General features: G+C 41.8%; 2 protein-coding genes across 2 annotated transcripts in view; both read left to right on the top strand.

Moving 5' to 3' along the window:
- Positions 1-13,307, top strand: part of LOC128689140 (probable cytochrome P450 49a1) — a 22,368-nt gene extending 9,061 nt beyond the window's left edge. Inside the window, exons 7-11 of the mRNA XM_053777272.2 lie at positions 7,936-8,101; positions 9,791-9,960; positions 10,194-10,272; positions 10,561-10,764; positions 13,163-13,307. Of these exons, the coding sequence (XP_053633247.2) occupies positions 7,936-8,101; positions 9,791-9,960; positions 10,194-10,272; positions 10,561-10,764; positions 13,163-13,273 (730 nt within the window). The 3' untranslated portion in view covers positions 13,274-13,307. The remainder of the gene's footprint in view (positions 1-7,935; positions 8,102-9,790; positions 9,961-10,193; positions 10,273-10,560; positions 10,765-13,162) is intronic.
- Positions 13,308-30,443: 17,136 nt separating this feature from the next.
- Positions 30,444-66,212, top strand: LOC128705944 (probable cytochrome P450 49a1). The gene is made up of 11 exons (XM_070087276.1): positions 30,444-30,568; positions 42,373-42,601; positions 44,188-44,428; positions 45,193-45,309; positions 46,030-46,106; positions 46,411-46,612; positions 61,450-61,615; positions 63,221-63,390; positions 63,605-63,683; positions 63,909-64,112; positions 64,523-66,212. The coding sequence occupies exons 2-11, from the start codon at positions 42,376-42,378 to the stop codon at positions 64,631-64,633; spliced, it is 1,593 nt and encodes a 530-aa protein (XP_069943377.1). The 5' UTR covers positions 30,444-30,568; positions 42,373-42,375; the 3' UTR covers positions 64,634-66,212.
- Positions 66,213-72,089: the final 5,877 nt, after the last annotated feature.

The following is a 72,089-nucleotide window of genomic DNA, read 5'->3' as shown; positions in this document are numbered from 1 at the left end:
CGCTATCCCACTGTAGAAGGTCTGCTCACAAACTTATCCAATCTCCTTTCCAAGCTACCCAAGATTTTAGACTCTATAACCCCACTCGGTACATCATCAGATGCAGCATTCTCCACTTGACCTCAGCATTCTGAACCTGACTATAAATACTCGCGTTCCTTCCACCCCAGGTAGTTCTGTTTGTGACTTGAAAAAGCCCACTGTGTGGGCGAAACGTAGTCAATAAAGGATCACATTATACTGCATATGTGTTTATATTTCCATTGTGTCGGTATTTTATACCATTTATTTCCATCTCTCCTTTCTATTGGTAAGCCATGCCTCTATCCATGCTAGAACTTTACCTCCTGTACCATGAGCTGCCACTTTTCTTAATAGTCTCTTGTGAGGTACTCTATCGAAGGCTTTACTAAAATCAAAATAAACAATATCATATTCTTTATCAGTGTCAACTGTCTCAAATGTTCTATTGAAAAACGTCAGTAAATTTGTCAGGCAGGAACGACCTCTCGTGAATCCATGCTGAGATTCATTTATCAAGTTATGCTCTTCAAGGTGACCTCTAATAATGTCACCTATAATTGATTCTAATAACTTGCCCACTATAGATGTCAGGCTTATTGGACGGTAATTTGAAGGAGTGGACTTACCCCCTGATTTGAATATAGGAACCACATTAGCCATGTTCCACAACTCTGGTACAAAACCGGTAAGGATGGACGCGTTAAACACACTCGTTAATGGCTGACTAAGCTCCATCTTGCATTCCTTAAGTACCCTGGAAAACAACTTATCGGGTCTCGGGGACTTATTTTGCTTCAGTTTGTCTATCTGTTTAATAACCATGTCCCTCGTGACCGTAATATTAGTTAATTTAAATTCATCAGGAGCCAAATAATTGTTAATTACTGGAATCTCATTTACATCTTCCTGTGTAAAAACTGACAAAAAATAGTCATTAAATAAGGAACACATTTCCAGTTCGTTATCTGTCAGCTGTCCATTCCCAATTTTCAGAGGTCCTACTTTTTCCTTCACCTTCGTCCTATACACTTGAAAGAACCCCTTTGGATTAGTCTTTGATTCATTAGCAACTCTAATTTCATAGTCACGCTTAGCCTTTCTAATCCCCGTTTTTACTTCTCTTTTAAGCTGGACATATTGGTCAGTAAGGTTAACCTCTCCTCTTCTGATGCGCCTATAAATTCCCCTTTTCTCCCCTAATAGATGCTTTAGCCTCCTGTTAATCCATTTCGGATCGTTATTATTAGACCTAATTTCTCTCTGGGGAATGTATATACTCTGAGCATGTTGCACATTATTAAGAAAAAAATCATAAATGCAGATCCCTTCATAATCATGAGTATGATCATCGCCAATAAAATCATTAGCTAGATAACTTCAATCGAGATTTGACAGGTGTTCCCTAAGTCCATTGTAATCGGCAGAACGAAAATCTGGGATTTTTACCGTATTATCATTATTCTTGTATTCCCAGTTAATGCTGAAGGTGATGGATTTGTGATCACTTGCGCCAAGGTCTTCAGTGATATCCAGATTATTTATGAGTGTTTCCTTATTTGACAAGACTAGGTCAAGCAAATTATTACCCCTGGTAGGCTCTGTTACATACTGCTTCAGAAAACAGTCTTGAACTGTTTCCATAATGTCACTGGACTCCAGATTACCGGTCAAAGAATTCCAGTCTATTTGACTAAAGTTAACATCCCCTACTATCACTATGTTATTGTGTCTAGAAGCCCTAACAATTTCGTCCCAAAGAAGTCTCCCTCTATCGTGATCCAAGCCTGGAGGTCGGTATATTACACCTAGAATTAGTTTTTCTTGACCCTCTACAAACTCTACCCAAACAGATTCTGTTACTGTTCCATCTATTTTTATACCTGTTTTTATGCAACAATTAATATTTTCTCGAACATATAATGCAACTCCTCCCCCCTTCCCACAACATCTATCCACGTGGAACAACTTAAACCCTTGAATATTACACTCAGCAATCATATCCCGACTCTTTAAATCATACCACATTTCAGTTAATGCAATGACATCGAAGTTCCCAGCACATGCTATCAAACGTAGTTCATTAATCTTATTTCTTGCACTTCGACTGTTAGCATAAAATACCATTATATGTTTTTTTCTTCTGCACATTTTTCCTATTCATCTTTGTTTTTATGCAATTTCTGAAATTATCATTACCTAGGGTTACTCCATGACAGTTACTATTAAGATTCTTAATATCAGAGCATAAGTCAATATATCCATATTCATTTTTTATCATTTCTAAACCCATACCTCTAACAAATCCTAGTTTAAAGTCCTAACAACCCCCTCAACTGAGCTAGCAAGAAAATCCACACCTGCCCTGGATAAGTGAACCCCATCCCTGGCATACATGTCATTTCGGCCATAGAAGTTGTCCCAGTTGTCAATGAATGGTATTGCATTATCCTTACAGTGTTTATCCAGCCAGCAATTAATACCAATTGCTCTGGACAACCATTCATTTCCAACAACCCTTCTTGGCAAAATGCCACATATAACAGGGCGTTCCCCCTTCTTCCTAATTATGTCTATTGCTGTCTTGAACCTTGAAAGTCCTCACTTCTGCGCTTGCCTACATCACTGCCTCCAGCACTGAGGCAGATGATGGGATTGATCCCATTACCGTTCATGATGTTGTCAAACCGTCTAACAATGTCCTCCATCCCAGCCCCAGGAAAGCAAACTCTCTGTCTCCTACTCCTGTCCTTCAAGCAGAAAGCCCTATCCATATATCTAACCTGGCTATCCCCAACAACAACAATATTCTTGCCTTCCTTGTTGTCGTTCGTCGTGACGATCCCAGTAGTCGACTCACATTCGTCGGGTAGCACCGAGAATGCGTTGGAGGTTTCCACAAGAGTTTCCACAGCAGTCTCTTTCTTCTTCAACGTTTCTGGCTTTCCATTCGTCTTCTTGATCGTCAACTTTGTCCCCTGCTGTCCAGCCACTGACCACGATCCCTTCTTGACCTGAGGACTCGAAACAGGAGGACTACTACGAATCCTCTTGTTTTCCTCGGTCAATCGCCGTATCCCCATCTTTGCTACCCTCAATTCTTCCTTAAGCTGCTGGTAAAGTTGCTCCATGGAGGGCATCTTGGTTCAGTCCACAGGAGCACACAAGACACTTCTTCACAGAGTTAAGTACAGGTCACCACTGATTGTAAAAAGTATTTTTAGCAACTTTAAAAGATTTATCAATTACATTTCTTGGGTATTTCAAATCATTACCTATATCATAAATTTCAGATATTTCCTCATCTATGAACTCTGGACTACAGATTCGTAAAGCTCTCAAAAACATTGATGAGAAAACAGACAGTTTAACTCTATCTTGATGGGAAGAATAATAGTGGACATAGGAACAGTTATTTGTAGATTTTCTGTAAATTTTAAATTTGAATTCATTATTACACTTAATAATTAAAACATCTAGAAAAGGCAATGAGTTATTTTCTTCAAATTCAACAGTAAAATTTATAGAATAAGCTAAGCTATTTAATTTGAGAAAGTAGTATCAAGCAAGTCCATGGTCGACAGGAATATAATTGAATCTTGTTTCATAAAAAGCAGTTTTGACAATAATATGAATATTTCCTTTGGTTTATATAAATTAGATCCATTTATAATTAATAGAATTTGGGAAGAATTTAATAATACACTGGACAAATAATAATTTTTTAAATTTCTTATTTCTTGGGTAGAATAGTTTGATGGTGGGTTGTGTGAAGGACCTGTCTAGTTCGGCCGGCGGGCCTGCTGTCTCGCGTCAGGTGTTGTGGGATCTGATAGTGAGGTGTGGGCTACCCCTTTATATATTCTCCTTTGATGCTTTACTTTCATTGTTCCTTGATAATGTGAGTAGTCACGAAAGGGCTTGGAATTCTCTATTCTTTCACAGTGGTTGTTTTGCATATTCTAAAATGACCTATTTACTGTGATCTTATTGCATATATATATATATATATATATATATATATATATATATATATATATATATATATATATATATATATATATATATATATATATATATATATATATATGAAGGGAGATACCTCCTCTAGAACTTTACTGGGGACCCCTCATCCTCAGAGAAGACAATGAACGGACAAGGTTCTCCCCGGTGCTGTTTGTATATTTTCTTCTACCATCCCTATGTTTTTATGCTACATGCTAACTTTATTAATAGACAGAATACATTGATAGAAAACAAACATGAATGCATTGGTACAATATATCAAAGGTTATGAATCTCCTCCAGCTCCTCCGAAGCCGGACGCAAGCCCAATATGCAGCATGCATTTTCCCTCTGGATGGCCACGCTGAGGAGCTGGAATGTGAAAGTGGCTGCCCTTGGGTCCCTGGTGGTGTCGAGGAGTCTGGAACCCAGTTCTTTAAGGAAACGTGTGGTATTTTTTCCCCATGGCCCAAGGTCTCTGATCCCACTGGGACAAACTGATACTCTTGGTTTATGTCCCTGTACTTGCTGATCTTGTACTCCTCCCTGTGGTCAGCAGCTCCTCCCTGTCGCCCGACACTGTGATGGATGTAGGTGTCAGCCAGTGTGGACACACAGGTATAGTCCCATGCTAAGAGCTTGCCATTCTTCCAAGGATAGATGGTGATCCCATCGGGGTGGTTTGCTGGGTTGTGGGTATTGTTGGCTGCTAGTGATCGGCTGTGTGTGTGTGTGTGTGTGTGTGTGTGTGTACTCACCTAATTGTACTCACCTAATTGTGGTTGCAGGGGTCGAGACTCAGCTCCTGGCCCCGCCTCTTCACTGATCGCTACTGGATCCTCTCTCTCTCTGCTTCCTGAGCTTTGTCATACCTCTTCTTAAAACTATGTATGGTTCCTGCCTCCACTACTTCACTTGCTAGGCTATTCCACTTGCTGACAACTCTATGACTGAAGAAATACTTCCTAACGTCCCTGTGACTCGTCTGAGTCTTCAGCTTCCAGTTGTGACCCCTTGTCCCTGTGTCCCCTCTCTGGAACATCCTATCTCTGTCCACCTTGTCTATTCCCCGCAGTATCTTGTATGTCGCTATCATGTCTCCCCTGACCCTTCTGTCCTCCAGTGTCGTCAGTCCGATTTCCCTTAACCTTTCCTCGTACGACATTCCCTTGAGCTCTGGGACTAGCCTTGTTGCAAACCTTTGTACTTTCTCTAACTTCTTGGCGTGCTTGACCAGGTGTGGGTTCCAGACTGGTGCTGCATACTCCAGTATGGGCCTAACATACACAGTGTACAGTGTCTTGAACGATTCCTTATTAAGGTATCGGAACGCTATTCTCAGGTTTGCCAGGCGCCCGTATGCTGCAGCGGTTATTTGGTTGATGTGTGCCTCCGGTGATGTGCTCGGTGTTATGGTCACCCCAAGGTCTTTCTCCCTGAGTGAGGTCTGTAGTCTTTGTCCACCTAGCCTATACTCTGTCTGCGGTCTTCTTTGCCCCTCCCCAATCTTCATGACTTTGCATTTGGCTGGATTGAATTCGAGAAGCCAGTTACTGGACCACATGTCCAGCCTCTCCAGGTCTCTTTGCAGTCCTGCCTCATCCTCGTCCGATTTAATTCTTCTCATCAACTTCACGTCATCTGCGAACAGGGACACTTCAGAGTCTATTCCTTCCATCATGTCGTTCACATATATCAAAAATAGCACTGGTCCTAGAACTGACCCCTGTGGGACCCCGCTCGTAACAGGCGCCCACTGTGATACCTCTTCACGTACCATGACTCGTTGCTGCCTCCCTGTCAGGTATTCCCTTATCCATTGCAGTGCCCTTCCTTTTACGTGTGCCTGATCCTCCAGCTTCTGCACTAATCTCTTGTGGGGAACTGTGTCAAAGGCCTTCCTGCAGTCTAGGAAAACGCAATCTACCCAACCCTCTCTCTCGTGTCTTACTTCTGTTACCTTGTCATAAAACTCCAGGAGGTTTGTGATACAAGATTTGCCTTCCATGAACCCATGCTGGTTTTCATTTATAATCTTGTTCCTTTCCAGGTGTTCGACCACTCTCCTCCTGACAATCTTCTCATGACTTTGCACACGATACATGTCAGAGACACAGGTCTGTAGTTTAGTGCCTCGTTTCTGTTTCCTTTCTTAAATATGGGGACTACATTAGCTGTCTTCCATTTCTCAGGTAGTTGCCCAGTTTCAAGGGATGTGTTGAAGATTGTGGTTAGAGGCACACACAGCATCTCTGCTCCTTCTCTAAGGACCCATGGGGAGATGTTGTCCGGTCCCATCGCCTTTGAGGTGTCAAGGTCACTTAAGAGCTTCTTCACCTCCTCCTCAGTTGTTCGTATGTCATCCAACACTTGTTGGTATATTCCCTCTTGATGTTCCCTTCTGTTCTGTCTTCCCACAGCCCTTCCTGTCTCTACTGTAAAAACCTCCTTAAATCTCCTGTTCAGCTCCTCACATACCTCCTGATCATTTCTTGTGAGTTCTCCACCTTCTGTCCTTAATCTGATCACCTGGTCTTTGACTGTTGTCTTCCTCCTGATGTGGCTATACAACAGTTTTGGGTCAGTCTTGATTCTCGATGCTATGTCATTTTCATACTGTCGCTGGGCCTCCCTCCTTACCTGTGCGTACTCATTCCTGGCTCTGCGACTGATCTCCCTATTTTCGTGTGTTCTCTGCCTTCTGTACTTTTTCCATTCTCTACTGCGCTTTGTTTTTGCCTCCTTACACCGTCGGGTGAACCAGGGGCTTGTTCTGGTCTTCCCGTTGTTACTGTTGCCCTTGGGAATGAGCCTTTCCACTGCCTCCTTGCATTTTGTTGCTACATATTCCATCATTTCATTTACTGGCTTTCCTGCCAGTTCTCTGTCCCACTGGACCTCCCGCAGGAAGTTCTTCAACCCTATGTAGTCCCCTCTTTTATAGTCAGGTTTTTCCCATTCTACTCCTGTTATTCTCTCCACTTGCAGCTCTACTATGTATTCAAAGCACGTCATCACCAGTTGTACTTCATTTGTGTGTGTGTGTGTGTGTGTGTGTGTGTGTGTGTATTTTATTAAGAGTAATTTCTTTTTAGCTAATTTATGAATTTTATGATGGAGGAATGAACAGTATAAAAATTATACTATACGTCTCTATTTTTAGTATCTGGTTCTAGGTTCTCCAGAAATTATATTAATTATCATGCAAATGAAGTACAACTGGTGATGACGTGGAATCAATCAGTAATGATCCAAAAGTCCGATGTTCCGATGTTTTTTTCTTTTTGAAACGTCTACTTCAGCATAGGTTATCCTATTCGTTTCTGCGTACAAGACCATACACGCCGCCTTGCCAGTGGGCTTTAGATCCATCAGTGAATATAATTTTTGACAGTTGTTTATCAAAGTTTAGGGAGAGATTTGTTGACGAGTCTTTTGTAATATGGTATGTATGAATCATAATTGAAGTTGTACATATCAACAAGTCTGCGCGCATGTAACATAAGAAAGAAGGAACACTGCAGCAGGCCTACTGGCCCATGCAAGGCGGGTGCATGTCACCCCCCCTCCCCGGCTTCGATCAATGACCCACCCAGTCAGGTCACATCGACTTAAGGAAGGAACACGGCATCAGACCTAGTAGCACAAGCTAGTGAGGTCCAGCTCACACCCACTCACACAAACTCATGTATTTATCGAGCCTATTTTTAAAACTACACAACGTTTAGCTTCTATGATGAATTTACTGAAAGGTATTTTCAGATATAAATATGTGTGAGGGATGGGGTAGATAATAATCTTGCCATGCACACCGACGAATGGTACTTGATGTTTGTCTGTTAATATCTTAGACATACATATAATAAAAAAAATCCTGAATTCGTTAGTGAATGTGTTGATAACGTGCAGAATTGCGGACAAAAACATCCGAGAGACGGAGGCGGCGTTGCTGGCAAAGGAGCCTAGTGATGACCAGGAACTGACACTGATGGAGGGACTGCTCCTCAAGCCAGGACTCTCCCGCAAGGACGTGGTCACCCTCATCCTCGACATGCTCTTCGCTGGCATTGATACAGTGAGAATAACTTAAACGACTTGCCTGACTGATTCTTCCTTTTTTCTTCTTCCGGTTATGGGTAGTTGCTTAGAGGTTTCTTTTCTTTTTTCCTCCGTAATAGAGTAAAAGTTTTTTGCGGTTATTTTGGTATATAATACTGAAACTGCAAATTACCCACGATAGAGCTAATGTAAGTCTCTCATCTCTTATTATCTTAGATATAAAAAACACAGAGTTCTCTTGTTCACATTTATTGGCATAGTTTTTAGTAGGTATTAATAGTCAGAACGAAAGATGGTCCTGTTTCACTAGTAAGATATCCAAATATGTGATCATCTGTAACAACCTTGCTGTCAGTGACGCACGAGAGAGAAGTTTCACTCCGGAAAAAATAAACACATAAGCAGTATAATGTGAACCTTTATTGACAAACGTTTCGCCCACTGTGTGAGCGAAACGCTGTTAATAAAGATTCACATTATACTACTTACGTGTTTATTTTTCCACTGTGTCGGTATTTTATACTATTTATTTTCGAAGTTCCACTTCAGACAAACCTCATTACTTGTAATGAAGCACTTAGAAAGTTTTAATGGTAACAAAGAGTTCAGTTGAGACGTTCAGGTCAGAGTAATATAGCAACGACAAGTAATTGCATACAAGAGAATGCTATGTTAAACCCCCAAGTGTTGTTTTATATGGCGCAGCGGCATCTAATGATTTTTAGACTATTTATTTTCTATTCGATTCTTTATCTGAAAAGTTCCAGTGCCCAAAATGGACAAATGAAAGTGTTGAAATCGCCTCTAATCAATTGGAGTACTCACTGTCGTGCTCAGGTAACCAGTCAGATCGTCCTAAATCCTTCCCAAAGGGAGTGAGGAGATGAAAAGTGAGATTTTGTAGTTCCAAACTAGGGAGCCGGTGGCTCACAATCACTCGTAAGTTTGAATAATGGCTGTTTACAGTCACTTTCACCAGTTCATAAAAAAAGTAAATACTCTGAAAGCGAGAATAAAATGATCTTAGAATAAGCAAATCTATAGCATACTGGAAACATTATTAAATCCCTCCAGTATTTCTAAGATGGTATGTTAAAGGATTAACTTTTTTTTTGTCGAATTATACAGCGATTTTATTCCCTACAAAGGCCCGCAGTGAAATCCCGATTGCTGTGAGTACCTCTTGATTCGGTGAAGGGATTTTGATCCATGGAACTAGGCTTATACTCCCCTTCTATGAACCTGAATGCCTCCCATTCCCCGGGCCCTAAATGATCCATACGGATTCAGCGCTTCACCCCGAATAAAATAAATTAAAATCATTGCTGAGTACGTGCCCAAGTGATGCTTCAGGCTGTTTCAGTTGTCTGGCAGATGGCCATAATAAGGATGATGGTAGTAGTCATTTAGTAAAAGGATGACTCATCTGCCCACTTTATTCACAGATATCGCTTAGAATTGTTCCCACTTTTTTTTATAGCTCTTAATGAAGTCATTGACAAGTTTTCCAAAGACATCCTAGCTATGGAATCTTTGCGTCCTGGGTAAGAAACCTTAAAGGGGACTACACTTTTTTTGTTGGGGGGAGGGGGAATGGGTGAGTATCTCTTTCCTTTTAGATATTATTTGCTGATGAAATAATATTTACAATATACTCTGTATTCCTCCGCCTATATCTGTGACTCTTTCTAAAATATGTACGAAGACATCGCACACTCTGGGTTTCGCAATGTATCTACTGGCTAGAAACCCGGAGATGCAGACTCGACTGCAAGAGGAGGTGGATACTGTGCTCGGGGACCACAAAGGTCCACTCACTCACCATCACCTGGCCAAGCTCCACTACCTCAAGGCTGTCATTAAAGAATCTATGAGGTATATATAACCTGAACTCAATGAGTCATTTATTTTTTTGCTTACTTTTAGTCTGCTATGGTATTTGGTAAATACATTTACAACAATATTGTAATAGCAAATATTACAAATATTACTTGCTATTTATACAATTATTTTTTATTTTAGTCATTATCTATTATGCATCATTCAGATATGAATATAAAGTATAATCGCTTTTTGAGAAGATACTCATGCAGTATATTACATTTTAGGCTGCTACCTACAGCGATGGGCTTTGAAAGAACTTTGGATAAGGAACTTATTATCAGTGGATACTTAATTCCTAAAGGGGTTCGTAATATTCACTCCATGTATAGTTAAAAATGTAATTCTTTCCTCAACAAAAGTTGTCATTTAATCAACAAAGTGCAGATAATTGTCAATAATTGTATTTTGAAAATTAGGAACAGACCAAATCATAATCAAGCTTTTTTTCCAATTTAAAGGTTACTTTGTGAATTTAATCGTTTATACTGTATAATTTGTATCACTATATCTTGTGCCTACACTTGCCAAATATTAAACTTTGTTAACCTGACGAATATCTGAGCACTTTAATGTGTTTTATTACTTACACAGTGGTCAGTTATGATATTGAGCATGCTGATGGGTTGGGATGAATCGCTCTTTCCTAGAGCGAAGGAGTTCCTGCCTGAGCGGTGGTTGAGGAACAAGTCTCTCGGCACCATTCATCCTTACTCCACATTTCCCTTCGGCGCTGGCACTAGGATGTGCGTCGGTCGACGCATCGCTGAGCAAGAGATGTACACCTTCCTCACTAGAGTAAGTAATCCTCTAGTTTACCTCTTGGTGGTTCTGAGGTTTATAGAGGCTAGTTTTAATACGGAATTAATAGATATTTAAAGGGAATATGTTGGTTTAGAAAGACACGTAAGCAAACACCGACATATTTATTAGAAAACGTTTCGGTCCTGGGACCTTGATCACTTCCAACATACAGAAGCAGAAAGATATTATATATAGGCGGAGCTAAGCACCACCAACCGAACAACACAGGAGGGAGTCACATGATCTCAGCGTCTACCCGTCCTCATCCCAATATGGCACTCTTCTGCACGAGGCTGTCATCTGCTGAGGACCCGGTTAACCTCCAAGAAGACATAAACAAAGTTTTCCAGTGGGCAACGGAAAACAATCTGATGTTCAATGAGGACAAATTCCAACTACTCCGTTATGGAAAACTGGAGGAGATAATTACTAGAACAGAGTATACTACAAACTCTGGCCATACAATAGAGCGGAAAAATAATGTAAGGGACCTGGGAGTTGTAATGTCTGAGGATCTCACTTTCAAGGATCACAACAGTGCCACGATCACAAGTGCAAAGAAAATGATAGGATGGATAATGAGAACGTTCAAAACGAGAGATGCCAAGCCAATGATTTTCCTTTTCAAATCACTTGTTCTCTCTAGGCTGGAATACTGCTGTACATTAACATCTCCATTCAAAGCAGGTGAAATTGCAGATCTAGAGAGTGTACAGAGATCCTTTACTGCACGTATAAGTTCTGTCAAGCACCTTAACTACTGGGAGCGCTTGGAAGCACTTGTACTCCTTGGAACGCAGGAGGGAGAGATATATCATAATCTACACTTGGAAAATCCTGGAAGGAATGGTCCCGAATCTGCACACACAAATCACTCCCTTCGAAAGTAAAAGACTGGGCAGGCGATGCAAAATACCCCCAATTAAAAGTAGGGGCGCCATTGGTACACTAAGAGAAAACACCATAAGTGTCCGGGGCCCAAGACTGTTCAACAGCCTCCCATCAAGCATTAGGGGAATTACCAATAAACCCCTGGCTGCCTTCAAGAGAGAGCTGGACAGATACCTAAAGTCAATACCGGATCAGCCGGGCTGTGGCTCATACGTTGGACTGCGTGCGGCCAGCAGTAATAGCCTGGTTGATCAGGCCCTGATCCACCGGGAGGCCTGGTCATGGGCCTGGCCGCGGGGGCATTGATCCCCGGAATAACCTCCAGGTAAACTCCAGGTAAGGTCCCAGGACCGGAACGTTTTCTAATAAATGTCATAGTTTTTGCTTACGTGTCTTTCTAAACCAACTTGTCGGTATTTATTGCCAAGCCAAGATCGCAAGTTCTGCCTATTCGGCACGACATATATATATATATATATATATATATATATATATATATATATATATATATATATATATATATATATATATATATATATATATATATATATATATATATATATATATATATATATATATATATATATATATATATATATATATATATATATATATATATATATACATATATATATATATATATATATATATATATATATATATATATATATATATATATATATATATATATATATATATATATATATATGTCGTGCCGAATAGGCAGAACTTGCGATCTTGGCTTAAATAGCAACGCTCATCTTGCCATATAGGACAAGTGAAAATTTGTGTATGCAATATTTTCGCCAAAACCATTCTGAACCTAACGAAAAAAATATATTTCACTGTTTTTGTTTAGTATTAAATTACTGTAAGCAAATCTAAAATATATTTAGTTGGGTTAGGCTAAAATAAATTGTTCTTGTTATAATAAAGTTAGGTTAGTTTTCTAAGTTCCTTTTGGTGCAAAATTAAAATTTTTTACATAAAAGCCTACATAGTAGGCTTTTTCAGTCGAGTACAGAAAGTAGGCAGGAGCAGTAGAGATGTGAAGACGATGTAATCAGTCCATCATCACTCTTGAAGTCGTAGATCTGAGGTTGTCAATCCCTCAGCCTGGAGACTTCTCCAGACAAAGTCATTTATATCGTGTCGAAGTCTGACCTGTCAACTCATTCACTTTTTGACCTGTACTCCCACGCGCTGACCAAACATTCCCCGCCCCTCCCTTTCCTGCACTGTGAGAGGTTCAACGTTCCCTATAAATTTAAGTTCATCTTTCACCTGTGTATCTGCTGAAAAGGATGCCGAAAGGGGGTCAAAATATACAGATCAATTAATCTTCTGAATTTCTTTGTCTATGTGGGTTATGATAGAGCACTGACAAGTGCTCATTACAATTTAGTTCTTCATATAACAATAATAACAACAACAATAATAATAATAATAATAATAATAATAATAATAATAATAATAATAATAATAATTTATTCGTGTACAGGCAATGCAGCGCTTCACAATTGATTACAAGTATGAAGACATTGAAGTTATTTGTCGCCTGGTGTTTGCCTCTGCTACACCACTCAAGCTCAACTTCACGGAGAGGCGCTGATACTGCTGTGAGAGACGCTGACTGACTGGTGTGAGAAGCGCCAACTGACTGTTGTGAGAAGCACTAACTGACTGATGTGAGAAGCGCCAACTGACTGATGTGAGAAGCGCTAACTGACTGATGTGAGAAGCACTAACTGACTGATGTGAGAAGCGCTAACTGACTGATGTGAGAAGCGCTAACTGACTGATGTGAAGCTAACTGACGCACTAACTGACTGTTGTGAGAAGCGCTAACTGACTGATGTGAGAAGCACTAACTGACTGTTGTAACTGACTGATGTGAGAAGCGCTAACTGACTGTTGTGAGAAGCGCTAACTGACTGTTGTGAGAAGCGCTAACTGACTGTTGTGAGAAGCGCTAACTGACTGTTGTGAGAAGCGCTAACTGACTGTTGTGAGAAGCGCCAACTGACTGTTGTGAGAAGCACTAACTGACTGTTGTGAGAAGCACTAACTGACTGATGTGAGAAGCGCTAACTGACTGATGTGAGAAGCGCTAACTGACTGTTGTGAGAAGCGCCAACTGACTGATGTGAGAAGCACTAACTGACTGATGTGAGAAGCGCCAACTGACTGATGTGAGAAGCGCTAACTGACTGTTGTGAGAAGCACTAACTGACTGTTGTGAGAAGCACTAACTGACTGATGTGAGAAGCACTAAATGACTGATGTGAGAAGCACTAACTGACTGATGTGAGAAGCGCCAACTGACTGTTGTGAGAAGCGCTAACTGACTGTTGTGAGAAGCACTAACTGACTGATGTGAGAAGCGCCAACTGACTGATGTGAGAAGCACTAACTGACTGATGTGAGAAGCGCCAACTGACAGTTGTGAGAAGCGCTAACTGACTGAACTAACTGACTGTTGTGAGAAGCGCTAACTGACTAATGTGAGAAGCGCCAACTGACTGTTGTGAGAAGCGCCAACTGACTGATGTGAGAAGCACTAACTGACTGATGTGAGAAGCGCCAACTGACTGTTGTGAGAAGCGCCAACTGACTGATGTGAGAATCGCCAACTGACTGATGTGAGAAGCACTAACTGACTGATGTGAGAAGCGCCAACTGACTGATGTGAGAAGCGCCAACTGACTGATGTGAGAAGCGCCAACTGACTGATGTGAGAAGCACTAACTGACTGATGTGAGAAGCGCCAACTGACTGATGTGAGAAGCGCTAACTGACTGTTGTGAGAAGCGCTAACTGACTGTTGTGAGAAGCGCTAACTGACTGTTGTGAGAAGCGCTAACTGACTGATGTGAGAAGCGCCAACTGACTGAAGTGAGAAGCACTAACTGACTGAAGTGAGAAGCACTAACTGACCGATGTGAGAAGCGCCAACTGACTGTTGTGAGAAGCGCTAACTGACTGTTGTGAGAAGCACTAACTGACTGATGTGAGAAGCGCCAACTGACTGTTGTGAGAAGCGCTAACTGACTGATGTGAGAAGCACTAACTGACTGATGTGAGAAGCGCCAACTGACTGATGTGAGAAGCGCTAACTGACTGATGTGAGAAGCACTAACTGACTGATGTGAGAAGCGCCAACTGACTGATGTGAGAAGCACTAACTGACTGATGTGAGAAGCACTAACTGACTGATGTGAGAAGCGCCAACTGACTGATGTGAGAAGCGCTAACTGACTGTTGTGAGAAGCGCTAACTGACTGATGTGAGAAGCGCCAACTGACTGATGTGAGAAGCGCTAACTGACTGTTGTGAGAAGCACTAACTGACTGATGTGAGAAGCGCCAACTGACTGATGTGAGAAGCGGCAACTGACTGATGTGAGAAGCGCCAACTGACTGATGTGAGAAGCACTAACTGACTGATGTGAGAAGCGCCAACTGACTGATGTGAGAAGCGCTAACTGACTGTTGTGAGAAGCGCTAACTGACTGTTGTGAGAAGCGCTAACTGACTGTTGTGAGAAGCGCTAACTGACTGATGTGAGAAGCACTAACTGACTGATGTGAGAAGCGCCAACTGACTGATGTGAGAAGCGCCAACTGACTGATGTGAGAAGCGCCAACTGACTGATGTGAGAAGCACTAACTGACTGATGTGAGAAGCGCTAACTGACTGTTGTGAGAAGCACTAACTGACTGATGTGAGAAGCGCCAACTGACTGATGTGAGAAGCGCTAACTGACTGTTGTGAGAAGCGCTAACTGACTGATGTGAGAAGCACTAACTGACTGTTGTGAGAAGCGCCAACTGACTGATGTGAGAAGCACTAACTGACTGTTGTGAGAAGCGCTAACTGACTGTTGTGAGAAGCGCTAACTGACTGTTGTGAGAAGCGCTAACTGACTGTTGTGAGAAGCGCTAACTGACTGATGTGAGAAGCGCCAACTGACTGAAGTGAGAAGCACTAACTGACTGAAGTGAGAAGCACTAACTGACCGATGTGAGAAGCGCCAACTGACTGTTGTGAGAAGCGCTAACTGACTGTTGTGAGAAGCACTAACTGACTGATGTGAGAAGCGCCAACTGACTGTTGTGAGAAGCGCTAACTGACTGATGTGAGAAGCACTAACTGACTGATGTGAGAAGCGCCAACTGACTGATGTGAGAAGCGCTAACTGACTGATGTGAGAAGCACTAACTGACTGATGTGAGAAGCGCCAACTGACTGATGTGAGAAGCGCTAACTGACTGATGTGAGAAGCACTAACTGACTGATGTGAGAAGCGCCAACTGACTGATGTGAGAAGCGCTAACTGACTGTTGTGAGAAGCGCTAACTGACTGATGTGAGAAGCGCCAACTGACTGATGTGAGAAGCGCTAACTGACTGTTGTGAGAAGCACTAACTGACTGATGTGAGAAGCGCCAACTGACTGATGTGAGAAGCGCTAACTGACTGTTGTGAGAAGCGCTAACTGACTGATGTGAGAAGCACTAACTGACTGTTGTGAGAAGCGCTAACTGACTGATGTGAGAAGCACTAACTGACTGTTGTGAGAAGCGCCAACTGACTGATGTGAGAAGCACTAACTGACTGTTGTGAGAAGCGCTAACTGACTGTTGTGAGAAGCGCTAACTGACTGTTGTGAGAAGCGCTAACTGACTGTTGTGAGAAGCGCTAACTGACTGATGTGAGAAGCGCCAACTGACTGAAGTGAGAAGCACTAACTGACTGAAGTGAGAAGCACTAACTGACCGATGTGAGAAGCGCCAACTGACTGTTGTGAGAAGCGCTAACTGACTGTTGTGAGAAGCACTAACTGACTGATGTGAGAAGCGCCAACTGACTGTTGTGAGAAGCGCTAACTGACTGATGTGAGAAGCACTAACTGACTGATGTGAGAAGCGCCAACTGACTGATGTGAGAAGCGCTAACTGACTGATGTGAGAAGCACTAACTGACTGATGTGAGAAGCGCCAACTGACTGATGTGAGAAGCGCTAACTGACTGATGTGAGAAGCACTAACTGACTGATGTGAGAAGCGCTAACTGACTGATGTGAGAAGCGCTAACTGACTGTTGTGCTAACTGACTGATGTGAGAAGCGCCAACTGACTGATGTGAGAAGCGCTAACTGACTGTTGTGAGAAGCCAACTGACTGATGTGAGAAGCGCCAACTGTCTGTTGTGAGAAGCGCTTACTGACTGTTGTGAGTAGCTCTAACTGACTGATGTGAGAAGCGCTAACTGACTGTTGTGAGAAGCGCTAACTGACTGATGTGAGAAGCACTAACTGACTGTTGTGAGAAGCGCTAACTGACTAATGTGAGAAGTGCCAACTGACTGTTGTGAGAAGCGCCAACTGACTGATGTGAGAAGCACTAACTGACTGATGTGAGAAGCGCCAACTGACTGTTGTGAGAAGCGCCAACTGACTGATGTGAGAATCGCCAACTGACTGATGTGAGAAGCACTAACTGACTGATGTGAGAAGCGCCAACTGACTGATGTGAGAAGCGCCAACTGACTGATGTGAGAAGCGCCAACTGACTGATGTGAGAAGCACTAACTGACTGATGTGAGAAGCGCCAACTGACTGATGTGAGAAGCGCTAACTGACTGTTGTGAGAAGCGCTAACTGACTGTTGTGAGAAGCGCTAACTGACTGTTGTGAGAAGCGCTAACTGACTGATGTGAGAAGCGCCAACTGACTGAAGTGAGAAGCACTAACTGACTGAAGTGAGAAGCACTAACTGACCGATGTGAGAAGCGCCAACTGACTGTTGTGAGAAGCGCTAACTGACTGTTGTGAGAAGCACTAACTGACTGATGTGAGACGCGCCAACTGACTGTTGTGAGAAGCGCTAACTGACTGATGTGAGAAGCACTAACTGACTGATGTGAGAAGCGCCAACTGACTGATGTGAGAAGCGCTAACTGACTGATGTGAGAAGCACTAACTGACTGATGTGAGAAGCGCCAACTGACTGATGTGAGAAGCGCTAACTGACTGATGTGAGAAGCACTAACTGACTGATGTGAGAAGCGCCAACTGACTGATGTGAGAAGCGCTAACTGACTGTTGTGAGAAGCGCTAACTGACTGATGTGAGAAGCGCCAACTGACTGATGTGAGAAGCGCTAACTGACTGTTGTGAGAAGCACTAACTGACTGATGTGAGAAGCGCCAACTGACTGATGTGAGAAGCGGCAACTGACTGATGTGAGAAGCGCCAACTGACTGATGTGAGAAGCACTAACTGACTGATGTGAGAAGCGCCAACTGACTGATGTGAGAAGCGCTAACTGACTGTTGTGAGAAGCGCTAACTGACTGTTGTGAGAAGCGCTAACTGACTGTTGTGAGAAGCGCTAACTGACTGATGTGAGAAGCACTAACTGACTGATGTGAGAAGCGCCAACTGACTGATGTGAGAAGCGCCAACTGACTGATGTGAGAAGCGCCAACTGACTGATGTGAGAAGCACTAACTGACTGATGTGAGAAGCGCTAACTGACTGTTGTGAGAAGCACTAACTGACTGATGTGAGAAGCGCCAACTGACTGATGTGAGAAGCGCTAACTGATTGTTGTGAGAAGCGCTAACTGACTGATGTGAGAAGCACTAACTGACTGTTGTGAGAAGCGCCAACTGACTGATGTGAGAAGCACTAACTGACTGTTGTAAGAAGCGCTAACTGACTGTTGTGAGAAGCGTTAACTGACTGTTGTGAGAAGCGCTAACTGACTGTTGTGAGAAGCGCTAACTGACTGATGTGAGAAGCGCCAACTGACTGAAGTGAGAAGCACTAACTGACTGAAGTGAGAAGCACTAACTGACCGATGTGAGAAGCGCCAACTGACTGTTGTGAGAAGCGCTAACTGACTGTTGTGAGAAGCACTAACTGACTGATGTGAGAAGCGCCAACTGACTGTTGTGAGAAGCGCTAACTGACTGATGTGAGAAGCACTAACTGACTGATGTGAGAAGCGCCAACTGACTGATGTGAGAAGCGCTAACTGACTGATGTGAGAAGCACTAACTGACTGATGTGAGAAGCGCCAACTGACTGATGTGAGAAGCGCTAACTGACTGATGTGAGAAGCACTAACTGACTGATGTGAGAAGCGCCAACTGACTGATGTGAGAAGCGCTAACTGACTGTTGTGAGAAGCGCTAACTGACTGATGTGAGAAGCGCCAACTGACTGATGTGAGAAGCGCTAACTGACTGTTGTGAGAAGCACTAACTGACTGATGTGAGAAGCGCCAACTGACTGATGTGAGAAGCGCTAACTGACTGTTGTGAGAAGCGCTAACTGACTGATGTGAGAAGCACTAACTGACTGTTGTGAGAAGCGCTAACTGACTGATGTGAGAAGCACTAACTGACTGTTGTGAGAAGCGCCAACTGACTGATGTGAGAAGCACTAACTGACTGTTGTGAGAAGCGCTAACTGACTGTTGTGAGAAGCGCTAACTGACTGTTGTGAGAAGCGCTAACTGACTGTTGTGAGAAGCGCTAACTGACTGTTGTGAGAAGCGCCAACTGACTGTTGTGAGAAGCACTAACTGACTGTTGTGAGAAGCACTAACTGACTGATGTGAGAAGCGCTAACTGACTGATGTGAGAAGCGCTAACTGACTGTTGTGAGAAGCGCCAACTGACTGATGTGAGAAGCACTAACTGACTGATGTGAGAAGCGCCAACTGACTGATGTGAGAAGCGCTAACTGACTGTTGTGAGAAGCACTAACTGACTGTTGTGAGAAGCACTAACTGACTGATGTGAGAAGCACTAAATGACTGATGTGAGAAGCACTAACTGACTGATGTGAGAAGCGCCAACTGACTGTTGTGAGAAGCGCTAACTGACTGTTGTGAGAAGCACTAACTGACTGATGTGAGAAGCGCCAACTGACTGATGTGAGAAGCGCCAACTGACTGATGTGAGAAGCGCTAACTGACTGTTGTGAGAAGCGCTAACTGACTGATGTGAGAAGCACTAACTGACTGTTGTGAGAAGCGCCAACTGACTGATGTGAGAAGCACTAACTGACTGTTGTGAGAAGCGCTGACTAATGTGAGAAGCGCCAACTGACTGTTGTGAGAAGCGCCAACTGACTGATGTGAGAAGCACTAACTGACTGATGTGAGAAGCGCCAACTGACTGTTGTGAGAAGCGCCAACTGACTGATGTGAGAATCGCCAACTGACTGATGTGAGAAGCACTAACTGACTGATGTGAGAAGCGCCAACTGACTGATGTGAGAAGCGCCGACTGACTGATGTGAGAAGCGCCAACTGACTGATGTGAGAAGCACTAACTGACTGATGTGAGAAGCGCCAACTGACTGTTGTGAGAAGCGCTAACTGACTGTTGTGAGAAGCGCTAACTGACTGTTGTGAGAAGCGCTAACTGACTGTTGTGAGAAGCGCTAACTGACTGATGTGAGAAGCGCCAACTGACTGAAGTGAGAAGCACTAACTGACTGAAGTGAGAAGCACTAACTGACCGATGTGAGAAGCGCCAACTGACTGTTGTGAGAAGCGCTAACTGACTGTTGTGAGAAGCACTAACTGACTGATGTGAGAAGCGCCAACTGACTGTTGTGAGAAGCGCTAACTGACTGATGTGAGAAGCACTAACTGACTGATGTGAGAAGCGCCAACTGACTGATGTGAGAAGCGCTAACTGACTGATGTGAGAAGCACTAACTGACTGATGTGAGAAGCGCCAACTGACTGATGTGAGAAGCGCTAACTGACTGATGTGAGAAGCACTAACTGACTGATGTGAGAAGCGCCAACTGACTGATGTGAGAAGCGCTAACTGACTGTTGTGAGAAGCGCTAACTGACTGATGTGAGAAGCGCCAACTGACTGATGTGAGAAGCGCTAACTGACTGTTGTGAGAAGCACTAACTGACTGATGTGAGAAGCGCCAACTGACTGATGTGAGAAGCGGCAACTGACTGATGTGAGAAGCGCCAACTGACTGATATGAGAAGCACTAACTGACTGATGTGAGAAGCGCCAACTGACTGATGTGAGAAGCGCTAACTGACTGTTGTGAGAAGCGCTAACTGACTGTTGTGAGAAGCGCTAACTGACTGTTGTGAGAAGCGCTAACTGACTGATGTGAGAAGCACTAACTGACTGATGTGAGAAGCGCCAACTGACTGATGTGAGAAGCGCCAACTGACTGATGTGAGAAGCGCCAACTGACTGATGTGAGAAGCACTAACTGACTGATGTGAGAAGCGCTAACTGACTGTTGTGAGAAGCACTAACTGACTGATGTGAGAAGCGCCAACTGACTGATGTGAGAAGCGCTAACTGACTGTTGTGAGAAGCGCTAACTGACTGATGTGAGAAGCACTAACTGACTGTTGTGAGAAGCGCCAACTGACTGATGTGAGAAGCACTAACTAACTGTTGTGAGAAGCGCTAACTGACTGTTGTGAGAAGCGCTAACTGACTGTTGTGAGAAGCGCTAACTGACTGTTGTGAGAAGCACTAACTGACTGATGTGAGAAGCGCCAACTGACTGAAGTGAGAAGCACTAACTGACTGATGTGAGAAGCACTAACTGACCGATGTGAGAAGCGCCAACTGACTGTTGTGAGAAGCGCTAACTGACTGTTGTGAGAAGCACTAACTGACTGATGTGAGAAGCGCCAACTGACTGTTGTGAGAAGCGCTAACTGACTGATGTGAGAAGCACTAACTGACTGATGTGAGAAGCGCCAACTGACTGATGTGAGAAGCGCTAACTGACTGATGTGAGAAGCACTAACTGACTGATGTGAGAAGCGCCAACTGACTGATGTGAGAAGCGCTAACTGACTGATGTGAGAAGCACTAACTGACTGATGTGAGAAGCGCCAACTGACTGATGTGAGAAGCGCTAACTGACTGTTGTGAGAAGCGCTAACTGACTGATGTGAGAAGCGCCAACTGACTGATGTGAGAAGCGCTAACTGACTGTTGTGAGAAGCACTAACTGACTGATGTGAGAAGCGCCAACTGACTGATGTGAGAAGCGCTAACTGACTGTTGTGAGAAGCGCTAACTGACTGATGTGAGAAGCACTAACTGACTGTTGTGAGAAGCGCTAACTGACTGATGTGAGAAGCACTAACTGACTGTTGTGAGAAGCGCCAACTGACTGATGTGAGAAGCACTAACTGACTGTTGTGAGAAGCGCTAAATGACTGTTGTGAGAAGCGCTAACTGACTGTTGTGAGAAGCGCTAACTGACTGTTGTGAGAAGCGCTAACTGACTGATGTGAGAAGCGCCAACTGACTGAAGTGAGAAGCACTAACTGACTGAAGTGAGAAGCACTAACTGACCGATGTGAGAAGCGCCAACTGACTGTTGTGAGAAGCGCTAACTGACTGTTGTGAGAAGCACTAACTGACTGATGTGAGAAGCGCCAGCTGACTGTTGTGAGAAGCGCTAACTGACTGATGTGAGAAGCACTAACTGACTGATGTGAGAAGCGCCAACTGACTGATGTGAGAAGCGCTAACTGACTGATGTGAGAAGCACTAACTGACTGATGTGAGAAGCGCCAACTGACTGATGTGAGAAGCGCTAACTGACTGATGTGAGAAGCACTAACTGACTGATGTGAGAAGCGCCAACTGACTGATGTGAGAAGCGCTAACTGACTGTTGTGAGAAGCGCTAACTGGCTGATGTGAGAAGCGCCAACTGACTGATGTGAGAAGCGCTAACTGACTGTTGTGAGAAGCACTAACTGACTGATGTGAGAAGCGCCAACTGACTGATGTGAGAAGCGCTAACTGACTGTTGTGAGAAGCGCTAACTGACTGATGTGAGAAGCACTAACTGACTGTTGTGAGAAGCGCCAACTGACTGATGTGAGAAGCACTAACTGACTGTTGTGAGAAGCACTAACTGACTGATGTGATAAGCGCTAACTGACTGTTGTGAGAAGCGCCAGCTGACTGATGTGAGAAGCACTAACTGACTGATGTGAGAAGCGCCAACTGACTGTTGTGAGAAGAGCCAACTGACTGATGTGAGAAGCACTAACTGACTGATGTGAGAAGCGCCAACTGACTGATGTGAGAAGCGCCAACTGACTGATGTGAGAAGCGCCAACTGACTGATGTGAGAAGCACTAACTGACTGATGTGAGAAGCGCCAACTGACTGATGTGAGAAGCGCTACCTGACTGTTGTGAGAAGCGCTAACTGACTGTTGTGAGAAGCGCTAACTGACTGTTGTGAGAAGCGCTAACTGACTGATGTGAGAAGTGCCAACTGACTGAAGTGAGAAGCACTAACTGACTGAAGTGAGAAGCACTAACTGACCGATGTGAGAAGCGCCAACTGACTGTTGTGAGAAGCGCTAACTGACTGTTGTGAGAAGCACTAACTGACTGATGTGAGAAGCGCCAACTGACTGTTGTGAGAAGCGCTAACTGACTGATGTTAGAAGCACTAACTGACTGATGAGAGAAGCGCCAACTGACTGATGTGAGAAGCGCTAACTGACTGTTGTGAGAAGCGCTAACTGACTGATGTGAGAAGCGCCAACTGACTGATGTGAGAAGCGCTAACTGACTGTTGTGAGAAGCACTAACTGACTGATGTGAGAAGCGCCAACTGACTGTTGTGAGAAGCGCTTACTGACTGATGTGAGAAGCACTAACTGACTGATGTGAGAAGCGCCAACTGACTGATGTGAGAAGCGCCAACTGACTGTTGTGAGAATCGCTAACTGACTGATGTGAGAAGCGCTAACTGACTGTTGTGAGAAGCGCTAACTGACTGATGTGAGAAGCGCCAACTGACTGTTGTGAGAAGCGCTAACTGACTGATGTGAGAAGCGCCAACTGACTGTTGTGAGAAGCGCTAACTGACTGATGTGAGAAGCACTAACTGACTGTTGTGAGAAGCGCCAACTGACTGATGTGAGAAGCGCTAACTGACTGTTGTGAGAAGCGCTAACTGACTGATGTGAGAAGCACTAACTGACTGTTGTGAGAAGCGCCAACTGACTGATGTGAGAAGCACTAACTGACTGTTGTGAGAAGCGCTAACTGACTGATGTGAGAAGCGCTAACTGACTGTTGTGAGAAGCGCCAACTGACTGTTGTGAGAAGCACTAACTGACTGATGTGAGAAGCGCCAACTGACTGTTGTGAGAAGCGCCAACTGACTGATGTGAGAAGCGCCAACTGACTGATGTGAGAAGCACTAACTGACTGATGTGAGAAGCGCCAACTGACTGATGTGAGAAGCGCCAACTGACTGATGTGAGAAGCGCCAACTAACTGATGTGAGAAGCACTAACTGACTGATGTGAGAAGCGCCAACTGACTGATGTGAGAAGCGCCAACTGACTGTTGTGAGAAGCGCTAACTGACTGTTGTGAGAAGCACTAACTGACTGATGTGAGAAGCACTAACTGACTGATGTGAGAAGCACTAACTGACTGATGTGAGAAGCACTAACTGACTGATGTGAGAAGCACTAACTGACTGAAGTGAGAAGCACTAACTGACTGTTGTGAGAAGCACTAACTGACTGTTGTGAGAAGCACTAACTGACTGATGTGAGAAGCACTAACTGACTGATGTGAGAAGCACTAACTGACTGTTGTGAGAAGCACTAACTGACTGATGTGAGAAGCACTAACTGACTGAAGTGAGAAGCACTAACTGACTGATGTGAGAAGCACTAACTGACTGATGTGAGAAGCACTAACTGACTGATGTGAGAAGCACTAACTGACTGAAGTGAGAAGCACTAACTGACTGATGTGAGAAGCACTAACTGACTGATGTGAGAAGCGCTAACTGACTGAAGTGAGAAGCACTAACTGACTGATGTGAGAAGCACTAACTGACTGATGTGAGAAGCGCTAACTGACTGATGTGAGAAGCACTAACTGACTGATGTGAGAAGCGCTAACTGACTGATGTGAGAAGCGCCAACTGACTGTTGTGAGAAGCACTAACTGACTGTTGTGAGAAGCACTAACTGACTGATGTGAGAAGCACTAACTGACTGATGTGAGAAGCACTAACTGACTGATGTGAGAAGCACTAACTGACTGTTGTGAGATGCACTAACTGACTGTTGTGAGAAGCACTAATAAACAACTACGATATTTTCAAATTTGAAGTGTTAATTTTACCCGATTTTTTATATAAAATTGCTACGTAATTTGCTGCATTTTAAAGATGTATTTGTTATATTTTTTAAAACATTATACATTACAAAGACATGCAAGCGAAAAAGATCATTATATGTAGTATACATAAGCCTGAATACTCTGCTCCATAAAAAATCAGTTTCATTTAAAGACGCCCAGATATAACGTAAATAAAGTTTTATTACGAAAAATACAGAACTTTTCTTGCTAATAGAATGAAAATTATAGAAGAAAATATCGCTTAATAAAAATTTATTTCGTATTTCAATATACAAATAACCCATAGGAGAATGACACTTATGACGACGTTTCGATCCGATTTGTACCATTAACTGATCACACACAAGCGTTTCGGTGTGACTAATAAATAGTCGAAGTTGTGCAGAAATCGTCTCTCTCGTATATGCGGGTTATTTGTGTATTACTTCAGTCACGGTATTGTGCCTTTTTTTATTTATTATATATTTCAAAAAATTATTAAACTTTTTCGAAAGACTATTGTCCACAATCGATTGAATAGTATTTCTTTCAGAATGGTTAATGAACCATAAAATTATATCTCGTTCCACCAGACTCTGCGTGACCTGTTTTCGTGTGATAATATTAATTATATTTACTAAAATAAGAAATTGGTTTAAGAATAATTTGTTTTCAGAAATCATCGATTTTTTAACTATTGTATTAAAATGGCAACACGTTAATTAAAAAAAAAAATCCTATAGGAACTGGTCAGGTGTTACATTACAAGTCAGCGTACATCCTATTACTCTATGATGGGGGTTCCTTAATGCTGGTTAACGGCCCTTGATCTAAGGAATTCGATCTGATTTCTTTGTGTATAAAATTTGACTGCCTTTTATTTCTTGAGGAACTGCTTGGCTTCAATGGAGATCTGCTCAAAGCACATTCCATTAAGAAAAAGAAAAGAAGATGTAAACTAGAGAGACTCTCCCTATACAGATGAAGGCGAAGAATCACAGAGATGTTGAGAAGAGAAATATATCTGAAATTCGAAGGGAGGCACTGGTCAATGAAATAGCAAATATCGAACTTAAGCTGAAGGAATCTTACAGGAGACAAGAATCGCAGGAAGAACTAAAAGCCTTAAAGGAAATTGAAGAAAAAGTTGCTTCTCTTATGCCAAATCTAGTGAAAAAACAACATCTACTATAGGGCCCCTGCTTAGGCGAGATAGGACATACACAGATGACAGCAAAGAAATGAGTGAAATACTGAAGTCTCAATACGACTCAGTGTTCATTGAGCCGTTACCCAGACTAAAGGTCGACAATCCAAAAGAATTCTTAATGAACAAGACCCAAAATTTGGTCATCTCAAAAATCTCTTGATATTATCCTAACACCAAAAGACTTTGAAAAGGCAATAAATGACATGACCATACCCTCTGCCCCAGGCCCACACTCGTGGAACTCCGTGTTCATCAAGAACTGCAAGAAACCCCACTCAAGTGCCTTCAGCATTCTGTAGAGAGGGAGCATGGACGTAGGGGTCATCCCACACTCACTAAAAACAACAGATATAGTCCCACTCCAGAAAGGTGGCAGTAAAGCAATTGCAAAGGACTACAGACCGATAGCACTAACATCCCATACCATAAAAATCTTGGAAAGGGTTCTAAGAAGTAAGATCGCCAACCACCTAGATACCCATCAGTTACACAACCACATACCATTCGTCTCCATTCCATTCACTCCTATCGAAAACGCTCATGCACGCCTGCTGGAAGTCCAAGCCCCTCGCCCACAACCTCCTTTACCCCCTCTCTCCAACCCTTTCGAGGACGACCCCTACCCCGCCTTCCTTCCCCTATAGATTTATACGCTTTCCATGTCATTCTACTTTGATCCATTCTCTCTAAATGACCAAACCACCTCAACAACCCCTCTTCAGCCTTCTGAATAATACTTAACTCCACACCTCCTAATTTCTACACTCCGAATTTTCTGCATAATATTTGCACCACACACTGCCCATAGACAGGACATCTCCACCGCCTCCAACCGTCTCTTCCCTGCTGCATTTAGAACCCAAGCTTCACACCCATATAAGAGTGTTGGTACCACTATACTTTCATGCATCCCCTTCTTTGCCTCCATAGATAACGTTCTTTGTATCCACGACTATGGTGCTCTTCGCACCTACTCCTAGGTTGAGGGACTGATTACCTCATCTTCTGTACATAGTTCTACTGTCTTCAAGTTATGTCCTAGAATTTGTATTGATAAAGCCACTTGATGGCGAAACGTCTACAATAAAGATACCCAGATGTTGCACATGTGTCTCAATCTCATCTTGTCGGTATTATATACCATTCGTACACAACTTGTCAGACACTGCAACATCATGGAATCTTAATTCTGAGGACATGTACATAACCTTCACGTCTACGACAACTACTACTACAACTAACCCATCTCTTTGGAAAGGACCTACTTCCACTGGGGAATCCCGCCTACCAGTGAATATGCCCTCGTCTGCTACACCTGACGTTACTATATAAGCGCCAGGATCCTTTCTTCTGCTTCAGAATCTCCACGACTATGGTGCTCTTCGCACCTACTCCTAGGTTGAGGGACTGATTACCTCATCTTCTGTACATAGTTCTACTGTCTTCAAGTTATGTCCTAGAATTTGTATTGATAAAGCCACTGGATGGCGAAACGTCTACAATAAAGATACCCAGATGTTGCACATGTGTCTTAATCTCATCTTGTCGGTATTATATACCATTCGTACACATTAGGATTGGTGTTGCTCTTCGCCTAGCCGCCCCCATCCTCACCTAACATAGGTGTATTTGCGGCAGGGCGACAGCTGATCAATTCGGGCTTCATGGTCTTGTGTGTCACACAGCAGAAGGGAAGTATGTTAGAAATGAGGAGGTCAATGACATCATTAAGAGAAGCCTCGCCACAGCCCGTTGCCCATCTCAACGGGAACCCCAAGTGCAGAGGTCTGACTGAAGTCATAAGCGTCCTGATGGAGCCACTGTGCTACCGTGGAAGGATGAAAAGCAGATTGCCTGGGACCACACCTGTGCCGCCACATTGGCAGACACCTACTTGCCATACTCCACAGCTGAAGGGGGTGGAGCTGCCAGCCATAGGGAGACCCAGAAGATCCGCAAATATGAAGACCTTCCCCCTTGCTATAACTTCATCCCAATAGGGTCGGAGACCCTTGGAGCATGGGGCAAGTGTGCTCTAAAGTTCCTCAAAGAGCTGGGTGAAAAGCTCATCATAGAAACCAAGGACCACAGGGCGACCAGCTTCCTCTTTCAGAGAGTCAGTGTCGCGATCCAGAGAGGAAATGCCTGCAGCATTTTGGGCACGCGGAACACCGCCGAGGGGCTGGACGAAGTATTCGAGATGTAGCTCTGAGTTATCTAGGTTGTTTTACTTTCTATTGTATTTTTGTGAATGTTTTGTCAATGTATTTTGTCTTTAAATAAAATATATATTAAATATAGGGGGTGGGAGGAGAAAATTCTCAAACAGCTTCAGGGAGAACCTCGAGCTTTCCCTGAAGCAAGTTTATTCTTTTCTCTGAGAATGAGGGTCCCCAGGACAGTTCTAGAAGACAGGTTATAATATTTTTTTTTTTCAGATATAAAACAAGGTGATTACTCCAATAATTTATTATAACACCAGAAAAGTTAAGCAGATCAGCTGCGATATTCAACCTGCTGCAAAGTAAGCAGCCGTTAAAGGCTTTGTCTTAACATTAATGGTATTCAACTAACAAGCTAAAGAATTAGACACATGTGCGAAACCTAGGTTACTTTATTCTGGAGACACTTCGCTAACTATTGACTTATCCAATGAACATGAGGTAATCAGTCCCTTATCCCTGAAGGTGTTAACAATGAAGACACTAGAGGATGATATAATTACCCACTCAGTCCAAAAAGGGTTCATCTCATTAGTCTTGTTGAATCTGAAGCACAGGCAGAAAGATAAACGCTTGTATAGGAGACAGACGAGGTGTGGTAATTGAAGGTATCGTCACCAGTGGATGGGGCCCACTGGCAGAAACAGGTCGTGGCCATGAACTGGGCCAGAAGTAGAAGATATTCTCTGTACCAAGAGTCCATAGTGTTGCTGTGTTAGACAAATATCATTTCACTAATTGAATAGTACCAGCTAGATGAAGAATTTGACACCTGTGCAACACCTGAGTATTTGAAGACGTTTCGCCATCCGGTGGCTTCATCATTTCATTACAAAGGTTTTTAATTGGAAATAGCAGAAGAATAGGTAATCCCTCAGATATTTTTAGTGTAGGAAAATGCATATTGAAGTTGTTCATCCCACATAATTTGTGACTGAATTCAGCAAATCACTACCTAGTACTACCCTTACTTAATTCACGAGTTGGGGTTTGGGTATTATGAGGTGGTATTATTCATTACCACATGTTTGGTCAGTTCATGTTTACATTTATGTAAGATTCACTGGTAGCAATAGACGGTACTGTTGCTAACAATCATTTCCTTTGTATATTCAGTGCCACCAGTTAAGTTGATTACATACAGTTAGCGATGAACATCTTACAACTTTGTAGATGAATGGTTCAGAGAACCGACATGTTGATAAATTAGACACATGTACAACTCTTGGGTATCTTTATTGAGGAAACGTTTCGCCACACAGTGGCTTCATCAGTCCATACAAAGGAGAATCTTGAAGAACAGGAGGAGAATGAGGTAATCAGTCCCTCAACCTTGAGTCGATGTGGTCAGTCCATCAATCTTGAATAGAATACGGCATACGTGCTGAGAAGGAGCTTATAAACCGTTGGCAGGAGAGGTGAAGCAGTCATAGGTCGTGTAACATTTGTTCAATGTTGAAGTAGGTCGTGCCCAAGAATTAGGCAAGCGAAGAATTCCCAAGTATTAAGATCCCAAGAAGTTGCAGTGTCTGACAGGTTTGTAGATGAATGGTTCAGAGAACCGACATGTTGATAAATTAGACACATGTACAACTCAAGGTTGAGGGACTGATTACCTCATTCTCCTCCTGTTCTTCAAGATTCTCCTTTGTATGGACTGATGAAGCCACTGTGTGGCGAAACGTTTCCTCAATAAAGATACCCAAGAGTTGTACATGTGTCTAATTTATCAACATCTTACAACTTGAAATAATCAGTTTCATATTCCCATGTCAAATGTAATAATAATTTAAAATTCTTGTAGAAATTATTTGGGTACGAATTGAGGAGAAATGAGGAGAGAGGATCCCTCGTCTAGCTTATATTCAAATAGGGCATAAGACAGCGTACATCATAATACATGAACATCGCACTTGCATCCTAGTACAGAAGTGTCAACACATACAGCAATAATATACTCACGTCATAATGAATATGCAGCTTTACCCATGGATTTTTTTGTAAATAAAATTTATTATTAAGTATTCTACATTATGGCTGCCTACATTCTTTACTACTATCAAACTCTCGTCCAGTACATGGATAAATCTGTACAATAAAATCGATAATCGTTCTTAAAGAGGAAAAGCTCAATATCCATTCGTTAGTTACAGGAAAAGCAAAGGCTGAAATATCTAGTAATGTTCGCTCAGCTCAAGGTCTCAGTGGTCAGTGACCGTTGTGCAGTGGATGTTGGAGGGACGCTCTCTTCCTAGCAATATACCTACGCTATTCCGAACCTTGTAAGTCAAAAACAACTTTTCTTTTTATGAATAAGAGTACCAAATTGATCGCATCAAATGAGCTGCCCTTTGTACAACGAGACGCCCGTCCATATTAACATTTACGATGCAACCAAGGAATTATAATTTTACTGACATTAATCTAGTTTCATAGCGATTAAATACAGTAAAATTCTTAATGAATTATGTCATTTATAAAAACGCAAGATGGAAGCTAATCTTGCAAATATCTTGTTGATTAAACCTCGACTCTACGATGTTGTTCCCTTCAGTGGCAGGGGTGGCTTTTCTACTTTGGTGAAGGGTTGATGATATATAAAATTGGAGCTTCCCTCGCTGTCCTTAGATCAAACCCTGATTACTTCCCACTCATCCCATTTCCCAGGCGCTGTATGACTCTTATTTAACACTTCCCCATCATCATCATGGTAACACTAATAATAAAATGATATTTTCGAATAGGATATATAACAACACTCCAAATCTGCAGATGTATATGTTCGTTGGATCATTTGATATATGATGTTAAGTGCAGTTGTGGAAAGAGAACGAGGGTAAGGGTGATGGTACTCGTGTTTCCCTAATTTGGAATATTCTGTATACATTATTATTCTGGTATACATTATTTTGGTATACATTGTTTACGTATTTATCTTAGAGGAACGTCAGTGCATTGGCAGCTGATAAACAAGGAAGTGATAAGATAATAATAATGTCGTGTCTATTTCAAGGTTATTTAAAGCGTCTCTGTCTTCAATGTTTCCTAATATACCTCCCTGGCTCCTTCAATAGTGTTTGCTTATGATGGACTGCCTTCCCTCACAATCATCTGTTTAAGAGATGATAACTTGTTTAGAACGTTGGTGGCCTGGTGGTTAACGCTCTCGCTTCACACGGCGAGGGCCTGGGTTCGATTCCCAGCCAGAGTAGAAACATTGGACGTGTTTCTTTCAACCTGTTGTCTATGTTCCCCATCAGTAAAATGGGTACCTGGGTGTTAGTCGACTGGTGTGGGTCGCATCCTGGGACACTGACCTAAGGAGGCCTGGTCACAGACAGGGCCGCGGGGGCGTTGACCCCCGGAACTCTCTCCAGGTAAACTTTCCATCTGTTGCTCTCCCGTTGTTCCTGCAGAAGCACAAGCATAACCTTTCACCCATCCCTCAGCTTCCCTCATCTCAGGAGCTCAGGAGCGAGACCGTTCCGCTTACAACCGAGACGTCCGATTCGAAATGAAGGTCTTCAAAACTTCTGGACTGTTTTCCTCACACCGCTGATATTCCTTCTCACCCAGCATTATTATTATTATTATTACATCCGTGAGGAAGCGTTAAGCCGGCAAGGGTCAAACAACATCTGGGTTATTGAAAGTAATTAAGTTTGATCAGAGGAAAGGGAAGGTAGCTCCGGTTTCTTAGGAGGGCTACCTAGCATTAAAGTTCGGTACCTCTACTCTAGTGACTGGTATTGGTCTCATCCAAAGTAAAACTATCACAAAAATGGTACACAAATACCGACAAGATGAAGAGTAAGACACATGTGCCACACTAGGAATCTTTAATCTTGAAAGTTTCGCCTACACTCCGACCTTCATCTGATGACTAATGAAACCTGCAGTGTAGGTGAAACGTTTCATCAATTAAGATTCCTAATATTTCACATGCATCTTGCTCTTCAAAAATTGTTATGCTTACTGGAAATCATATTTATGGCAAAATGCAAATTTATAATAAAATTTCAGACCTGCTGAAAGTATTTGAGCGATGCAGAGAAGGTATCAGTTGAATATGGTTTATTCAGTTTTAAGTGAGTTTTATTATCAGTCGCGGAGTTTGGAGAATTCGGCTGCATTCTCTTGCAGAGTTGATCTTCTGATGGGAAAGGATTTGCGGCATTAAAGAAATGTGACGGCATGGATTTACGGGCAACCTTTCTTTTCCATGCAGTTGATTAAGAATGTTTATTCCTGAAATTGTGTCTTGAGTATTAGGTCGAGGAATTCTTTGTGTAAAAGGGACATTTTAGATTTGGAAGTTTATTATCTCAGGATAAACCCCAGGAAAGAAAGTGTTGTATCTCATTGATGTTGGGGTTATTTAGTTCTCTTCCCCAAAATGCACATCACAACAGTCGTATAACACCCGGGTACCTATTTACTACTTCACAGCCGTTCAGAAAGGGTTGCCTTAATGCCGGTGAAAGGTTCTTGACCCAAGGAAATAGAGCTATCCTCCCTTTCGTAGAATCGAACCTTATTGTCTCGAATTTCCCATTTGAAATTCGAGACAATGAAATGATAACCAATAAATAACTGAGGGTCTCGGGGTGCGAGCCGGACGCTGCTCACTGAGCAGCTTCGCAGGTTAAGAATTTGATTCACCTAAAGTGATGCTGGAGGTCAGACACGGATATTTGGCTGGTTGGTTAATTGTGTTTAAACTCTATCAACGATACGTGATTAACGATGTATAAAGAATAAAAAAAGGGTCAATACCGTGACTGGAACAAAACACAAATAACCGAAACACAGGAAAAAAACTTATGAGGACGTTTCGGTCGGTATGACTAGTTAATGGTCCAAATCGGACTTCAACGTCGTCACAATATTTTCTTTCCAGTGTGTAGGTTATATGTAGCCACTTCACCACCGGACCACCAACCAGGAATCCTTTAAGCCCTGTAAGAGGGATTGAAGTAAATCCTTGCTTTATAAACACTGAAAGACACCCCCCATCTGTACGTATATATATATATATATATATATATATATATATATATATATATATATATATATATATATATATATATATATATATATATATATATATATATATATATATAGGTAGTAGGTTGGTAGACAGCAACCACCCAGGGAAGTACTACCGTCCTGCCAGATGACTGTGAAACAAAAACCTGTAACTGTTTTGCATGATGGTAGGATTGCTGGTTTCTTTTTCTGTCTCATAAACACGCTAGATAACAGGGATATCTTGCTACTCCTACTTACACTTTGGTCACACTTCACAGACACGCACATGCATATATATATATACATACATCTAGGTTTTTCTCCTTTTTCTAAATAGCTCTTGTTCTTTTTTATTTCTTCTATTGTCCATGGGGAAGTGGAAAAGAATCTTTCCTCCGTAAGCCATGCGTGTCGTATGAGGCGACTAAAATGCCGGGAGCAATGGGCTAGTAACCCCTTCTCCTGTATACATTTACTAAAAAAGAGAAGAAGAAAAACTTTATAAAACTGGGATGCTTAAATGTGCGTGGATGTAGTGCGGATGACAAGAAACAGATGATTGCTGATGTTATGAATGGAAAGAAGTTGGATGTCCTGGCTCTAAGCGAAACAAAGCTGAAGGGGGTAGGAGAGTTTCAGTGGGGGGAAATAAATGGGATTAAATCTGGAGTATCTGAGAGAGTTAGAGCAAAGGAAGGGGTAGCAGTAATGTTAAATGATCAGTTATGGAAGGAGAAAAGAGAATAAGAATGTGTAAATTCAAGAATTATGTGGATTAAAGTAAAGGTTGGATGCGAGAAGTGGGTCATAATAAGCGTGTATGCACCTGGAGAAGAGAGGAATGCAGAGGAGAGAGAGAGATTTTGGGAGATGTTAAGTGAATGTATAGGAGCCTTTGAACCAAGTGAGAGAGTAATTGTGGTAGGGGACCTGAATGCTAAAGTAGGAGAAACTTTTAGAGAGGGTGTGGTAGGTAAGTTTGGGGTGCCAGGTGTAAATGATAATGGGAGCCCTTTGATTGAACTTTGTATAGAAAGGGGTTTAGTTATAGGTAATACATATTTTAAGAAAAAGAGGATAAATAAGTATACACGATATGATGTAGGGGGAAATGACAGTAGTTTGTTGGATTATGTATTGGTAGATAAAAGACTGTTGAGTAGACTTCAGGATGTACATGTTTATAGAGGGGCCACAGATATATCAGATCACTTTCTAGTTGTAGCTACACTGAGAGTAAAAGGTAGATGGGATACAAGGAGAATAGAAGCATCAGGAAAGAGAGAGGTGAAGGTTTATAAACTAAAAGAGGAGGCAGTTAGGGAAAGATATAAATAGCTATTGGAGGATAGATGGGATAATGAGAGCATAGGCAATGGGGTCGAAGAGGTATGGGGTAGGTTTAAAAATGTAGTGTTAGAGTGTTCAGCAGAAGTTTGTGGTTACAGGAAAGTGGGTGCAGGAGGGAAGAGGAGCGATTGGTGGAATGATGATGTAAAGAGAGTAGTAAGGGAGAAAAAGTTAGCATATGAGAAGTTTTTACAAAGTAGAAGTGATGCAAGGAGGGAAGAGTATATGGAGAAAAAGAGAGAGGTTAAGAGAGTGGTGAAGCAATGTAAAAAGAGAGCAAATGAGAGAGTGGGTGAGATGTTATCAACAAATTTTGTTGAAAATAAGAAAAAGTTTTGGAGTGAGATTAACAAGTTAAGAAAGCCTAGAGAACAAATGGATTTGTCAGTTAAAAATAGGAGAGGAGAGTTATTAAATGGAGAGTTAGAGGTATTGGGAAGATGGAGGGAATATTTTGAGGAATTGTTAAATGTTGATGAAGATAGGGAAGCTGTGATTTCGTGTATAGGGCAAGGAGGAATAACATCTTGTAGGAGTGAGGAAGAGCCAGTTGTGAGTGTGGGGGAAGTTCGTGAGGCAGTAGGTAAAATGAAAGGGGGTAAGGCAGCCGGGATTGATGGGATAAAGATAGAAATGTTAAAAGCAGGTGGGGATATAGTTTTGGAGTGGTTGGTGCAATTATTTAATAAATGTATGGAAGAGGGTAAGGTACCTAGGGATTGGCAGAGAGCATGCATAGTTCCTTTGTATAAAGGCAAAGGGGATAAAAGAGAGTGCAAAAATTATAGGGGGATAAGTCTGTTGAGTGTACCTGGTAAAGTGTATGGTAGAGTTATAATTGAAAGAATTAAGAGTAAGACGGAGAATAGGATAGCAGATGAACAAGGAGGCTTTAGGAAAGGTAGGGGGTGTGTGGACCAGGTGTTTACAGTGAAACATATAAGTGAACAGTATTTAGATAAGGCTAAAGAGGTCTTTGTGGCATTTATGGATTTGGAAAAGGCGTATGACAGGGTGGATAGGGGGGCAATGTGGCAGATGTTGCAAGTGTATGGTGTAGGAGGTAGGTTACTGAAAGCAGTGAAGAGTTTTTACGAGGATAGTGAGGCTCAAGTTAGAGTATGTAGGAAAGAGGGAAATTTTTTCCCAGTAAAAGTAGGCCTTAGACAAGGATGTGTGATGTCACCGTGGTTGTTTAATATATTTATAGATGGGGTTGTAAGAGAAGTAAATGCGAGGGTCTTGGCAAGAGGCGTGGAGTTAAAAGATAAAGAATCACACACAAAGTGGGAGTTGTCACAGCTGCTCTTTGCTGATGACACTGTGCTCTTGGGAGATTCTGAAGAGAAGCTGCAGAGATTGGTGGATGAATTTGGTAGGGTGTGCAAAAGAAGAAAATTAAAGGTGAATACAGGAAAGAGTAAGGTTATGAGGATAACAAAAAGATTAGGTGATGAAAGATTGAATATCAGATTGGAGGGAGAGAGTATGGAGGAGGTGAATGTATTCAGATATTTGGGAGTGGACGTGTCAGCGGATGGGTCTATGAAAGATGAGGTGAATCATAGAATTGATGAGGGAAAAAGAGTGAGTGGTGCACTTAGGAGTCTGTGGAGACAAAGAACTTTGTCCTTGGAGGCAAAGAGGGGAATGTATGAGAGTATAGTTTTACCAACGCTCTTATATGGGTGTGAAGCGTGGGTGATGAATGTTGCAGCGAGGAGAAGGCTGGAGGCAGTGGAGATGTCATGTCTGAGGGCAATGTGTGGTGTGAATATAATGCAGAGAATTCGTAGTTTGGAAGTTAGGAGGAGGTGCGGGATTACCAAAACTGTTGTCCAGAGGGCTGAGGAAGGGTTGTTGAGGTGGTTCGGACATGTAGAGAGAATGGAGCGAAACAGAATGACTTCAAGAGTGTATCAGTCTGTAGTGGAAGGAAGGCGGGGTAGGGGTCGGCCTAGGAAGGGTTGGAGGGAGGGGGTAAAGGAGGTTTTGTGTGCGAGGGGCTTGGACTTCCACCAGGCATGCGTGAGCGTGTTTGATAGGAGTGAATGGAGACAAATGGTTTTTAATACTTGACGTGCTGTTGGAGTGTGAGCAAAGTAACATTTATGAAGGGATTCAGGGAAACCGGCAGGCCGGACTTGAGTCCTGGAGATGGGAAGTACAGTGCCTGCACTCTGAAGGAGGGGTGTTAATGTTGCAGTTTAAAAACTGTAGTGTAAAGCACCCTTCTGGCAAGACAGTGATGGAGTGAATGATGGTGAAAGTTTTTCTTTTTCGGGCCACCCTGCCTTGGTGGGAATCGGCCAGTGTGATAATAAAATATATATATATATATATATATATATATATATATATATATATATATATATATATATATATATATTCTTTCTTTCAACACACCGGCCGTATCCCACCGAGGTGGGGTGGCCCAAAAGGAAAAACAAAAGTTTCTCCTTTTACATTTAGTAATATATACAGGAGAAGAGGTTACTAGCCCCTTGCTCCTGGCATTTTAGTCGCCTCTTACAACACGCATGGCTTACGGAGGAAGAATTCTGTTCCACTTCCCCATGGAGATAAGAGGAAATAAACAAGAATAAGAACTAGAAAGAAAATAGAAGAAAACCCAGAGGGGTGCGTATATATGTGCTTGTACATGTATGTGTAGTGTGACCTAAGTGTAAGTAGAAGTAGCAAGACGTACCTGAAATCTTGCATGTTCATGAGACAGAAAAAAGGACACCAGCAATCCTACCATCATGTAAAACAATTTACACAAATTTTCACTTGTCCTATATGTCGTGCCGAATAGGCAGAACTTGCCATCTTGGCTTAAATAGTAACGCTCATCTTGCCATATAGGACAAGCGAAAATTTGTGTATGCAATAATTTCGCCAAAATCATTCTGAACGTAACGAAAAAAATATATTTCACTGTGTTTGTTTAGTATTAAATTATTGTAAACAAATCTAAAATATATATAGTTGGGTTAAGCTAAAATAAATTGTTCTTGTTATAATAACGTTAGGTAAGTTTTCTAAGATTCTTTTGGTGCAAAATTAAAATTTTTTACATTAACCTTAATGAAGAAAATATATCTTTAAACGTATAAGAAATTTTTTTCGAAAGGACTTAATTTTAAATGAGTTCTTGCTAATTGACCAGTTTTACATATTCGGCACGACATATATTTATATATATATATTATTTATTATTTTATTATTTATTATCACACTGGCCGATTCCCACCAAGGCAGGGTGGCCCGAAAAAGAAAAACTTTCACCATCATTCACTCCATCACTGTCTTGCCAGAAGGGTGCTTTACACTACAGTTTTTAAACTGCAACATTAACACCCCTCCTTCAGAGTGCAGGCACTGTACTTCCCATCTCCAGGACTCAAGTCCGGCATGCCGGTTTCCCTGAACCCCTTCATAAATGTTACTTTGCTCACACTCCAACAGCACGTCAAGTATTAAAAACCATTCGTCTCCATTCACTCCTATCAAGCACGCTCACGCACGCCTGCTGGAAGTCCAAGTCCCTCGCACGCAAAACCTCCTTTACCCCCTCCCTCCAACCTTTTCTAGGCCGACCCCTACCCCGCCTTCCTTCCACTACAGACTGATACACTCTTGAAGTCATTCTGTTTCGCTCCATTCTCTCTACATGTCCGAACCACCTCAACAACCCTTCCTCAGCCCTCTGGACAACAGTTTTGGTAATCCCGCACCTCCTCCTAACTTCCAAACTACGAATTCTCTGCATTATATTCACACCACACATTGCCCTCAGACATTACATCTCCACTGCCTCCAGCCTTCTCCTCGCTGCAACATTCATCACCCATGCTTCACACCCATATAAGAGCGTTGGTAAAACTATACTCTCATACATTCCCCTCTTTGCCTCCAAGGACAAAGTTCTTTGTCTCCACAGACTCCTAAGTGCACCACTCACTCTTTTTCCCTCATCAATTTATGACTCACCTCATCTTTCATAGACCCATCCGCTGACACGTCCACACACAAATATATATATATATATATATATATATATATATATATATATATATATATATATATATATATATATATACATACATATATGTATATATCCGTGTGTGAAGCAAACCGATGGTTTCTGCTCAGAGATAACAAGAGAGTTTATGAAGGAAACATGACAGAAGATTCAAGTACATGAACGCAGGTGAACAAGGGCCAATGGCCGAATTAAAATGTGAACTTTGAAACGAAGCAGTACAGAAGATAATCAAAAACAACAAACGAAAAGGCAATGAAGCATGTGAGAGAGAGAAGAACGTAAAAGGTTATTGAGCGCTGCCAGGGTATAGTCTTTGCTGTAGAAGCACCCTAACCCTCAGAGAACCTCTTCCTAAGGCATATGACAGTGTTATTAATATTATTATTATTTGATGTTACGTGAGTAAATTACCTGTAGGAGGCTTAAAGTGCATTACCTGAATTATTACCTGCAAGTAATTTGGTTGAGCCAAGTGGCACTTAAATCACAGTAGGTCACTGAACTGCAGCTCCTTCGACGCCCACTTCCTAACCACTTTCACAAAAAGCTAGACCTGACATTAAATTAATAATTATAATATTAAAACCAGCTACTCTGGTAATTAAAGTTATGTGGATTGTGTGTTATTTTGGTTTACTTGCTGGGTGCACAATGTATAATTATTAGTACAATACATATAATAAAATAATGTTATTAGAAAAGAACTTTGTATTATCATTTACATTTAATTACTGGAAGACAGTGCTGATAGAACACACCCTAATTATACCCTTACAGCTAGGATTTACAGTAGCCTACACTAAAAATACTGTACATTATGGGTAAGTGTGACTTAACTAAGGTTTTTTTTTTTTTTTTTTTTTTTATTCGCCGGTATTCTCCCGGCCCGGGTCTTTTCCAAGTAGTGGTGACCCGGCCTTGAAGGATTCATTGAAGTCCTCTGTTTTTACGTCCTCCGCACACAATTCTTAAAGTACCACAAATTTCCTGTCCCAAATCTTCAGCAGGAAATATTAACACTGGTTCCAATTACAAATTCAGGGCGAAACACCTAAATTTGGCCTCTGAAGATGCCGAATTACATTGCACAATTAAGTCCAGTGCTTACACATTAAATTCAATATGGCGTCTCCATTCCTCATCACTCTCTGGCTCTTCCACACCCTCCTTCACTTAAAATATCTCGAAGGGTCCAAATAACATCACAATTTAATACGCATTTATTATATGTTCTAGTTTTAGGAAATTATGAAAAAAAAATCCACATTATTATTATAAATATCATTAATATAATAATAATAATAATAATAATAATAATAATAATAATAATAATAATAATAATAATCAGTAATAATAAAAGAAGAAAATGAACATTTAATTGAAGATGCATGTTCATGTTGTGTACAAACAAACAGTAAATATAGAAAAAATTAAAATATAACCAATATAATGCTGGTTTACAGGAAAGGTGAATGAGAGGTCCTCAGATATAAGTATAACTGTTACTTAAAATGACACAAATACAACCAATGTGACATTTTATTGTGGCAATGTTTCGCCCTCCAGAAACTTTATCAACCCGTTACGTTGCCGGAATAAAATGTCATATTACTGGCAATTGTGCCCTTTAACCTAACATATTGTCGGTTATTACGTAGAGTATTGTTGTGAATATTGTATAAAAAAAAAAAAACGCTCCATATATAATGTCATTTTCCGGGATATATTATTAAACCGGACGTGTATTTTTCCTGGTCAGTCAAGAGTGTCCAGGAGACGAGAATGAGGTGTGTATCAGTACGAGAAGAACGGCGGCGGGGAGGATCCGTCATCGTTAGGCTTTGGTTTAAGTAGGTGTGGGTGATCTTTTTTTTTTTTTTTTTTTTTTTTTTGGTAAGCTTATACCCTAGGTTAGTTTATTATTTTAAGTGTTCTCATGTTTACCTGTAAGGCCATTGTATGCAGAGGCCTGTTTAAGTTTTGAGAGATTACTCGTATGGAGTTTTAGGCTGTTGGTAGACAGACCGGCAGAAGGAAGGGGTGTCATGGAGCCTCCCTCTTTATAAATGTTTACATATTTTGTTTTACTCACTAGTAGCAGTGTGCTAGTGAACTAATGTGAGTACTGGGTAAAGGTGAACTGGAGTGTGGTGATGTTGGTTATAGTAGATTGTAGATTAAGTTGTATAGGTTGTATATGTTGTATAGGTTTTGTGGGCGAGGGGCTTGGACTTCCAGCAAGCGTGCATGAGCGTGTTAGATAGGAGTGAATGGAGACGAATGATACTTGGGACCTGACGATCTGTTGGAGTGTGAGTAGGGTAATATTTAGTGAAGGGAGTCAGGGAAACCGGTTATTTTCATATAGTCGGACTTGAGTCCTGGAAATGGGAAGTACAATGCCTGCACTTTAAAGGAGTGGTTTGGGATATTGGCAGTTTGGAGGGATATGTTGTGTATCTTTATACGTATATGCTTCTAAACTGTTGTATTCTGGGCACCTCTGCAAAAGCAGTGATAATGTGTGAGTGTGGTGAAAGTGTTGAATGATGATGAAAGTATTTTCTTTTTGGGGATTTTCTTTCTTTTTTGGGTCACCTTGCCTCGGTGGGAGACGACCGACTTGTTGAAAATATATATATATATATATATATATATATATATATATATATATATATATATATATATATATATATATATATATATATATATATATATATATATATATATATATATTCATATTTTTGTATAGGTGAGTTTTTGTGTCCTTCCTCATAATACACTGACCAATCAAATTTATGTTTCATAATTTGTATGAAGGTACATGCTGGTCCTAGAGTGGTTTCTTTTCCTATTTTAAATAATATAAATGGCCCTAGACATAGCAGGTTATTTACCCTTTAGGAGCCACGACTTTTATTTACGTTACGCAGTTTAAAAGCGTAACATCGGTTATTCTACCAACGTTAATAAAGGTATAACTAACGTGCATGATATGAGAGATGATGCAGATGGTAGGAAAGATTTCTGGTACATCTGGAGATCAGTGCCTTCGTTACGAAATGACATCACAGGTGTAATTATGTTACTTCGTGCCTCACGAACCAGTCAACAATATATAGAAGACTCTCGGAAGTCATTCATAGTAAAGACAGGTGGATTACTTGCAAATTCTTAGATTACCAAAAGACCTTGGACAGTATCACGCAAAAAAAAGTGCAGTCCAGGATGACAGACAGTTCTAAAGTGGACGAGGTAGTGCTTATCTAAAACACGGAGTGCATGATTAAACAAAAGGATGAACCGGTATGGAATCGTGCCCCTGGTAGCTACCATCAGAGCCACGGTTCGACTCTTCCCTACCCCCGTGTTGAGTTTCACATAGGATATTCATGAGAAAGAAGAAACTATAATATTGGGTAGAAGTTTAAGTAGTCAATTCCACGGCCAATACTATTTCTGATATATGTAAATAAACAATTATAGGGCACAATGAGAGTTTAATTCAATCAATCGCTGTTCTGGGATTTAATGAAATCTTGAGTAATAGAATACAAGTAAATTGCAGCTAATTAATGAACTACCTCCTGGTTGTCTATTATTTATTTGTAAACAAAATTACTTATCTTAGCAATGTAATGATTCTGCCCACAGATCATGTCGGGTGTGGCCAAGAGTGTAATGGGGATGAGGGACCTGTGGCACCCACTGGTAAGGTCCCGATTTCTCACGACCTCAGCTGCAACTCATCAAGTAACAGCAGCAGCAGCAGCGGCAGCAGCAGCAGAGAAACGGAACCTAGAGCCTAGACCAGTATCTGAAGTGCCAGGGCCCAGAGTGCTGCCATTCCTGGGCACTTTGCACTCTATGATCTTTAACAGGTGTACGTTATAGAACACTTGATGACCGTATTACAGATGACACCGTAAGAAGAGTTAACTTCACAACAAGAATAGTAGTAGAAGGGTTGATATCAGAACAGAAACAGCAGTAGAAGGGTTGACATCACATCAGCATCAGTGGTAGAAGGGTTGACATTACAAAAGTAACATCAGTGGATTGATTGATTAATGAAAGTTATCCACAACACAAAAGGGAAATTTCCGAACACGAGTAGGATAAATTTGCACTGGTTTACTTGAATTTTAATCATAAACACAAACACTGCGCAGTTCCTTTCTAAGATTCCTTAGATGTCGTCATGAAAGTTAGAATCTCTTTGCTTTCCCTCCCTCCTGTAACATCATCATTGTTGTTGAGAAATGGTTTACCAGCTAAGGTTAAAGTTTAAATATAGGGGAAACCTAGCTTGGTAAGACAGCTCATCGCCTGCACAGCCGCCCCTGCAGGCGAGGTCTTGAGAAGTCGTAACCACTTCGCAACGGGCTGAAATGGAAATGTCTTAATAATAAATTACCCCTAGGGGGTATTATGTCAGCATATATCAGACACTGATTGCTGACAACACTTACTTGTGTAGGCTCGATGGCCTGTAAATAACCGAGTAATGGTAATTTAATCAACATAACATGATATCCACTGCGCAGCCCACCTATCAATGTTACGATCATTAAACGTACCTGGGCATTTGTAGCTGACCCGTAGTTGTACTCGGATATCCGGTCACTTGATTGAAGAATAGTATTCTTTGAAGAATGTCGCACTACATTGTTGGTTCGCAACACTCGTTGTTACACTGTTCATCAAGATTAGTTCACACCATAATGTCACTAAAGAAGCTGATCACACTTCTGTAAGTGTTTATTGAGATTCTTTTGTGCAAGACGCGCGGAACGGTGTTCTTTATTGGTTATCCCGGCACGTCATGTCTCTCTCTCAGTCGAGTCAAAAGTAATCTGACCTCACAGCTTCCTACGCTACTGCAATGCCCCTAGAACATAAAGAAAAAGCTGACCTAGTATTTTTTGCTTCCTTGCCAAACTTCCTCCATGAAGCAAAGCAGAATGCTTGATTCTTGCTGTCTTAAGCATGGACCACAATGTGCACTATCTTTACCATGGTAATAAAGTGGGAGCAGGATTTTTCTTAATTGTTCTGCTAAGGTAAGAGATGGACTGTCTCTTATTAAACTACACTTTGCAACACCGGACTCTTGCAAGGAGCGGCAGTCGCTTGACCCCCATCACATACTCGTATTGCATCTGAGATCAATTACTTTCTGTAGCAGTAAACAAGATGCATACCCCTTCTGAGTGAGCTGGGCCCCTCAGGGCTGAAAGGGGCTGAAGGGGGCTGATACCCCCCTCCTGGAGAAAATTTCTCCACAATTGTATTTTAATGGCTGACTTACTCTTGTTCAAATTGCATTACAGTTTACCCTTACTGATATTATTGAAAAACTAACAATAACAATGCCTATCACTATCTTCAATGATATTATTGAATTGAAAATTAACAACGATTATCAGGCGAATATAATAATCATAATATCGACTTTTGTTCTGACAGCCTTCAGTAGCTCCAAGATTCATCTCTACTTTCAAAAACTGTTTGAGGATTATGGCCCCATCGTTAAGTTTGTCGCCCCGTTCACACCACCGATGATATGTATAGCCAACCCCTACGACGCCGAGACCGTCATACGAGCCACAATGGACAACCCAATCAGGGACGGCTTCGAGTCCTTCAAGAAGATTAGACAGGAGGCTGTAGACAATTATTTTGAAAATAAAACTGGGATATTGACAGAGTACGTTTACAATTGTCATTGTTTCTGATCGTGAGCATACGTCTCTATCACTTCTCTATCTCTATATCTCTCTCTATATCTCTATATCTCTCTCTATATCTCTATATCTCTCTCTATATCTCTATATCTCTCTCTATATCTCTATATCTCTCTCTCTATCTCTATATCTCTCTCTCTATCTCTATATCTCTATATCTCTATATCTCTATATCTCTCTATCTCTCTATCTCTCTATCTCTCTATCTCTCTATCTCTCTATCTCTCTATCTCTCTATCTCTCTATCTCTCTATCTCTCTATCTCTCTATCTCTCTATCTCTCTATCTCTCTATCTCTCTATCTCTCTATCTCTCTATCTCTCTATCTCTCTATCTCTCTATCTCTCTATCTCTCTATCTCTCTATCTCTCTATCTCTCTATCTCTCTATCTCTCTATCTCTCTATCTCTCTATCTCTCTATCTCTCTATCTCTCTATCTCTCTATCTCTCTATCTCTCTATCTCTCTATCTCTCTATCTCTCTATCTCTCTATCTCTCTATCTCTCTATCTCTCTATCTCTCTATCTCTCTATCTCTCTATCTCTCTATCTCTCTATCTCTCTATCTCTCTATCTCTCTATCTCTCTATCTCTCTATCTCTCTATCTCTCTCTCTATCTCTCTATCTCAGAATATTTGAGTGTTATAATTATGCCCTTATGGTACTGGAATAATGGCAATAACAATGACTGCCATGCTAAGGTCTTAAATTATTATGATATTCCAGAAATGGCGAGGAGTGGTGGAGGGTACGCAGACAAGTTCAGACAAGCATGATGAAAGTCAAGGAGGTGGTGGCCTACCTGCCTGTCATGGACCAGATTTCATTGGAGTTCATGGATAGGTGAGGCATGTCCTCGAGAGGTGGGGGATATTCTTAATGTGTTAAAGAACTAGATCATTTAGAGATGCCTGGAATATGTTAGGAAGGTACAGGATAATAAAAAAGGCACAATTCCGTGACTGGAACGATGCAAAATAACCCGCACATACGACGACGTTTCGTTCCGACTTGGACCATTTACAAAGTCGAACCGAAAAGTCGCCGTAAGCTCCTCTCTTCTATGTGCGGGTTATTTGTGTAAGATACAGGATGTTTCAGTGAATTTTTGGAAATGTTAGGTAGGTCCTCTGTATGTTATAGTGATCCTGGATGTGACAAGATCATGGATATGTTCCAGAGGAAATCTCGACTGTACTGTATTAGGGAAGTGATATGCTACGTGGGTTAAGGAAGTCCTGGATTTATTAGGAAGGTTATTGGTATATCAGGAAAGTTCTTTATAAGTAAGCGTGGTCATGGACAAGGGAGAGATAAACCAACAGGATATTTTTTAATTTAAAAATTAATTTTCAAAGCTTGGGGACAGAGGAGAGGAAAACCTCTTTGATGATGGTGAAGAGCTCTTGATCAAAGAAGTTGGAGCTATCATCCCCTTCCATGGATCAGAGACAAGTAATCCCCTACTGCCGTTAGGGATTTAACATTCCCCTAAGATTATTTCAAAGTAGATCTGGAGATGGTCTGAAGTTTGGGTTGATACCTTTTCCTTTTGTCCTCCAGAATCGCATCACTGCAGTCACAGTTCGGGGAGATGCCAAGTGACTTCCAGAATGAGATGTACAAGTGGGCTCTTGAATGTATGTAACTCTCAGAAAAAATAATCTAAAATACTAGTTTAATTCAGAGTTTTGAATAAGACTGCTATCTCATAGACGATTATATAACATGAAAATTATGTATATATATTGGCTTTGGAAAAAGTGAATATTTCCTTCAAAAAACATTACTTTAAATTTAATGCTGAACTAGCCTTTCGAGAGTAGCATTTTGCAGTACGATAGCAAAAATACCAACAAAACAGTTGGCTTTAAATTCTTGTAAAAAATTATATTTCTTGAGTTCCGTAAAATTATGATCTGTGTTTTCTGTTTTTGTGTACAGCTGTCGGCAGTGTAGCCTTGAATCGCCGGCTGGGATGTTTGGATCCAAACATCACACCGGACTCGGAACCCATAAGGATGATCAGCCTCGTAAATGAACTTTTTACTGCTTTGAATGACGCAGAATTCAGTGCTCGTCTATGGGAGGTGTTCCCAACCCCATCCTTCAGGAAACTCAAGAAGACTCACCAGGAGTTCCTTGTGTAAGTGATCTTTCTCTGAATCTGAATCTTGTTGGTACTCTGAAACTTTTGGCATGAGAAAGTTCCATCGCCAGGAACCAAATTAAACTATTTATATATAAAATACCCATATTAAAATCATTTAATAGCTTCCTGAAAATGTCTTAATTTTATTTTTATAAGTAATATTGCCTTTAAATATCTAGTAATTCAAGATATGTATATTAATGAGCAAACTCTTATTGAGACAAAGTTTCTTTTAAGGAGAAGTTTTGTCAAGCCAGTAACATGATGAACCTCTACATAGTGTGGTTATCACAATACAAACTTACTTTTCTCTGTGGCGTTTGTTTTATATCTGTAACCAGCATGACCTTGTATCCTGAAATACAACAGTTGAAACAGTTGCTTCTTAAATTTAATGTTTTACCCCCAAAGCAACAAATTTATCGTGCCTCTTTTGCCTTCCCTTCTTCCCACAACAATTTATTTGATATCAGTGATGGGCTTTTGATCCAAATAATTAGACTTGTAGTTCCCTTAGCTGTATCGAACATGATGGCCTCTGTGAAGGCTTACTCAGCCCTGTAACAACTTCAGTCAGTATTACCAAGGCTGGCTCCTCCTCAGGAAAATTAATGAATAGAAAAAGAAATAATAACAGACAATGATAAACACTTTATTATTTAGAAACGGAAAATGTAAAACAAAACATGAATGGGTATCCTAATTGAAAGAAAAATGAAAAATGAAATGAAAAACATTACATTTGAACTCAACGCTAATATAGGTATATCATGGTAATGGGGTGTCAGGTGTTGGTGACACTGCGTGTTGTTGAAATCGTAGCCGTTGCTGATGGGGGGGAGGTAGCAGGTGTTTGTGACCACCACCGGCTCGTTCTTCACAGAGTATAGCCGTGACTAATTACTTCAGATGACAGGAAAACAGGTTCGTTACCACTGCTATGATGAGGGGTTAGGTCCTGTGTTGGCTTATATAACAGGTAAGTAGATTAAACATGGGACGTCTCAGGACATTAGTCCGTCTCCTTCTGTTCTTCTTGTTGGTTGGCAGGTGACCCTCTCTGTCATTCCAAGCTGTAAAGAGAGACAGATTACCCACTGCTTAAGAAATCACTCTCTATGATAAGTACAATACCTAAAAGATGTGGTGATTATTAAAACATTTAACAGATAAAGACTGAAAGGACTAAGTTAATTATTGGTCAAAAGTGAAGCTTTCAACCAATAAGTCCACTAAAATATGATCAGGCATGTACTTACAGTAGTGTTGGGTGCTGTGAGTTGAGTGATTTACTGTTTGACCGGAGCTCCACACGTCACCTTTCGGGGGGGGGGGGAAGAGTGAGGGGAAGGGATAGCAGGAGCTAGACTGACCCTACCTTAACAAGCAGCCGGCAATCAAACTATCACTTTCAGGGAGGGAGAAAAAGGGGGGGAATAGTGGGAGCTGGACTTACCCTACCTTAACAAGTAGCTGGCAATGAAACTATTGTTACTATATACTCCCTCGCTACTCCTATCTATTGAACTTTTCCCTCACACTTCCCCATACCAAGACTTATAGTCAAGGAGTATAAGAAGAATAGGCGAGGAAAAAGTTCTAACATGTGGAAGTCGCGTAAGGCAACAAATCTTCTACTGACTGTCACGACTTAACCAGTCAGAAATAATTGGATGAACCATTGATATACACAATGGAACTTAAAAGCCTGGAGTGCCAATGTCCACCTCAAGAGGAGACTGTTGGTTCCCTTAAAAGTTTCTAGGTATATCAAAGGTTTGTGGTCCGTTTCTAAAATGAATTCTTTTCCCAGCAAATAAAATTTAAGTTTGGAGATACCCCACACAAGGGCCAAACATTCCTTTTGTATGGTGGAGTATGTCGATTCTGTGGGAAGGAGTTTCCAGCTTAGGAAGCATGCAGGGAAGGGAGTACCATCATGGTATTGTAGTAGCACCGCACCTAAGCCAGTATTGGAGGCATCAGTTCTTAAACAAAATGTTTTATTAATATCTGGAATCTTAAGTATAGGGTCTTTCGAAAAGATACTTTTAATCTCATTAAACTTTTCCCGAGCTACGTCGGAAAGTTCAAGAGGTTCCTTCACAGACTTTTTAAGGAAGTCGGATAATATGCCTGTAAGATCAGTAAGGTTCGGGATAAACTGTGCATAAAAATTTACAGAGCCATGAAAGTTACGCATGAGCTTCTTGGTTTTGGGGAATTTAAATTCTAATAAAGCTTTGATCTTACTGGGGAGAGGCTGCAGAGAGTTATTAGAAAGTATCAGTCCAAGATATCTAATCTTGTTATACCCAAGGAAGCATTTCTTCGGCTTGGCAGTGAGGCCATGTGAGCGTAACCTACGCAAAACTGATGTTAATGTTTGGATATGTTCGCCCCACGTGGATGTCATTACGTAAATGTTATCAAAATAAACTGAAACATTTGGCATATTACCCAAGACCTTTCTCATCAGTCTCACGTAGGTAGCACAGGCAGTTACCAAACCGAAGGGCATAGTTCTGTTCTGCATCAGTCCTTGGTGGGTAGGAAAAGCGGTGTACTGCTTAGAAGAAGGATCTAACATTACTTGATGATATGCCTGCGCAATATCAATCTCTGAAAAGAAGGAAGCGTCATAAAATTTGTGTAGATCGCTATCTATTAAGGGCATAGGCTCAGCATCCCACCGAGTTATAGCATTAAGGCCTCTGAAGTCAATAGCAAGTCTATATGAATTATCCTCCTTCTTAACCATGAGTACTGGTGAGCAATATGCAGATACTGAAGGTTCAATGATCTTCAGTTTTAATAATTTGTCTACCTCTCGGTCAAATGCATCCCTAAGGTGAACTGGAACTGGGTATAATTTCCGTTTGATCGGATTATCCGTCAATAAGTCAATCTTATGGACTACCGTGGAGGTAACACCTGGAATATCAGTAAAGACTTCTGAAAAGTTACTCACACATTGAAGTAGTTCATGTCTCTTATGGTCATCCAAAGATTCATTAATATTAATGTTGGTTGCGCCCGAGTGGTCAAGAGTCACCAAGTCATGTAGTTCTTCATCATAGTCTAAGTTAGAGGTGTCAGTTACACACACCTTACATTCTTCAGTTGTCTTATCAAGTTCGTGTGGAAAAACTAAGTTAAAGTTATTAAGGCAGTTAACCGAATTTCTTCGGTAATATTTCTTAATTAAGGATGTTGATATGATAAAGCTTAGGTTTCCCCTTGACTTCTATGAGGTAGTCAACTTTCCCACAAATTTTTAATACTTTATATGGACCTTTCCATGCTACTAATAATTTATTTGACTTGATAGGCAAAAGTACAAGAACTTCATCCCCTACTTTAAAACTTCTCCTCTGACTTTTGGAATCAAAATAGGTTTTGTACTGGTCCATTGACAAGCTTAGGTTTTTCGAAACTATGTCAGAGGTCTCCTCAAGTTTGGATCTAAGGTCAAGGAGAAACTGGTAAGAAGACTGAATCTCAGCATTTACCTCCTCATTAGGCCATAAGTCATGAAGGATGGACAATGGACCTCTGGCCTGTCTACCATAGAGAAGTAGAAAAGGTGAAAACCCCAAAGAGTCACTGGGAACTTCCCTCATGGCAAACAAAGCACAGGGTAGGTAACGATGCCACTCCTTAGGTTTAAGGGAGCAAAGTTTCCTTAAAATAGACTTCAGAACCGAATGCTGGCGCTCAATCCTCCCATTACAGCTGGGATGATAGGGTGTGGTGAAGAGAGGCTTCACTCCCAGAAGTTGGTAGAGATGTTGCATTAAGTCAGATGTGAATTGTGTCCCACGGTCAGACAAAATTTCTCTAGGGATGCCCACTCTGGAGAAGATGGACAAAAGGGTTTCAGCCACCTCTGTAGTAGTTATGGTCTTTAAGGGTACGGCTTCAGGGAAACTCGAAGCATAATCAACTAATGTTAATATATATCTATGTCCCCCAGATGAAAGTGGAGATAAAGGACCAACGATGTCAATAGCTACTCTTTCAAAAGGTACCGTAATGACTGGCATTTTGACCATAGGTACTCGCCTAGTACCTAGGGAGGATGACAGTTGGCGAACTTTACACGATCTACAATAGGTAGTGACACCTGAGGACATTTTTGGCCAAAAATAGGTTTCCCTAATTTTATTTAAGGTTTTACGGTGCGAGAAATGTCCGGCTACTGGCAGGTCATGAGCCATTTTAAGAACAGTCTCTCTGCATTGACTTGGAACAACTAAGATGGAATAGTCTATCTCATCTGAATTTAATTTGAATACTGACTTGTACAAGATACCTTTTATATATTCAAATTTATATGAAAAGTTTTTCCTTTGATTTTGTTTAGCGGCATTATGGCAATTCTGAAGAGAAGGGCAATTACGTTGTAAATTGACAAAGGAGTCCTTCGATATATCTAAAGGCTTAAAGTCAGGGAAAATCAAAGGATGGACAGTAGGAGAAGCCTGGGCTTTGGTCTGAGCCCTAGTCAAGACATATATGGTATCGGAGGTGATATCTTCACTTTCATCTAACAAGTGAACCGGTGATCCTACTACCTCGCTTTCGAAAGTAGCATCACTGGTTTTTAATCCCACATGAATCTCACGAGACATTGTCTCATCTGAACTTTCGAGGGGCTTCTCTGACTCTACAGGAAGAGGATCTGAAACACTTATGTCCATCTTTGGTGATGAAAGGTCAACCTCAGAAGGAAAAATGGCACCTTTTACATTACCTATTAGTACGGAGCAAGAAGTGATGGGAGCTAGTACGGCTTCAGACCAACCTGTGAACCATTTAGACCTAATGTAACAACGGATGGTAGGAAAAGTGTCTGTACGGCCCAAGTAGTCTGAAAGTATAGCAGAGGAATGAGTTTCTTTAAGATTCGGGAACAGCTTATCAGAAATGACTATACATGTGCATCCAGTGTCTAGTAAAATGGTAGATACATTAAGTCCATTAACTGTTCCTGAACAGAAGGGTGCTTGGGCATTACAGTCTTTAAAACATCTTCCAACTTTTTGGACCTTCTTAGAAGGACAATCTGGACGTTTATGTCCCTTAACACCACACAAATGACAAACAGGAATAAAAGAAGTCACTTTACTTTCCACTAAAGGCTTTGATTTTTTAAGGTCTGATGAACCCTTGCCCTTAGGATTCGATCCCTTTAGGTCTTTATAGGAATTGTGAGCCTCACCATACAAGTCAGCGGCCTCAGCAACTTCCTCAGCTTTAATCAGGTTACGTTCTCTAATGAATGTTCTTATCTGGTGGGGAAGAGCTGTCAGGAACTGGTCAGCAACCATGAAGTCTAAGAGATTCATAACTGTGATCAATTCCTGAACTCTGTATCCAAAAGTCGAATAAACGAGTGTTACCTGTAACTGCTGAAAGTTCTGGCCAGGCTGTAAGGTGGCATACCTGAAATCTTTCCTGTAAGAATTAGTGGTTTTCTGATATGCTTTAAGGATTGCCTTCTTCAGTAGGTTATAATTACATATGATATCCTGCGATGAAGTTGCATAGATATTCAAGGCTGTACCAGAAAATAACATTCCTAACCTGGTAGCCCAGGTGTCAGTAGGCCATTCACAGAGGGTAGCGGTATTTTCAAACCTGATAATGTATGAAGTTATGTCTTCCCCCTCTGTGAAGGGAGGTAAATTAGGTGTTGGAATATGTGCACTAGCTGCATGATGTTCAATTACTCCTTCCTCTAATTGTTGTTGTGTAAAAGTTAACTTTTTATTCTCTAATTCAAGGAGAGATTTTTCGAGCTCACGATCCTTTTCTCTCTCTATTAACTCATGTTCTCTATCCTTTGCTCTTTCCTCAAGTTCTCTTAATTTAACTTGTTCCTCACGTATTTTAGCTTGTTCTTCACGTTCTCGAGCTCTTTTCTCACGATCAAGTCTATCACGCTCTTTTTTGTCTTCTTTCTCTTTCTGTCTTTCTTGGATTTCTCTCTCAATTCTCTCTCTCTCTCTCTCTCTCTCCTTTTTCTCCTGTCTTTCAAGGTTCTCTTTTTCCTTTTTCTCTTCTCTTTCGATTCTCTCTCTCTCTCCTTTTTCTCGTCTCTTTCGATTCTCTCTCTCTCCTTTTCTTCTTCTCTTTCCCTTTCTGTCTTTCTTCTCTCTCAATTCTCTCTCTTTCAAGTCTTTCCTGGATCTTAGCACTAATGAAAGATTCTAAATTTTTCCCTGTTATTCCTAACTTACTTCCAGCGTTCATCCAAAACTGGTATTCCTCCATACTTGCAAGAATAACTTAAACTATCAGGGGAAATGAAACGGGTATTAAAGAAAATGGAGGGTTCAATTCCTGCTCCGCTCAAACTGCAAATAAACCAGAGGGCTCGATCCCTACTTCAATTAAACAATATGTATTAATTAAAACAAAGGGTTCTATGCCGGCTTCGAGCAAACAGTAAGTAGAATGGGGTCACTTGACCATCCAATCTTCTCAGCAACAAATCAAGAGTGTCCTACGACAGTTCCCTTGATATAATAAAGAGCTCAATGAAACAAATTGTCACTGGAAAATCTCGGGTCCCTAGAGTCTAATCCTCCAAAGTGTTTCAAGCTCGAAAAGGTGGCAGAATTAAATATTATATCCTGCCTGACTTGACTTACAATAAATTGAGACTATAACAATAACCAAATCTTTTAAATACCTGTACCGTAGTCCTACCATAGAGAATGATTACTCATGGCTGGTGGTAACTGTCTGTGGTATGCGGCGTTGAAGTTTCAATGGTAGATTCGAGATAGAATTGAATCTTGATTCTGTAGAGTTGATCCTGGCAAGGTTGCCACTTGTGAAGGCTTACTCAGCCCTGTAACAACTTCAGTCAGTATTACCAAGGCTGGCTCCTCCTCAGGAAAATTAATGAATAGAAAAAGAAATAATAACAGACAATGATAAACACTTTATTATTTAGAAACGGAAAATGTAAAACAATAAAACATGAATGGGTATCCAAATTGAAAGAAAAATGAAAAATGAAATGAAAAACATTACATTTGAACTCAACGCTAATATAGGTATATCATGGTAATGGGGTGTCAGGTGTTGGTGACACTGCGTGTTGTTGAAATCGTAGCCGTTGCTGATGGGGGGGAGGTAGCAGGTGTTGGTGACCACCACCGGCTCGTTCTTCACAGAGTATAGCCGTGACTAATTACTTCAGATGACAGGAAAACAGGTTCGTTACCACTGCTATGATGAGGGGTTAGGTCCTGTGTTGGCTTATATAACAGGTAAGTAGATTAAACATGGGACGTCTCAGGACATTAGTCCGTCTCCTTCTGTTCTTCTTGTTGGTTGGCAGGTGACCCTCTCTGTCATTCCAAGCTGTAAAGAGAGATAGATTACCCACTGCTTAAGAAATCACTCTCCATGATAAGTACAATACCTAAAAGATGTGGTGATTATTAAAACATTTAACAGATAAAGCCTGAAAGGACTAAGTTAATTATTGGTCAAAAGTGAAGCTTTCAACCAATAAGTCCACTAAAATATGATCAGGTGTGTACTTACAGTAGTGTTGGGAGCTGTGAATCGAGTGATTTACTGTTTGGACCAGAGCCCCACACGTCACTTTTCGGGGGGGGGGGGAGGGAAGTGGGAGTTGAGGGGATAGCGGGAGCTAGACTGACCCTACCTTAACAAGCAGCCGGAAGTCAAACTATCACTTTCGGGGAGGGAGAAAAAGGGGGGGGAATAGCCGGAGTTGGACTTACCCTACCTTAACAAGTAGCCGGCAATGAAACTATTGTTACTATATACTCCCTCGCTACTCCTATCTATTGAACTTTTCCCTCACAGCCTCCCGTTCTCCAGATGCTGTTTGATCCCCATTGGAGTCAGCGCTTCCCTGAGAAAGTATTGATGTTCAAAATGATGTGGACGCTATTCATCTTGTAGGCGGAAGCGCCAAAGAATATATTAAAATAATTATAAAGTGAATTATAAAGTAAGCTCCAAAGAGGCTAACATAACGTTGATAAATTACAAAAAAAATGTTCTTTGGAAGAAATTCAATACATTCTTATTCAGGCTATGTCATGCATTTATAAATAATTACGTTTACTCTCTCTCTCTCTCTTTATGTATATATATATATATATATATATATATATATAGAGATATATATATATCTCTATATATATATATATATATATATATATATATATATATATATATATATATGTCGTGCCGAATAGGCAGAACTTGCGATCTTGGCTTAAATAGCAACGCTCATCTTGCCATATAGGACAAGTGAAAATTTGTGTATGCAATAATTTCGCCAAAATCATTCTGAACCTAACGAAAAAAATATATTTTACTGTGTTTGTTTAGTATTAAATTATTGTAAACAAATTTAAAATATATTTAGTTGGGTTAGGCTAAAATAAATTGCGCTTGTTATAATAAGGTTAGGTAAGTTTTCTAATATTCTTTTGGTGCAAAATTATAAATTTTTACATCAACATTAACGAAAAAAAATATATCTTTAAACGTATAAGAGAAAATTTTAGAAAGGACTTAATTTTAAATGAGTTCTTGCTAATTGACCAGTTTTACATATTCGGCACGATATATATATATATATAAGTATATATACACATACATATATATATATATATATATATATATATATATATATATATATTTTTTTTTTTTTTCAAAATATATATAGGGAGGTACCACCTCTATGGGTGGAATGGGGACCCTCATCCTCAGAGAAGACAATAAACGTACCTCAGGGAAAACTCAAGGTTCTCCCCGGAGCTGTTTGAATATTTTCTTCTCCTACCACCCCCTATATATTTTGTATTCTATGTGAACATTTATTGATAAACAGAATACATGTGCAGAAAAACACAAACATGAATATAATGGTACAGTGTATTAAAGATCATAAATTTCCTCCAGCTCCTCCGAAGCCGGACGCGAGCCAAGTATGCAGCAAGCATTTCCCCTCTAGTTGGCTATGCTGAGGCGCTGGAACATGAAAGTGGCTGCCCTTGGGTCCCTGGTGGTGTCAATGAGTCTGGAACCCAATTCTTTGAGGAAACGTGTGGCATTTTTTTTTCCCATGATCGCAAGGTCTCTGTTCCCACTGGGACAAATTGATACTGTTGGCTTATGTCCCTGTACTTGCTGATCTTGTACTCCTCCCTGTAATCAGCAGCTCCTCCCTGTCGCCCAACACTGATGGATATAGGTGTCAGCCAGTGTGGACACACAGGTACAGGCCCATGCTAAGAGCTTGCCATTCTTCCAAGGATAGATAGTGAGGTTGTGGGTTGTGGGTTGTGGGTATTGTTGGCTGCTAGTGATCGGGGCTCCCTCTAGGCTGGGCATCCAGCTGTAGCGAGGGTTCTCTTTATGATGTCGTTGACCTCATTGTGTCTTGCATGCCAGCCCTTTGGTTTTGAAACAGTTAAGACCATGTAGACCGTATTGGTCTGCTTGTGCTTCACCGCAAATACACATATACTCTGTGTGAATTGGGGCAGCAAGACGCAGAGCCACTGCAATACGGAGGGTCTTACGGTCGAGTCATGTTCCCATTGTCGATATGGGAACTGTTTGGAGGAAGTCCCCAGAGTGAGGTGCTCTCACAGCCTGGAGATGGGCAGTCTCCCTATCTGATGTTGCAGCCCTAAGCATGTTGGCAAGCACCTTTTCAGCTATCGGGCCATCCCAGCTTGACTGTTTGTGAGCCAGTGCTGCACTAGGGTTTTGGTGCTGAAGCAGCAAGAGTCTCCCATTCAGTGATGGCACTGGCATAGCTAGGGTTCTGTATTCCTGCTGAGCCACTGAGGTTATCAGGAAGAATTTGTCTTATCAACTCGTTTGATGCTATGGAAGAGGATAGGAAAGCTTTGTAGAGCATCTGGGAGGATCTGCATACTCCTAGCCTCCCAAGCCTGACTGGAAATGAGGCTTGCAACCACTGTCCATCTTCAAGGGAAAGATTTAATACACTCTCTAGCATGGTCTTTAGGAGAGAGTCATATTCCTTGAGTTTTGGACTGATGAAGGCTGGGGAGCATCTCAGATAGTAGGTAAGTTTTGGGATTGACAGGCACCTGGTGAGTAGGTAGAAGGCATCATGTGTGTTAATGTCTTTCATCCTGCTTTCCATCGTCCGGAGGTCTGGGACTTTTTTCTAGGATCAGATCAATGGCATTGAACCCAAGAGGAGCACCAAGAAGAGTGCTATTGGCTGGATCAATGGCTCGTGCTCCTGGTAAAACGGTGCTAATATTCTGGATCATCTGTTGATTGGTAGAAACTATTTCACATTTGGTGGGGTTTAAAGAGAGGCCCAGGCTTTCTCCCATGTCTTTAATTTTACTGATGTCCTCTAGGAGAGATTCTGTTGTGCCAGCTAGGGTTCCATCATCCAGGAACCAGATATTGAGCTCGCTGGAGAGTGCTTCTGTGACTTCCTTGATGACCAAACAAAATAGAAAGGGGGCGAGAGGGTCCCCCTGTTGCACGCCCTCACATGAGTTAATTTCATGGCCCCCAAACAATAGTTTGGAAGTCACACTATAACACGATTCTATGAAGGGATAAAGGGAAGGGAAAATTCTATAAACTGCTTGGAGAGCAGCATCCCTTCTGACAGAGTTGAAAGAGTTGGCAAAGTCCAATTTGACCAAGGTTTTTCAACGGACATGTTTTTGATATATACTCGTGCTGCGTGGGCAGCTGCTTCACAGCCCTGTTGAGCGCCGAAACCGAGCTGAGTTGGTTTCAGCATTGCAGCAGCCTCTTGACTTATATATATAAATATATGTATATAAATATATATATATATATATATATATATATATATATATATATATATATATATAAACACTGATCTCTGGCTGAAGGAGACTCGAACCTACGAACCTTGGAACAAGGTACGCAGTGCTTTACCAGTCTACCCACACTGGACAATACCATGGAGTCCAGGATGCGCTAGACTTTGATCCAAGGCAGCCAGCTTTCAGGGAGAAGGCTTACAGCTTTTCATCTCATCCCCTGCATGCATCAGCCTTACTAGAGATATTAACAATGCAATGCGTACCTTGTTCCAAGGTTCGTAGGTTCGAGTCTCCTTCAGCTAGAGATCAGTGTTTGTGAATATTTCGCCTGCTCTTGCGAATTCCTTGCATTGTTAATATCTCTAGTAAGGCTGATGCATGCAGGGGAGTTCAGTCCTGGAGATGGAAAGTACAGTGCTTGCACTCTCAAGGAGGGGTGTTAATGTTGGCGTTTTATAACTGTAGTGTAGGCGTTCCTCTGGCAAGACAGTGATGGAGTTAATGATGGTGAAAGTTTTTTTTTCGGGCTACCCTGCCTTGGTGGGAAAAGGCTGATGTATTAAAAAATAATATATATATATATATATATATATATAATATATATATATATATATATATATATATATATATATATATAGATATATATATATATATATATATATATATATATATATATATGTCGTGCCGAATATGTAAAACTGGTCAATTAGCAAGAACTCATTTAAAATTAAGTCCTTTCTGAAATTTTCTCTTATACGCTTAAAGATATATTTTTTTCATTAATGTTCATGCAAAAATTTTTAATTTTGCACCAAAAGAATCTTAGAAAACTTACCTAACCTTATTATAACAAGAGCAATTTATTTTAGCCTAACCCAACTAAATATATTTTAAATGCGTTTACAGTAATTTAATACTAAACAAACACAATCAAATATATTTTTTTCGTTAGGTTCAGAATGATTTTGGCGAAATTTTTGCATACACAAATTTTCACTTGTCCTATATGGCAAGATGAGCGTTGCTATTTAAGCCAAGATCGCAAGTTCTGCCTATTCGGCACGACATATATATATATATATATATATATATATATATATATATATATATATATATATATATATATATATATATATATATATATATATATATATATATATATATATATATATATATATATATTTATATATATATATATATATATATATATATATATATATATATATATATATATATATATATATATATATATATATATATATATATATATATATATTTATGTAAAACTGGTCAATTAGCAAGAACTCATTTAAAATTAAGTTCTTTCTGAAATTTTCTCTTATACGTTTAGAGATATATTTTTTTCATTGATGTTAATGTAAAAATTTACAATTTTTCACCAAAAGAATCTTAGAAAACTTACCTAACCTTATTATAACAAGCGCAATTTATTTTAGCCTAACCCAACTAAATATATTTTAGATTTGTTTACAATAATTTAATACTAAACCAACCCAGTGAAATACATTTTTTTCGTTAGGCTCAGAATGATTTTGGCGAAATTATTGCATACACAAATTTTACAGTGGTCCTATATGGCAAGATGAGCGTTGCTATTTAAGCCAAGATCGTAAGTTCTGCCTATTCGGCACGACATATATAAATAATTAAGAGTAAGACGGAGAATAGGATAGCAGATGAACAAGGAGGCTTTAGGAAAGGTAGGGGGTGTGTGAACCAGGTGTTTACAGTGAAAGATATAAGTGAACAGTATTTAGATAAGACTAAAGAGGTCTTTGTGGCATTTATGGATTTGGAAAAGGCGTATGACAGGGTGGATAGGGGGGCAATGTGGCAGATGTTGCAGGTGTATGGTGTAGGAGGTAGGTTACTGAAAGCAGTGTAGAGTTTTTACGAGGATAGTGAGGCTCAAGTTAGAGTATGTAGGAAAGAGGGAAATTATTTCCCAGTAAAAGTAGGCCTTAGACAAGGATGTGTGATGTCACCGTGGTTGTTTAATATATTTATAGATGGGGTTGTAAGAGAAGTAAATGCGAGGGTCTTGGCAAGAGGCGTGGAGTTAAAAGATAAAGAATCACACATAAAGTGGGAGTTGTCACAGTTGCTCTTTGCTGATGACACTGTGCTCTTGGAAGATTCTGAAGAAAAGTTGCAGAGATTGGTGGATGAATTTGGTAGGGTGTGCAAAAGAAGAAAATTAAAAGTGAATACAGGAAAGAGTAAGGTTATGAGGATAACGAAAAGATTAGGTGATAAAAGATTGGATATCAGATTGGAGGGAGAGAGTATGAAGGAGGTGAATGTATTCAGATATTTGGGAGTGGACGTGTCAGCGGATGGGTCTATGAAAGATGAGGTGAATCATAGAATTGATGAGGGGAAAAGGGTGAGTGGTGCACTTAGGAGTCTGTGGAGACAAAGAACTTTGTCCTTGGAGGCAAAGAGGGGAATGTATGAGAGTAAAGTTTTACCAACGCTCTTATATGGGTGTGAAGCATGGGTGATGAATGTTGCAGCGAGGAGAAGGCTGGAGGCAGTGGAGATGTCATGTCTGAGGGCAATGTGTGGTGTGAATATAATGCAGAGAATTCGTTGTTTGGAAGTTAGGAGGAGGTGCGGGATTACCAAAACTGTTGTCCAGAGGGCTGAGGAAGGGTTGTTGAGGTGGTTCGGACATATAGAGAGAATGGAGCGAAACAGAGTGAGTTCAAGAGTGTATCAGTCTGTAGTGGAAGGAAGGCGGGGTAGGGGTCGGCCTAGGAAAGGTTGGAGGGAGGGGGTAAAGGAGGTTTTGTGTGCGAGGGGCTTGGACTTCCAGCAGGCATGCTTGAGCGTGTTTGATAGGAGTGAATGGAGACAAATGGTTTTTTTTTAATACTTGACGTGCTGTTGGAGTGTGAGCAAAGTAACATTTATGAAGGGGTTCAGGGAAACCGGCAGGCCGGACTTGAGTCCTGGAGATGGGAAGTACAGTGCCTGCACTCTGAAGGAGGGGTGTTAATGTTGCAGTTTAAAAACTGTAGTGTAAAGCACCCTTCTGGCAAGACAGTGATGGAGTGAATGATGGTGAAAGTTTTTCTTTTTCGGGCCACCCTGCCTTGGTGGGAATCGGCCAGTGTGATAATAATAATAAATAATAATATATTTATATGTGTGTGTGTGTGTGTGTGTGTGTGTGTGTGTGTGTGTGTGTGTGTGTGTGTGTGTGTGTGTGTGTGTGTGTGTGTGTGTGTGTGTTTGTGTGTCTATGGTCTCACCAGACCATACAATCCTACAAGAATCATGCACCCAGCAGTGCTATGTGTTTGTACCGTGATCCGAGGACATACGGTGGTGTGGGTGCCTCAGAGCTAATTTCTTTCTACTTCCCGTTTGGTGTACTAGCCTCCACAAGCAGTATATATCGAATTGTAACCACGAACGAATGGTATTATATCAATAACAACACTGCGACTATCCGGGATTGTATGGTCCCGTGGGTTAGAGCGTCGTGGAATTTTCACTCACCATGAGATGAGTGAAGTACGCAAAATGGGAAGTAGAATGAAATTAGCTCTGAGGCATCCACACCACCGAGCACAGGACCATACACGCCGCCTTGTCAGTGGGCTTCTATTTATAACAGCTGTTTATCAATAGTTTGAGGAGAGATTTATGTACGAGCCTTTTGTAATATATTATGTATGAATTAACATCATAATTGGAGTTGTCGGTAGTAACACGTCTGCACTCATTTAATTGCATTTCTGTTTTAGTTGCTATGGTGAATTTGTTGAAAGATATTTTGAGATATTTATGTCTGTAAGATATGGGGTAGATATTAAGTTGACCTGCAAACAGATGAATGGTACCTGATGTTTGCCTGTTAATATCTTAGACGTACATACAATGAGCTCTAATCGATAAAAAAAAATCGCCTGAACTTCGTTACTGAATGTTTTGAAAACCGTGCAGAATTGCGGACAAAAACATCCGAGAGACGGAGGCGGCGTTGCTGGCGCAGGAGCCTAGTGATGACCGGGAACTGACACTGATGGAGGGACTGCTCCTCAAGCCAGGACTCTCCCGCAAGGACGTGGTCACCCTCATCCTCGACATGCTCTTCGCTGGCATTGATACAGTGAGAATAACTTAAATGATTTCTCGATTCTTCTTTTTTTTCAAGTTATGTGCAGTTTTCTTAGAAGTTTATTTATTTTTTTTGTTTAACAGAGCAAAAGTTATCTGCAGTTATGTTGGTATATAATACTGGAGCAACTGCATATTACCCATGATATAGCCGATGTAAATGTATGTTTCTCATCTCATATTATCTTAGATAAAAAACGAACACATCAGAATTCTCTTGTCCCTGTTTATTAGCATAGTTTTTAGCAGGTATTAATAGATACAAAACTAAAAAAAATGGCCTTGTTTCATTAGCAAGCTATCCAAATATATTTTCATCTACAACAACCCTGCAGTCAGTGAGGCACGTGAGAGACGTTCCATTCCAGACAAATCTCACTACTTGTAATGAAAAACTTAAAAAGTTTTTAAGGCAGCGAAGGGTTCATTCGGGATGGTGAGGTCAGAGTAATTTAACAACGATATGTAATTTCGCAAGAGGGAATGCTGATGTTAAACGCCCCAGTGTTGTTTTATATGTGCTTAACCTTTGAACTGCAGGTGCCTCTAGGTTTTTTAGACTATGTATTTTCTATTCGATTCTTTATCGGGAAAAGTTCCAATGCCCAAAATGGACATATGAAAGTGCTGAAATCGCCTGTGATCAACAATGGTACTCACTGTCATGTTCAGGTAACCAGTCAGATCGTCCTAACTCCTTCCCAGAGGGAGTACGGAAATGAAATGTAAAACTTTGTGGTTCCAGATTAGGGAACCAGTGGCTCCCAATCACTCGTAGGTTGGAATGAAGACTGTTTGGACTCACTTTTAACAATTCATAAAAACAAAAATATGAAAGAATAAAAAAGGACTAAGAATAAAACTGGTCGTAGAATAAGCAAATCTATAACATACCAGAAATATTTAAATCCCTATAGCGTTTCAAAGATGAAATGTTGAAGGATTAACTCAGTGTTTTAAGCCATACCGTGAACTTTTTTTCTCAAATGAATTATATAGAGACTGTATCCCCTACAAGCTACAGTGTAAAGGCCCACAGTGAAATCACGATTGCTGTGAGTACCCCTTGGTCCGGTGACGGGATCTTGCTCCAAGGAACTGGGCTTATCCTCCCCTTCTTTAAACCTGAATGCCTCCCATTCCCTAGGCCCTAAATGATCCATACAGATTCAGCGCTTCACTCTGAATAAAATAAATTAAAATTATTGCTGAGTAAGTGCCCAGGTGATGCTTCGAGCTGTTTCAGATGTTTGGCAGATGGCCATAATACGGATGGTGGTAGTTAGTTATTTAACAGAAGGATGACCCATCTGTTCGATTCTTCACTCTGTTAAAGGTATCGCTTAGAATGTTCCCACTTATTTTTACAACTCTTAATGAAGTAATTGACAAGTTACCCAAAGACATCCTAGCTATGGATATTTTGTTCTGGATAAAAATCCTTAAAGGGGAACACACTTTTTTGGGGGTTGGGGGTTGGGGGGGGAATATGTGAGTACCTGTTTCCTTTTAGATATTATTTGCTGATAAGAAAACATTTACAGTATAATATGTATTCCTCCATTCATATCTGTGAATCTTTCTAAAATACATGAAGACTTCGCACACTCTGGGTTTTGCAATGTACCTACTGGCTAGAAACCCGGAGGTGCAGACTAGACTGCAAGAGGAGGTGGATACTGTGCTCGGGGACCACAAGGGTCCACTCACTCACCATCACCTGGCCAAGCTCCACTACCTCAAGGCTGTCATTAAAGAGTCTATGAGGTATAACCTACACTCATCAGTTATTTTTTTTTTTTTTGCTTACTTTTAACTTCCCACGATATCGGTAAATACATTTTCAACAATATTGTAATAACAAATATTACAAATATCACTTGTTTACTATGTGATGCATTATCTATTATGCATCATTCAAATATGAATATACAGGATAATCGCTTTTGACGAGATACTCACACAGTTTATTATATTTTAGGTTGCTACCTACAGTGATGGGCTTTGGAAGAACTTTGGATAAGGAACTTGTTATCAGTGGATACTTAATACCTAAAGGGGTTCGTATTACTCACTTATGTATAGTTAACTATATAATGATTTCCTTAAGAAAGGTTATCGTTTAATCAATAAAACGTGCAGATAACTGATAATAATTAAGAACAGACCAAAACATCAAGCTGCTTCTAAAATTTAAAGTATACTTGTGAATTTAATCGTTATCAGGTTGATTTTGTTAACCTGACGAATATCAGAACATTTAACGTGTTTTATTATTTACATAGTGGTCAGTTTTGATAATGAGCATGATGATGGGTTGGGATGAATCGCTCTTCCCTCAAGCGAAGGAGTTCCTGCCCGAGCGGTGGTTGAGGAACAAGTCTCTCGGCACCATTCATCCTTACGCCACATTTCCCTTCGGCGCTGGCACTAGGATGTGCATCGGTCGACGCATCGCTGAGCAAGAGATGTACACCTTTCTAGCTAGAGTAAGTAATCCTCTAGTTTACCTCTTGGTTTTTCTGACTTTTATAACCCCTCGGCTAGTTTTTATTCTAAATTACAAGATATCTGAAAGTAAAATATATATTTAGTTATCAGAATTCAACAGTACCGACTATTCAGTTTTATGAAAGCCGGTAAAGAATGAAGGCATATGTGGTAGCGAAGACTGCATGTGAGAAATATTAGGTAAAGAGTAATGATTCGATTCATTAATCATGACTAATGCTAAATTCCGTCCATCCCTAAGGTATTACTCGCCTAAGTTTTTCTTTTACACTTCTCCCAATCCCCAAGGAAAATTATTCCTAATTTATTATTAAATACATTCTCAACTACGAAATATCTCCAGGAACTATTTATTGATTAATGAAAATAATAATTTATTCGTGTACAGGCAATGCAGCGCTTCACAATTGATTACAAGTATGAAGACCTTGAAGTTATTTGTCGCCTGGTGTTTGCCTCTGCTAAACCACTCAAGTTCAGCTTCACGGAGAGGCGCTGATACTGCTGTAAGAGACGCTGACCAACTGCTGTGAGAGTTGCTGACTGCTGTGACAGGTGTTGACTATTGTTGTGACAGACGCTGACTGATTGCTGTGAGAGATGCTGACCAACTGCTATGGGAGATGCTGACTGACTGCTGTGAGAGATGCTGACTGCTGCAAGAGACGCTGACTGACTGCTGTGAGAGATGCTGGCCAACTGCTATGGGAGATGCTGACCAACTGCTGTGAGAGATACTGACTGACTGCTGTGAGAGATGCTAACCAACTGCTATGAGAAATACTGACCAATTGCTTTGAGAGATACTGACCAACTGCTGTAGAGATGCTGACTCACTGCTGTGAGAGATGCTGACTGTTGTAGAGATGCTGACTGACTACTGTGAGAGATGCTGACCAACTGCTGTGACAGACGCCTACCGACTGCTCTAAGAGACGCTGACTCAGGAAGCACTGACTGACTACTATGAGATACGCTGACTCACTATTTTAACATACGCTGACTGACTACTATAAGATGCGCTGCCACTACTATGAGAAGTGCTGACACTAACTGTTATGAGAAGCACTGACACTGACTGTTATGAGAAGCGCTGACACTGACTTATGAGAAGTGCTGACACTGACTGGTATGAGAAGCACTGACACTGACTGTTTTGAGAAACATTGACACTGTTATGAGAAGCGCTGACACTGTTATGAGAAATGCTGACACTGACTTATGAGAAGCACTGACACTGACTTTTGAGAAGCTCTGACACTGTTACGAGAAATGCTGACACTGACTGTTATGAGAAACACTGACACTGTTATGAGAAGCGCTGACACTGAGTGTGACTTTGTAAATGGTCCAAGTGGGACCGAAACGTCGTCGTAAGCTTCTCTCTTTTATGTGCGGGTTATTTGTGTATCATTCCAGTCACGGTATTGTGCCTTTTTGTTATTTACTGAGTGTTATGAGAAGCACTGACACTGACTCTTATGAGAAGTGCTGACACTGACTGTTATGAGAAGTGCTGACACTGACTTATGAGAAGTGCTGACACTGACTGTTATGAGAAGTGCTGACACTGACTTATGAGAAGTGCTGACACTGACTGTTACGAGAAGCGCTGACACTGACTTATGAGAAGTGCTGACACTGACTGTTATGAGAAGCACTGACACTGACTTATGAGAAGTGCTGACACTGACTGTTATGAGAAGCGCTTACACTGTTATGAGAAGCACTGACACTGACTTATGAGAAGTGTTGACACTGACTTAAGAAAAGCACTGACACTGACTTATGAGAAGCACTGACACTGACTTATGAGAAGCACTGATGTAGACAGCCTGTACTGTCTGCACAGACAGCCCATGCTGTCTGCCAGCTTAGTTCATATTTCGCGCCACTCAGGTGCTGCCATCTATAGGCCTTGCCACTTCAGTATGCCCAGACTTGCCTCACCCTCACTCACACAGCGGCCTGGCATCAAGACACAAGTACTCCCAGCTCTCTCTCGTGGGCATGGCCCTGCCCGGGCCATGGGCACAAACACACAAGCCTGTGTAACCCACCTACGACTTAACAATAAAGTAAGAAGCCTCCGAAGAAGTATATCATTTAACTACCCGCTCTACAGCTACCAAACAACCCCATTTATATTGGTACCAGCGGTGGTCGCAGCGTTGTGTTTACCCTAGAGAGAGGAAGAAGTATATCATTCACACCCCGCTACCAGACTACCAAATAAACGCCATTATAAATGGTGACAGCGGTGCTCCGCAGCAGTTGTGTTTGCCTGGAGAGAGGGAGGGAGAGGTATGAAGTCATCTTCACTTCATCACCCTACACAAGAAGCATCCGTCTCTCAACGAGTTATCCTGATGTCGTGTCTGCACTTTTGAGCATCCAGACACAGGTACAAGCAGGATCCAGCCGAAATTTACCGAATTTCTTCGAGAATTGTAAGTGGCGTCCCAGTGACCCCACGCTGTTTCTCAAGTCACGTGTTCAGCGTCACTTGTATGTTGCTGTTGTTGTTCAGCTCAGCACAGCTGTTTCAGCAAGCCAGAGGTGAGTTTTGTGGTGATTTCTGTGTCCAGTGTGAGCTTCTCCACGTGTTTGTGGGTGGAGGAGGAGGAGGAGGAATGGCTAGATGCTCACCCTGCCATACACTCACCCACGCTCCTCGCCACCACACTACCATACACTCACCACTGCCCACTCCCTCTGCTGTGTTTTCTGCTGTTTTTCGTGTGAATTCATTGCCAGTGCTGTGTATCCGAGTGCCCGAGGCCACTCGAAGCTACGTGGATTACGACGTCACGTGGGTGTGGCCGATGTCACGTAGACCTACAAAGCCACGTGAGTTACCAGATGTCCCAAGGCCTCATGCTGTGGTCTGCTGCCCGCATCACATCGACGCCACCCACGATGCTGCCCGACTTCATGACGTCACGATGTCTGCTGACGTCACCTCGCGATGTCTGCCTGACGTCACCTCACGATGTCTGCTGACGTCACCTCGCGATGTCTGCCTGACGTCACCTCACGATGTCTGCTGACGTCACCTCACGATGTCTACTGACGTCACCTCACGATGTCTGCTGACGTCACCTCACGATGTCTGCCTGACGTCACCTCGAGATGTCTGCTGACGTCACCTCACGATGTTTGCCTGACGTCACCTCGAGATGTCTGTTGACGTCACTGCTGCTGACGTCACCTTGCGACATCACGCCTGACATCACATGATGTCACATCGAGTGTTCTAGTAATTATTTCAGTATTGTCGAGAAGATTGAGAGAAAATATATGTCGTGTGTTAATTAATTCCTCTCAGTCAGTGTTCTCACATTTTAGTATGTCTTAGTCAGTTTTATGCGCAGAAAAGCATCATTTGCTAGTTAAGCCATGTTGTACCGTATGTACAGCGGTGTGTTTTTAAAGTTTCGTGTGTCCAGTGAGGTCTGGCCCAGCCAGACCTGAGTAGCACCACTGTGTTAGTCACCCGCCTGACCAGTGTTTGACAGCTGATTTCTCAGCCCTGAGCGTATGAGCCCCCTTGTACAGATAGCTTTTATGCTCGTCGCTCGTGATGTTCTGCAGAATCGTACCTGCTACGATTCCCATCGAGATTTGTTTCACTTCACCTCCAGACCGTCAGAGTGCAGTTATATGTAGAGAAACAAGTCTGGGGACGCTTAGACTAACCTCTGCTATAACTCCAGCTGTCGAGAGATGATACTCGTCAAGCCGCAGCCAGCCCTGTCGGCAGGCGCTGTGTCAGCCTCGTGTCACAAGCTTCAGTGAGCAGCCTGCACAAAGAAGATGTCACTTTGACTGCTAGCTCTCTCACTGCAGTCTGGTGTATGATGTTACGACTCCCAGATGTTTCGCCCAGTCGTCTCTGCCACGACTCGCTCCACGCTCGCCGGCAGTGACAGCCCAGCGACAGTACCAGTCGAGAAGTGTCCTCCTGAGTCGCTTGCCAGAAGTCCTGCCCAGTTGCCAAGTTTTGTCGACGCCTCACTCGAGGGCACCAGCATGTCGTGCCCCAGGTTGAGTGAAAACCTGCAGCGACTCCTACGATGTCTGCTTCACCGTTCCAGAGGAGACCGTACCCTGTTACGTCACAGCTCAGCCGCAGCGATGTCTCCCGTGTTGCAGTATCTGTCCAGACGCAGGAAGGCGTGCAGTGATACTCATCGACGCTCACTGCCTTTGACCACGATGTTTAGCACACCCCACATGTTTTTTTCTTCCCTCCCTGTAGGAAGTTTTTTTTTTCCATGTCCATATGTATATATATGTTTTTATTTTGTGTTCTGTGCCCTGTTCCTACGAGAGAGAGAGACCGAGTTTCTTTTACTACCAGTATTGTCGCGTCGGGATGACGCGCGATAGGTGGCCGAGCATATGTAGACAGCCTGTACTGTCTGCACAGACAGCCCATGCTGTCTGCCAGCTTAGTTCATATTTCGCGCCACTCAGGTGCTGCCATCTATAGGCCTTGCCACTTCAGTATGCCCAGACTTGCCTCACCCTCACTCACACAGCGGCCTGGCATCAAGACACAAGTACTCCCAGCTCTCTCTCGTGGGCATGGCCCTGCCCGGGCCATGGGCACAAACACACAAGCCTGTGTAACCCACCTACGACTTAACAATAAAGTAAGAAGCCTCCGAAGACGTATATCATTTAACTACCCGCTCTACAGCTACCAAACAACCCCATTTATACTGACACTTGTCATGTAGGGGGGGCTTGATTGAATGGGGGCTATGGGAGTAAAAGGGGGGAATCAGTAGGTAGGTGACAGCCGAGGCAGTAGGAGGGATGATGCGGAGGTAGGTAGATGACAGGAGAGGTGAGCGGTAGGTAGGTAATGTGAGGTCACTGGTGACTACAACTTCACCTCCCATTACTCTACCCACCACTCCACACTACTCACCCTCTCACTACTTTAACTTAACATAAATAAATGGAGAAAAAATAATAAATAACGGGATGCAGTGAATATTACTATTCTACTCAAACACAGTTTATTATTAAGTCTTTGTACAATAATATATTTGGGAACAGAACACTATTGTGGTTTAGATAAATGGGGTGGTACACATAAGCAGTGAGACAGGGAACACAATCAACTTGACCAAAATGAATATAACTTACAATATAGCACAGAGGACAGTTCACTACAGGAACTAAGCCACAGGTCCCAAGACCTACACAGCACGAGTACTGCGCCAAGCCAGTACTCTGCCCAATGCCTCCAACAGTCTCCTCCAGAGACTTCAGCAGCCTTCTCCCGAGCCCTGCACCCCAGCAGCAGCTCCTCTCGAAATGTCTCTGCTCAGAGCTCTGCACCCAGGCCAGAGCTCTGCCCGAATCTTCTGCTCAGGAGCTCTGCGCCCCAGCAGCAGCTCCGCTCCAATCTCATGATCATGCTCTTCCTTGGGCTTTTATGGTGGTCCAAGCACCCTCCACAACCACGTGTACGACCTGACGCCTAGGTCTGAGGCGTCAAGAACAAAAGACCTCAGACATGGGCGTGGCTACAGACGTTTGCCAAGGCAAGGTGTGACCATATAATTGGTTAAATTAGGTCTCCCCAGAGACCTCACACCCAGCTGGACTACATCACATCCCTCTTTCTCCCCCAATTTAAAATATCTGAGAACTAGGACAATTTGTCCTAGTTATTAGACTATTTTAATCCTAATCCCTTAAATCTATTACAATACAAAGACAAAATTATACATAATACAATTATATTTCCCTCAACCTCCTCAACTACCACAAGGCAACATAATCAGTACCTCTGGCAGTTGGCCAGCATAATAGTCGCTCTCTGGTGCAAAGCCTCCTTACCCGTTATTTCTCCTTAAACCTAAATATCGGGCTCCAGTGCCTTCCCTACTTCTACTAGAAATGCACTAGCCAATGCTAGTCACCCTCGCACGTTAACCATTGGGCCAAACCTCTCTAGGCTTCTATGGCGTGGAAAACTGCTCCAACGGGTTGCATTCTTTCAAGTAACTGCAACTGGACCACTTCACGACCACCAAGGTCGCATTTTCGGCACACTTCACATGCACACTACAACATCTGAAAATCGAGACAGGGCAGGCATCGCAGCTAAGACCCTCCATTATCCTATGCCACTACTAGGATTCACTGGCCTCATAAAACAAGGCGGCCATAATCACTGGACCGTTTTCAAGGTCACCTTATTCCACACAGGTAACACTAACACTTCTGGCAAGTCAAAGTAGGCTGGGGACATCTCACACTCTTAATTGTCTCTCATGGCTGGCAGGGCATCCCCGCATACCTGTCGCACAGGTCGACCAGCAAGGCAGGACACACCTCCATGCCGCCCTTGAAAGCAGGCTGGTCCCAGCAGCTGGAGTCCATCTCCGCGGCTCACGTCCTTCCACATCTCCGAGGATGGCAACTCCTTCATAGTAGATTCTCCTGTCCTGGCACACCAGCCAGAATCCCTCACACACCACTGCAGCATCACCGCCATCTCCTCTTGAGCTAGGCAGCATCGCAGCATCACAGCACGGCCACAGCATATCCATCATCACAGCACGGCCGTATCACAGCAGCACATAGCACGGCCGTATCACAGCAGCACACAGCACGGCCACAGCATCGCAGCACGGCTACAGCATCGCAGCAGTCCCAGCATCACAGCACGGCCGCAGCGTCTCAACATCACAGCACGGCCGCAGCATCTCAACATCACAGCACGGCCGCAGCGTCTCAACATCACAGCACGGCCGCAGCATCTCAACATCACAGCAGCACACAGCACGGCCACAGCATTGCAGCACGGCTACAGCATCTCAGCACGGCCACATCATAGCAGCACGGCTACAGCATCTCAGCAGCCGACATCAGCAGTAGCAGGCTATGGTCAGTTGCTCGAGGTGAGGTGAGGTCACTTCAGGTCATCAACAGCAGGTGCGGTCACCCATCCCTGGCAACTGCGAGTAACTGGCGGTCCGTGGGTGATGGTCACAGAGGCTGGGTGACGCAGACAGACACCCACTACACTGGATGACAGACCAGGGCAGCAATACATCTACTGGGGCACATCAGCTGGGTGACTGGGCATATCAGCTGGGTGACTGGGCACATCAGGTGGACAGCAATTATAGGCAACTCTTCAATGGGTGACAGTTGTGGGTGAGTCTTCCAAGGTGGGCTGGGTGACTTCTCATTCCTCTGTAAATATTCAATTTCGGCCAGTAATTGCTTCCCCCAAAAGTCTCACCCAAATACTGATATTCTCCACCATTTATCTCAAACCAACAACCAACTCCACCAAATATATTATTACACCCAAACAATTATTCAGACCCACCGTCAAAAAAGGACAGTTAAGGTTACTAGGATTATAATATCATACAGATATTCACTTTAGATTTTACACACAAGAAAAAGAAAGTGGTAGCAAATGGTAGCATAACAAGTATAACCGAGCAGTCAAAAATAAGGCACATGGGACTGGTTCCTACTATAAAAATAATAAGAACCACCACCGCTTAGACAGCATGTCATGTAGTGGGGTAATGATTAAATAGGATATAAGTGGGAAATATGGGAGTAAGGGATTATGTAGGCAGGGGATAGGCAGGCGAGGTGGTAGGTAGGTGACAGGCGTTGCAGTAGGAGAGATGAGTGCGGAGGTAGGTAGGTAATGACAGGTCAGTGGTGACCACCACGACACTCATTAACTCTACACTACTCACTAACATATGCCTCGTCCATTCTTCACTCATATATAAACATAATAAAATATAAGAAAAAAAGACAGGGACAGTGAATATTACTATTCTACTCAAACACAGTTTATTATTAAGTCTTTGTACAATAATATATTTGGGAACAGAACACTATTGTGGTTTAGATAAATGGGGTTGTACACATAAGCAGTGAGACAGGGAACACAATCA

This window comes from Cherax quadricarinatus, chromosome 21 (genome assembly GCF_038502225.1).
Source record: "Cherax quadricarinatus isolate ZL_2023a chromosome 21, ASM3850222v1, whole genome shotgun sequence".
In the NCBI taxonomy this organism is placed as follows: domain Eukaryota; kingdom Metazoa; phylum Arthropoda; class Malacostraca; order Decapoda; family Parastacidae; genus Cherax; species Cherax quadricarinatus.
This window is presented reverse-complemented; position numbering and strand designations above follow the sequence as displayed.

Coding starts and splice junctions, on each gene's coding strand:
- LOC128705944 (XM_070087276.1), top strand. CDS start 42,376: ATGTCGGGTGTGGCCAAGAGTGTAATGGGGATGAGGGACCTGTGGCAC. Junction 44,429..45,192: donor AAAACTGGGATATTGACAGA/GTACGTTTACAA, acceptor ATGATATTCCAG/AAATGGCGAGGAGTGGTGGA. Junction 64,113..64,522: donor TGTACACCTTTCTAGCTAGA/GTAAGTAATCCT, acceptor ATTCGTGTACAG/GCAATGCAGCGCTTCACAAT.